Source organism: Vidua macroura, chromosome 9, assembly GCF_024509145.1.
Source record: "Vidua macroura isolate BioBank_ID:100142 chromosome 9, ASM2450914v1, whole genome shotgun sequence".
In the NCBI taxonomy this organism is placed as follows: Eukaryota; Metazoa; Chordata; class Aves; order Passeriformes; family Viduidae; genus Vidua; species Vidua macroura.
The window spans coordinates 3,558,465-3,628,406 of NC_071579.1; the positions used below are offsets into that span (position 1 = coordinate 3,558,465).

Sequence of the window (69,942 nt, forward strand, 5' to 3'; positions counted from 1 at the left end):
TCTAATCTGCCAGACTTCTTGTTCCACACCCTTATTCATGAGGATGAACATTCAGGTAAATAACTCAGTGAATCCTTAATTTAGGTGCTTCTTCCACAATATCTACACATGCAAACCCCACGAGATGCCCAGGTGTGTGCACAGAGCCCCAGCCCTGCTGCAGAGCCCTGCTCCTGGGTGCCCTTGCCTTGGTACACCTCACCCCCCTGCACTCCAGCACATCAATCATTTCCTTCCTGTTCAGGCCAGCATTTCCACCGGCCCAAAATGCTGATGCTGAAGGATGCTCAGGAGCTGAACCCGCAGCTGCTGGCAGGAGAATTTATTTCATTCTGTGCTAGATCTTGCTTTTATTTTCATTTTAGCAGAGCCCAAGGCTGCTGTATCAATCAGAAAAAGTCTGACAGTGCCAAATTCTGTCCTCACCTGCATCTAGCCTGCTCCTCACAGGTTTCAAGCTCTCTAGTTGCCTTGTGCACTCAACATTAGGGTTTCTGGGCTGAAAATGGGGGATTAACACATGGAAAGGTCCTCAGGAGTCAGCCAGAGTGTGTTTTTGCATCTCTGGTTGGGGGGTGAGTGTATGCAATAGGTTAGTGTCTCAGCACAATCCTGTGATACCCTCACCCCTCACTGGACCTTCATCCCTCTCATCCCCACCCAGGAGCATATGGCCACAGCCTCCCAAGCCTGCCTGCTCACTGGGGACAGCTCAGGAGAGCTAATGCACAGCTTCCCCCTGCACAGCGCATTTTCCATGCCAGATGTGCATTAATTAGCCATTGTACCCCTCGGTGGGCTCGCTTTGGCCTGCACAAACACTGAAAAACGAGCTCAGCCACCCAAGGAACATTCAGCAGGAGCTGCCCAGCAGCCCCAACATCTCCCTTGTCTGAGGGATGTCCCCATGCTGCAACCCAGGGATCACACATAGCCAGGCACCAGTGTCACAGGAAGGTCTCTGTGTGGCTGCACTCCCCGCCCCCCCCAAGTCTGATGTGTTTGGGGGACTGCAGAGACCCTCCATGCCAGTGGGTGGGGGAGAGATGTGCCATGGCACCTGCACACCCACTGAATGGGCAGCTGGTTGCTTTCCCCCAGGAGCTGGTGAAGGGAGGGTGCATTGCCCAAAAGAGAATCTTTCTCCATCACTACAGCTATCTAGGAACTCCAGCCCGGGTGTCAAGGACCAGGGCTGTCCACACTGCACAGGGCAGACAGGGCTGCCCATCCATCTGTGCTGGAGGAGAGACAGAATGAGCCTTGGCTAATATCATTAGCCAAGTGTTGTGCTTTCTCCTTCCCAAAGATAAACATCGTGAAAGCTCAGGCTTGAGTATTTTACATCCAGAGCTGCAATGATGTTCCCCCGGGTGGGGGTTTACAGCTTTGGGCTGTGATTAGGCAGCAGGGTAGTATTAACCCCTCGCACTCCCAGAGCATCAGCCTGGGAGCAAGAGGTGCTTCCCTTCTTCAGGTGGCTCAGTCTTCCCCTCCCACGGGTATGGGAAGAAGCTCGAAAGTCCAGGGGGATCAAGGAACAGGATTTAAAGCTGTGGAGGGTAAATGTGGGTAGCCCATGGGGTTACCTGTGTGCTCCTACATCCTGCCAGGGTGCACTTTACCTTACCTTGAGATAGTTCAGATGTGGGGAAAATATCCCATATTACATTTTGGACTGTTCAGTCTGAAACTAGAATGCTTGCCCTGAGCTGAGTAAACACATCCCTCCAGGTTCATCCTCCCCAGGAGACAGAGAGTGAGCCACACAAAGGGAACAGGCTCCCTCACATGGAGTCTGGGCAAGTTTGGGCTGAAAAAGCAGGAAGGGACAGCACCACCAGCTGCATCCACTGGGACAGCTACAAGAATGATGGTGCCCGTAGAAAACTAGGATAAATTTAAAAAACTGTTGATTTTCACCCTCCTTGCCCAGCACATGTGAGGAGGTAGGGTTTTTCCCAGCCAACACAGGGATCCCATGGGGAAAGTGCTGATGCCCTTTCCATCATTAGTGGATACGGCTCTGGCATGAGAAACAGCTTTCCTTTTGCCCACCCACAAACATGAAGCCTAAATATTTGATGGATCTGAACCGCTTTTCCTGGCTCCAGGAAGGAAATGCCCCACCTTGTGAGCAACCTAGGGCTCTCCAGGAAAGAGGTTTTACCCTGCTCCAGTGGTCCCCTGGGTAGGGGAGATGGGCTGCAGGGATGTGATACTCTCATGAGAGCCAGGGATTTCCTCGGTGCATCGATTGCTGAAGGGTCTCTGAGCCTGCCAAGCCACAGCCCTGCTTGTCTTGGCAGGGGCCCATCAATCACTGTGGGCACAGCCAGAGCACTGGGTTGGTAGGGAAAACATGCCCAGTGGGATTTGTGGTTCACGTGGCTCCAAGCAGGGCCAGCAGCAGGCACAGGGAAAGGCCCAGCCCAGCCCCAAAGGGGGAGTTTGGGTGATGCTTAGCGGAGTAGGAAGCACAGACAGAGCAAAAAATTAACTCCTTGCAGCCATGTGTGACCTTACCACACATACACCAACCACCCCTCCAGGCTCATGGAAGCACAAGCTCTGTGGTTTGGCTGGAACATCCTCCCAGGGATCACCCACTGGCCATCCATGTGACAGGGCAGCACGGGGCAAAGCCACAGGGAAGAAGTCAGGTTCATGTACTGGCAAGCTTCAGGAGCCATCAGCGAGGAGCAAGGGGTGCAGTGGTTTTACCCCAACCCCAACCAGCACCCCTAAGCCCCAGCACAGGGTAGGGCTAAGACCTCCACTGGAAGATTTTCTCCCCTCTTTCTTTAGGGAGCAGAGTCCTCTCCAACCTTCCTGGCTGCACAGGAGCCTTCCAAAGTCACACTCTGGCCATAATCAAGACAGCAGTGCCTGCCCAAACCCTGGCACTGGCTGCTCCTAGCCGTGGGCTGACAAGCCTGGCTCTACTCTTCTTCAGCATAGGTGAGAGGGAGATGAGGGAAGATTGAGCCATTACCCCAGTGACCACCCAGACAGCCCCCAGGAGCCTGTATGGCTCTGGCTCTCTGCATTCCCACCTTCCCTGCCCTTCCTCATGTTCTGGTCCTATGTCAGCTCCTTTTGGGGTAACTGCAAGCACATGGGCAGACAGAGCTTCAAAACTGCTGAGAACAAGCCCAGGAGAGCAATGATGAGCCAGGCTGGTCCTAGGACAGCCTCCTGCAGCATTGGAAATCGAGAGAGCTACTCATGGAGCATCGGTGGCCAGGACAGAGATGAGCGACAGCACCTTCCCCTCGCACTGCCGAACTGTTCAGCCCGATTTGTGATGCCGGGAAGGACGCTTAGCCCCAGTTCCTGGCCCATCAGCTTCCCCTGCTCCGCCGCATGCCCGCATGCGGCAGCAGGGGAGGGATGCCCGGCTCTGCACGCAGCCCGGCCACGGCCACACGTGTGCGGCGGCGGCAGCGGGGGGAGGTCGGCCCCCGGTCACCCAAATGCAGCTGGAGCAGCGCGTGGGCTGAGTATGCAGCGCCAGAAGGGTTCCGAGCACCTTCAGTGCCTGGGGAGTGGCTCTCGCCGCCATCCCAGCTCCTCTCTGTCCCGCTCCCAAAGTGGCCAGGCCACCAAAACGAGCTGGTCTCACACTTCTTGCAGCCCCTTCCTATGCCTGGAAGTGCTGGGGAGAGCAGTGGGGGCAGCCACGGCCCCTAAAGCATCCCTGCCTCCCCAGCCCCTGCTCGCTCCAGCGTAGCCCAGACTTGTCCTCATTTCAGGTTGGGCAAACGGCGGCCCAGCCCCAGAGGTAGCGAGATGATGCCAAATCTCCTAATGAAGCTTGACAGCAGTGGGATTAAAAGCACAAGTGAGATCGCAACCCCTCTGCAATCAGCTTCTGCCCTGGAAGAGTTGAATCAGAAAAGAAGACTCCTGGCAGCAGGGAGGGGATGAGGAGCCCGCTCACACAGGGTGAGGGCAGCAGGGGCCAGGGGGAACCTCGTCCATCCCAAGCCCTCTTCACTTGCCCTGCCAACTCATTGTCAGTAGAAAGGAGCCAATCTTCCCTCCTGCAGCAGCACCAGGAAGGAGTTTCACCAGCAGCAGTCCCAATTCAAAGTGGTCCTAAACTTTGGATGTAGAACAGGCCACACCATCTGCCCCCCTTCTTTTTGCTGCCTGCAAGGTCAAAGCATTCCACAAGGAGCTCCCTCCTTTCTCCCTCTCCTTTGAATGCTGTGCTTGGAGTGGTGCCACTGACACTGGAAACAACACCTGAGCAGCTGGGTCCAAGATAGAGAGAAAATAGGAGACCTCACCTGGATGCAAGGGGTGCTCAGGAGGACAACTACAGCCCTGTTTCTGTGGGACAGGGTGTGCATCAATCCTTGCAGCCAGCACCAAGCCCCAGAGGACAGCACTGGTCCAACCAAAATGCAGCACTGACCCATTTCCCACCGAGGGATGCTCCAGCAGAATTGCTTTCCCATGTTTCCTTCACATTCCTTCCCACCAGCAGGAATCCCTTGGCATTTCCCCTGAAGCCACCCAAAGGGGCCTTTGCAGAGATGCACTGGTGGCCAGCTTGCATGAGCCATCCCAGGGATGTGTTCCAAAAGGCCAGCAAGGCACAAGCACCGTCCCCATCTCTGCGCATCCGAAATCCAGCAGCCAGAGGCTGCTCTCCTGCCTGGCAGTCATTTTGTCAAAATGCAAGGCAAAACCAGGGCCTTTTGCTGCAAGAAAAAAGGAGCCACTCCAGGGACTGGCAGGAAGACCTGATGGGTCTTGGCACAATGCTTAGGTTGAAAAGTTCCAGCTCCAGACCTTATTTTGCAGTGACCTGTACCAAGATTTGGCTTTTCCCTTTTTCTTGCCAAATGGAAAGAAAAAGAAAGCCTTCCAGGTCAGAGGAAATAAAAGCATTTACTTGTGGGTCAAGTGAAACAATCTGATGCAGGGTTGAATGCACTTTTATCCTCCCCAAACAAGGAAAAGATTCAATTTCCATCTCAAAAAACCCCATCTAAAAATAAAGTCACAAACACTTTTAGGGTCAGAAGCACTCAGTTTTAGTTTTCAAGCCCAAATGATTTTCTCAACTGAACCCCACGTTGCAAAGCATGGCTTGACTCAAAAGTGCAGAGGGGTGGGGAGGGATGCACTGAGGCATCGATTTGGAAAATGTCACCCTCACTGAAGTGACATAGCCACAGCGACCACTGCAGGGCCAGCCCAGGACCACCCGTGTCCCTGGAGGGCAGCCTGGGAACCCCGAGCTCCGCTCCTGCCTGGCTGCAGTGCCGGGAGGGAGGGAGGGAGGAACAGAGGTGTTTGGCCACCTCTGCTGCACTTTGCTCATCCAAAGCGAGCTGTCACTTCCCATCCTCCTCGCCAGGCAAATCCTTCCTGACATCCTGTTTAAAACTCAAAGTACCCAATTACCACTGTGGCCAGGCAGCCAGGAGAAACTCTTCCATAAACACACCTCCAAAACAAAATCCCTGCCTGAAGTACCGCTCCTGACCCTTCCCAGAGCCACCCGTGTGCCAGGGCTACCCGAGTCCTTCTTGAGGTGGTCCAGGTGTGGCTCTGCTCTCACGTGTGTGGCCCCAGCCACAGGAACACCACGTTTCCAGTTCCTGCTTCCCACCTGCCCAGCAGGGGAAGAGCCACCTAGTCCATGGCTCCATCCACCTGCCAGGGCTGACCCCAGACACTCCCATCCCCGAGTCCACTAGCAAATCCCCGGAGCACACATCTTGCTGGTGTTTGGCTTAACCCCAGCTTTTAGGGAGACCTGCAGAGCTACGTTGCCTTTCAATTTTTAATTTCCTCTAAACATTTTGATCCTCTCCCCAGGGACTCCGAGTCGATCACCTCTGCTGGCAGCACAGCTATGGGGAAGGGGGAAACCAGGGGCAAAGGAGGGGAAAGCAGGCCCATCCCAAGCTCCTTTGGAGGAGCAAGACCCCTTTACATGCACACCCTGGGATGAGGGACATCCACACCAGGCTCCCCAGTGCCCCATGGAGGTGCTCCACAAGGAGGAAGAAGGGGGATGACTCCAGATCCCTCCAGGAGGGACATGACACCTACAGGGACAGGGCTGTTGCAGAGCAGAGCACCCTCGTTCTTCCATCAGACACCTCTGTGGGTCTGGGTTCCCCAAAAATTGTCAAGGTTGATCCCAGTGCCAGGCACAGCTACCCCTCCTTCCACACCACCTGGCACACAGCAGTGCCCAAGAGCAAGGATATGAATACAGCATCACTTTCCAGTCCCTGAGGCATCTTTGCCTTTTTTCCACTGCCTTAGGCAACAAATGTACAAACAGGGACCTGCTGGGCATGAGGAATGTGAGCTGAACTGCTCTGGGAAGGGAGATGCCATCACAGAGCTGGGAAGAGCAGCTCAGATCACACGGAGCAGGGAGCAGCTCCAGGTGTGTTTTCTGTCCCTCCGGTGCTGGGGTGGGGGTGGGGTGGGGGGGTCCAGGCTCAGGGTTAAGGTTCAGTTCTTCACCTTTTATCTTGACTGAAAGTGCATGGAAAACTAACCAAGCACTAGCAGACACACGTGAATGGCAAAACCTCAAAGAAAAAAGAAATCCTGATCAGCATGAGAAAACGTACATGGAATACCAGCAAGGCCCTGTAGCCCACCTTCAACGGGTAGCCAGGGTGCAAAAAGAGTGATGTGCCCAGAATATGCTCCCTCCATACTCAAACTGGCAGGTTTGGGAGTTCCCGTATCACAGGGATACTGTTTAACACTTGCTGGCTCCCTCCCACAAATTTGCTGCTACCTTTCTGCACCCGTGTAAGCTCCCAGTATCCACACAGCACCTTGCAGACCCTATAGCATCTCCCCAGTCTCAATTTCCTGAGACAGCAGTGGGACCCATCCCCAAAGCTCCCAGTTGCATGCCCAGGCAGTCTGTGGGCCTGCCGCACCCCAGTCAGGGAGCAGGATAGAGTCAGCTCCTGCTGGGCACGGGGACCTGACCACTGAGCGGGATGTTCTTCAGCTGCTCACCTCCCTTGCCCTCCCAGGCTCCCGGAGTTTGACGCTGCAGGGAGCTGAGCTGCTGAGCGCTGGCCTCGGCTGCCACCTAGCAGTGACCCAGCAGCAGCAGGGACACACTGACAGCTCTTCCAAGTTCGGGCCCCTGCTGCAACCCAGCCTCGGATTTTAGCTTTTATATTTTTCACATTCTGTGCTGCTTTAGTGTGTGGGTCTGAGCTTCATATGAGGGGATGGTGAGCTCTCTTCACAGAGCAGGGAGACAAAACAATTCCTTCTCTAGCTGGAGACCCAAGGACAAAAGATCCAGATCTCAGGCCCAAGAACATAAACAACGTGGTCTGAAGAGAGAAAAACAAGAAAGATGGAACTTCATGGGCTAAAGCTGGAATTGGACAATTAGCTCAAATATGCAAATGGACCAGAACTTATAAAAGTGAGAGACCCCATGACCAACTGTGTATTTTTGTGGCCATTTGGGTTGTGCTGCCCAAGGTGGATCCATTGAGGTCTCTTAATAAATCCCTACCTTATTGTTTAGCTCCATCTAGTCTCTGTTCTAGGTCAGCCTTCACAACGCGTAACAGGGAGGTGGCAGGTTGGCTCTGGGAGACATCCTGCACCATTTGGCCACTGCCTTTAGGGGGCATCAGCCCACTGAGGGCCACAGGCCCCTGACCACCAACACCGGCCCTTTTCCCTGTGAAACAAAACTCACCACCCCAGTTTGCTGATGTCAGTTTGCAGGAGGCACTTGGCACTGCCAGGGCAGCCCAAGTAAAAAGAGGATCTGAGGATCTTCTAAGAACACCTCACCGTGGCCCCCAGATGTCACGTCACTGAAACCAAAAGGGGGTTCTGCAGCAGAGGGTGAGCTCTGAGCAAGCTCAGTGATTGATGAATGACAAAAATGTGCAGTGAGTGCCCCAACCCAAATGTGGCAGCAGAGAAGCCAGGAAACCTCTGAAGCTCCCCACAGGGTTGGATAGCCCCCGCTCCTCAGCTTTCTCCTTCCATCTCTTTCATTAGCTTTCCCAGCAGCTGCTTTGTAACCAGCCCCAGATTTTTGGTTTTTAGCTGTTTCACATCCCAAACCCCACTTAAATGCTGAAATTAAAAAAAAAAAAAAAAAAAAAAAAAAAAAGTGAAAGAATAATACAATGGTGGTTTGGGTTGGAAGAGAGCTTTAAAGATCAACTAGTCCAATCCACAAATGTCTTATGCTGGGCATTTACCCATTCCAGTATTACTGCTAGTATAATTCAGCTTTTCTTGGTGGTCTGCAGAGGAAGATACCTCTGGTATGGTTGCAGGTGGGCACAGAATGGCCTTTGAAGCCCCTGAAGATGTGAGGAACACTCCAGGTACCAGAAAAGCAGCTGGATGGCAGCATTCCTAACCAGGGCATTTCTGTTTTCACAGCTTTTCTCTGCATTAACACCCATTAGGGTCACTTGCCACAGGCAAGGAGCTACATAAACACGGTCAAGCTGCAGGCTCTTTCTCACTGGATTCCTTACAGATTTTATTCCGTATCTTTAAGATGAGATTCCTGACACTTTGTACACGCGACATCCAACAAATCACAGCCTCTTCTTCTTGGGGAAGGAGGTTTCTTTGGCTCTCCTCACAGCAAGGAGTGTGTAGAGCATCCACTGTATTAAAAACCAAAATTACCTCCCCACACAATGTCAAAACAGCTCATGCACTGAAGGAAGGAGGGATGGGCAGCCAATTTCCCTCTCTTAAACTTAAAGGATACATAACGCAATGTGACACTTGAATGTTCTCCTGAACCATTATATTAAAGAGCAGTAACTCAGTATGCCACCGGTACAACAAAACCAAACTACTCTCCTGAAAGTAAAACTAACATTTGTCACACATGCTGGGCACACCTGAGATATCACACTCCAGGCTTTTTCAAGGGATTAAACATTTCTGAACAAAAAAAAACCAACAGCAGGGTCATACAGAGAGCCTGTGCTGCTCCAGTCTTCCTTGGCAGCAGCTCCAGCTTCTCCCCTCCTATCACACCTTCCTTCTCAGGCTGGGCAGCCACTGGAAGAAGGCATGTGAAGTGGCCAATCATGCAGCTGCCAACACTGCAGAGGAGGGCAGGAGGGACACAGTTCCTGAGGTGGCCCTTGGTCACAAAAGCCAGAGCATGGCAGAGGCCAACCACGAGACTCCTGGGAAGGTGTTGGTCTTCATGTTTCCTTCATCTGCATAAAGGAACACAGAAAAGAAAGATCAAATCTACACAAGCAAATCCAAGAGCTCCAGTTTAGACTGAAATCCCTTTTGCCTGGACCTGACCAGGTCATGGAAAGACTTGCTACTGCACACCTGTTTGATGAGTCTGACATGGTATAATGCAAAGACCCCTGTCCCTCTCCTCCTGCTGCTCCATCTCCACTTCCCCAGAGGTGGGAAATCAGATGTGAATTCAGTAGGTTTTGTCTAGGGAACTCTAGAGAGAAAAGTTCCAAGGCATAAACAGCCATTGCCTTTGGCAAGTCACTTAATCCACCTTGTAAATGGAGCAACTCTTGTATGGGTGTTGTAAATTCTTCCATCATTTGGAAGACGGAAGACAAGCACCCCACACAGGGAACTCACAGGGTTTACAAAATGCTTTAGTTCCCTATGGTTGAGAGACTGGGAAGTTCAGTATGAAATGAACACTGAAGTGGAGAAAAAATACTTCTGCATGCAAGCAGCAGAAAGTCTAGAAAAGAGAACAAAACCCAACAAGGAGAGAACTAACCCTCAATTCATTTTGTTCCCATTCAACAACTAGAAATCCATTTTGCTGCACAAAGGTCAACCCGATACATTGCATCCAGCTATTTATTATTGTGACATCTCCAGCCCACAGAAACACCAACATTTCCATCTGTTCCAGCAGCACCAGCCTTAGGATACCCAAGAGGGGCTGCAAAACTCACAGCACAGTAACAGGCTGCTCAACTTTCTGCCAGCCAAGTTGGACTGATTAATCTGTTCATACTGTCAAGGAGGCAGAGCATGAATGGTGCTGCCATGAGTCCAACAGTGGGATGTACAGCTTCATAAAGTTGGGCCCTGCTGGAAAAACTTTTTATTTGATCTGGGTCATCTTGTCTGATTTCTGCTGGTTGCCTGGAGTAAATAAAGGAGGTGTAAAGGTCTTCACTGACTTGACTAAGACAGCAGGCACTGAGGACTCTCCAAGAGAATGAGATGGCTGCTAATGAAGGAAAAAAAAAATAAAAATTGAGAGGGTGCAATTAGTGCACATTCAGCTCATTAGCTGCCCTGATCTTAATTATCTCTCAAAATTTACAAAGAAGTGGAAAGTCAGCAAATGGATAATTAAAAAACCAGATCACACAACATACAACAATAATCCCCCAGTCCCCCGGGCCAAAGGGCAACTTTTTCTCCACAGCAAGCTGGAAGGAGCAATAGATTATTACAATACACAAGGCACCCTATCTTAGCAAAGAATTAACAGCTGTCTCATCTCTCAGCAGCCCCACGCAGAATCAATGATGGCAATGACAGAGGGAGTTTCTGCAAGGAGGCAGGAGCTGAGTCAGAGGAAGCCCCTCTGCATTTTTGCTTAAGAATTCAAATTAAATTTCCATTTCAGGGATGTTCACTCATGTCTCAGCCAGAGACGAGAGCTGATGTTTGTATTTTTTAACTCGGTATGGAGGAGAAAACTAGTGAAATGACAGACAAGCAGCAATTCAACCACAGCTGTTCAAAAACTGGGTACTTGCTCTCTAGGCTGCTTCAGTTGTCAGGGCACTAGGGGACTGTGAGGCACTCCTGCAGCAGCAAGTATGGCTGGGCAGCAGGAATTCAGTGCTGACAGGATGCCAAGACAGACATCACTGGAGTCCAATTAGCCAACTACTCAGCTGGATACCAGCAGCCCACTGAACACCCCTGCCTAACATGCAGGAAAAAATCTGAGTGTTAGGACAAGGCTAAAAGATTATTTTTATCTCTTCTTGCCACCCACACCGTTCTCACTGAGGGACAGGATGCATTTGCATTCCACTAGTCTTCAAATCATCACCTATATCTGACATTTATGAATCTTGCTTTAGTCAACTAGGTAAGGAACTCTCCAGATTCCTGCATTTGAAACACAAACTCAAGATTTCCACTCTTCCCCCCATTACCTTCTTCCAAACACATACAATAAGATGATGGTTTGTGTCTTTCAGTTCATTTGATAAATTGACAGAGCAAGGACATTAATATCCAAGACACACAGCTTACAAAGAGTTTCTCTAGAACAGCAACCTAAGTTGGCTAGAAAAAAAAACTAGAGGAAATTACTACTTTACAGTTACTAGCATTAGACTTGCTTTTACTCTTCTTTCAGAGCAGTGTCAGAAACAGCCCCAGAGCAGGCCGACTGCTGAACACTTCAGCATTGGCTTGGCATTGACATTGGCTTGAAAGGTGCTTTGCTCCCTGTAGTAAAACGTCTCATGAAAAATCCTACAATTTAAATAACCAGAAAAGGGGAGAGAATCACCTGTAGACAAGTGCTCCTGGTGTTTCTAACGGTAGTACCCTAGACTGCACTCAAGACCTGGGGTTTCCTCCCTGCTTAAGATCTCTGTTCAGCAGTTGATCAAACTGTTAAATAGACAAGGGCTTCTCTTTGAACACGCTCTGAAACCCTAGATGTAAAACATTCACATATGCTTTACATTCACCCTTATTTTGTTAACAAACCTGTGGTTGTACAGAACCTTATCCCCAAAAACAACCAGAACTGCAAATCACTTCCTTTCAGGTCAGTTTAGGATGAGCAAGACCCTTTACTGCAAATATTTACCACTAGCACTTGTGGTCTTTCCCTGCATTTACAGACTAGTACCCTGAATTATTACACTTCCTTTGCCAAACCCCAGAGATCTAAGAGGAAAACACACACTTCCTGGCTCCCAGGGGTGCAAAACCATGGAAGTGCCAAGTCAAACTGATCACAACAATCTGGCACTGCTCTGAGTTCTCAGAGTCCACTCTCAAACTGAAAAATTATGGTGCACACATGGGAGGTTACAGAGAGCACAAAGACTCTCTGAAGTCTGCAAAGGGATCACAGAACAGGCAGCTAGAAAGGTATTTATGGTCTATATAAATAATAGTTTTCATATTTTGTTTCTGCTTGCTTTTTATAAAAGCAGAAAACCAACTCCACAGAAAACTTCCACTGGACTAAAACAAGACACATCTGCTGAGCCCTGGAGCTGATTTCATGGAATGACAGCTGTGCCAAACTCTCACCTGGTCACACCTCAGCCCCATTCAGCTTCAAGGTTGCTGTTCCACTGTCTGCATCTCGAGATTCCTGCTGCAAGCGAAGGTCTGGCTCCACCACTTCAGCATTTCCCTGCTTTCCACTGGGCTGAACATACAAGGCTGAAGGATTCAGTTCCTCAAATTCCTAGAACAAATAAAAACCATGCCAGAACAGTAAAAAACCTCTACATTGTAACTACCACAGAGAATAAAAGGATGCAGCAAATCTCTAACAGGTCAGCAAATGGATGAAGGTGCACAACACCCAAGAGTTAGCTCCAAATTCTTGCACAAATGGCCATATTAAGAAAATCAACTCCTCTTCTGCCAGCAGCAAAATTTCTCAGCAGTGCCCCTCTCCCCCAGAATTGGGCCCACACATACAAAGATACCATCACAGGATCTAATCCTGCCAAAACATGCATTCTGCATCTGCTGAATAAAACAAATAGAAGAACTTCAGGCTGTAAAACTCAGCTTTCTGCTGAAATATAAAATCATGGCAGTACCTTTCCAAGGGCTTGCATAATCCACACTGGAACTGAGCTGAGACACACAAACAATGCCACAGGTAAGCCTAAAGCACAAATGATCTGGCTTACAATTGGTGTGACAATAGGCAATTACCATGGTTATGCCATCCAGCACTGGCAAAATATGACAGTTTGTAAACCAAAACCATTTCCATAGCAACTTTTAATCCATTGCTAGAAGACAGGCTGAAAACAGTTTGTTCTACTAAACAGAACATCTCTGCTGTACCATCAGATTCCACCTTAACCAAAAAGCAAGCTCTCTACACAGAGAGAGCTTAGACATTCGGGGATGCAGTCACAAAATGAAAAGCTACAGGAAAGCAGGGAATACCAGTTTTGGTCTTCACAAAACCACTTGCTTCAAGGTAAGAATCTTTCCAGTTACAGGCACCCAAGCAGGGATCTTTCCCTTCTCCTTCCTCCCTCCTGACCTGGGAAGGGATGTTTTCTCCACAGATATCAGCATATCCCATGTCCCTCAAGACAGAGTGGAAGTAGACATCCTCCTTGGTGGATGTGTCACATAGGAAGAGATTCAGAACACCATCCACGTATTCATCCACGATGCCCACAAGTTCCTTGAAGCGACAGAGATGCTTGAACAGGAGAATTGCTGCACTGGACCACGTACCCTGAAGAGGAGACAATGTAAAGTTACCATAAACAGACCAATATCCACCACCTGAGACTTTTCCTTGTGGCGGGCACTTGTCAAAAGCCAAATGAGCTAGGCCAGGCTAGTGACAAATACAGGAAAGTCAGGCAGACAAGCTTCCCAGCATGAAACTAAACCTAACTACCCCAAAGCCTGCAATTCTTATTACACTGGGAATGCCCTTTCACCCTAACTACCTACTTCCAAACATAGTTCCATGGCATTCACCAGTGATTTTATCCCAATTGCCTAAAATACAGCTGTTTGTTGGGGTTTCTTTTTTAATTCCTGGAATCACAAGACTTCACAAACATGAAAAGTATCAAAAGTTATTAAGATGCTGCTAAGCCTTACCACAAAGAAAACTGTGATTAATCCTCAAAACCCAGGGGAAATAATTTTTAAAAGCAACATCTTTAAAGACACACAGGCAACAACTCTGCTCCCATGCTTTCCTTCAGAGATTGTACTTCTCAGGCTTCTTGACCAAGAAGTTTCCCATCACAGAGAAAATTTCTTATGACCTCTATAACTCTGCTGTGCTAACTGCATCAAGCCAACTCACTTAAAGCTCTGTTACAGAGTAAGTTTTTAAAACAGAGGGTTGGAGCTACCAAGGCTTCAAAAAGACCTTGGGGGACTACTGGCAGGGAAAGGAACAAGTTTGCTGAGCTGCTTAACAGGAGCCACCTGTTTCTGCAAGAATATAAGCAAGAATGCTCTGATGGCAAGGAAAGCACTGAAAGGGTGATTGTTTGTAGAGCAGACACTCACCCAGCACACTCTGCTGAATGTAACAGCACTAATTCTGCTGTAAAAATCAACAGGACCTGACTTCATCCAAATGTTTGCCCTTGGCAGGAGAAATAGACAGCCTCTACTTGATAACTCCTCTACATATGTCAATAAACAAAACTGCATGTGGACACCTACCTCCACAGGTTTTACCCATGCCAAGGAACAGGGGATGGCCTGAGCAGGGAGCTTCAAGTAGTGCCACCTAAAATACAAAGCAAAACCATTACAGCAAAAGCAGGGATAAATCAGCAGAAGAGCAGAACATCCTCCCCTTATGGGTTTTACTACCAGTTTAGGAATGCAGAAGCATACATTGGATTGTGTACTCATGACTAAAACCCAACAGCAACTTCAGAAAACACTCCATATCCAGATAATAGCCACAGCAAAGCCAGCAGTAACAACTGGTCTCTTATGCATTCCCTGGCCCAAGCATCTTCCCATCAAAACCCCTTGTGGAAACAAAGTTACAGAGAGCCATGACTTTTGAACCAAAGAATGCCAACAGCCAGGCAAGAGGAGAGGTAAACTGGGGGACAAATATGGAAAATGTGCTGAACTGCAGAAAAAAGTACCTCTGACATTGCAAACAAGTGCTACTTGGGGGATGTGCCTTCAGGATAATGTGTATAACCATTCATGCAACCCAGGAAGGAGCATTACGGAGCTTGCCCCAAGGTGACAGACAGCAGCAAGAGGACAGACTGAAGAGTGAAGGCAGACACAGGATTTAGCAGTGTACCCCAGGGGCCAGTGCTGGGTCTAGTATTGCTCAATGTCTTCATTATCAACCTGGGGGATGGGGGAGAGTCTACCCTCAGTCTGCTGATGACACAAAACTGGCAGGAGAGGCTGATGCCCTAGAGGGTCAGGTTGCCGCCCAGATAGATCTTGACAGGATAGAGAAATGTACAGACAGGAACCTCACAAAGTTCAACAAAGTCCTGCACTTGGGGAAGAACAACACCATGCATCAGCACAGTGTGGACCAACTGGAAAGTGACATTTTTGCCAGGAGAGTGACCAAGCACTGGAATGGGTTGCCCAGAGAGGTCATTGAGTCTTCATGCTTGGAAACATTCAAAAACCATCTCAGCATGGTGCTAGGCAGCCTGTTCTAGACAGCCCCACTTCAGCAGGGAGCTTGGACAGAATGACCTCCAGAAGCCTAATCCAACCTCAAGCTGTTCTGTGGTTCTGCTGCCAATGTGTAATTCACTTACTTGAGGAATCTCAGCCAAGACTTCTGGACAATCTGGAGGTGTCCATAGTCTGCACAGAATACCTCTACCTCCTGGTCATTGATCACACGGTGGATGATGACACGGTACCACCACTTGGAGACCATGACACAGCAGAGCTGTCCAGGCCGCACTGCAGACTCAGGCATGATGTATTTATCAGAAGCAACTTTATGTGAGTAAACGTGTCTGTAAAAGATCACAGTGAGAAACCAGCCTTAGGAGGATGCAGGAGATGAACAAGGAGAAATATATGGGGCATCAAAAGAATCCTGACTTTAAAGTCCTCGTGACATGAATTTTCAGGAGTTGTTTTAATAGACCTTTTATATCTCTGTTCTGCCACACTTAAAACTGAAATGGGAATCAAATTGTAACCCCAAACTTTCAACATTTGAACAATACTCTTGGGGTCCAACAAAAAGTTAATTAATAGGGATTAATCAGGGGCTAAACATAGTCATCCTAATAATTACTTTTTTACCATTACCTTGACATATCAGCATTTCTCATGAACCAGGTTTTGCAGTGCTGGCCCAGGTGCAGTGTTGGAGGTGGACGTAAAAGCCTTAACTGAGCACATTAGCAACAGCTGCACAGACAAGACACAGGAACCCTCCAAGCTCTTTTCCATAACCCTTCCAGGCTTACAAAGTTCAGACTGCTAGGACACAGACAAACCACAGGAACTGCTGGTGACCACACTTTCTACTTGTTAGTTCAAAGGAATGGACATTTTGAGTAGTGTTGCAGGGCAGCACCAGCATCTCTGTACCAAGTCATGAAGCCAGCAGTGACCATCAGCAAGAGCTGGGTGCCCTGTTCCCTCAGCACAAACACCCACTGCACTGCCACAGCATGCTCCCACCTCATCTCAAACATCAGATCCTGCAGTTTATAGGATGCTTCCGTGCTGCAGATGTGGATGTAGAACTGGCTAGGAGAGATGACGCATTCCACAATCACTCCCACCAAGCACCTTCTCTTCAGAGGTGGCAAACTGCAAAGGCTTCTGTCCTGAACAGCATCTGGAGGGATTTCTGGAGTCGCTGGAAACTGCTCAAAACCTTGATGCTACAAGGGGATAAGTGGGAGGTGGCACTCAGATGTCTCCTCATGCACGGAACACACATAATTGGCCTTTGCATTAATTTAAAAACTAGTTCTGCTTTCCTGGGGACTTGTGAATTACTGAATATCAGAGAGTCCCAACAGATTGGGTAAACTTGGATGAAAACTTTCCCTGTGATAGAAAAAATCATTTTCACACTCTTTCCTTCTTCCCTCCAGTGTTAAGAGGGGTGCAACAAAAATACCTTGCTCGTATTCCTGCAAGGAATTGAAGTCAGGTCACATATTTAGATGAAAATAGTGAATGAATACTGCCTAAAAAGCAGAACAAAATCAAGCCCCAAACGCAACCCATCTCTTTTCTGGATTTTTCTGAAAAGGTATTATTTCTATATTCCATGACCATTAAAAATTACATGATTGAACCAGCAAAACTATCTGAAAATTACTCTGAAGTGACAGAAGACATGAATGCATCCCACTTTCACACTAGAGCTACTTCCCAAAGATAAAACCTGTCAAAATCTACAATTCAGAAATTCTTTTCTCACTTCAGACAAATTTGTACAAGTGAACTGTTCACACAGCTTTCAATTTTTCATTATTCTAACTGCTGAAAACATTATTTCACTTGAAGTAGTATAGATGGGAGCCTTAATCCAACATCAGCTACTTTCACTGCCTCAAGAGCTTTCTTTTGTGCCAGCAGACAGCACTTCTCCAATGACTGAAATCAAAAACACTTCAATTTTATTCATTGTGAACACAGTACAAATTATCACTGCATCATATATCACAGGCAAGATGTGGGCAATTCATATTCCAGCACACTCCCTGTTGCTTATTTCTAAATTCAACTGCAAACAATGGGGTTTTGCAATAGTGGCTCTCTTAATCACTTTGTAAAGGTGCAGATGATAGAACATTCTGAGTTAGAAAGCACCCACAAAAATCATCAAAGTCCAGCTCCTAGAGCTGCAAAGGACCACCCCAAAAATCCCACCATGTGCCTGAGGGGATTGCCCAAATATTTCTTGAATTCTGGCAGGCTTGGTGCTGTGACCACTTTCCTGGTCTCTCCTTCTGCAGACTGAGTAAAGCCTAATGCCCTTCAATTTTTTGGAGTTAGAAATTTTGACTAAAACATTTGAATTATACAGTGAGTTAACATTTTTGAGTCTAGGAGCAACTGAGGGAATTCTGGCCTGAGCAGCAGCATCACCTCTAAAAACTCCTTACAATGTCACAAATTTCCTCTGTGTAGTCCCTGTGAATGGTGGCATTTCTAAGGGACAATTTTGCTCTGATAAAGCTCTTCAGATCAGACTTGTGTTAAGGGCATACATGAGCTTTATATGCTAGCTCACATATTGTTAGTGACAAGAGACACTTCTTTGAAAGACATAGGGGATGTGCACTTGAAAAGAAGCTCACAAAATGCAACAAAGCTATAAAAAGATAAAGCAAGAGTTCACAGTGTAAAATCAGGCTTTATAAGAGGTATGACTTGCAAGAGAGGTTGACTACTTTCCCCAAGCTGGACTGGCAGCTGCCAAGAGGGGTGTGGGTGATACTTCTCCTTCTGTCATGGCAGCAAGAAAAAGCTCCTGAGAGAAGCAGCTCTGTCTTCTTTATCCTTCTTGGAGCTGAGCAGATAGACTGAGCCCTTGTGCCCCACCTGACCCTGAAAACACTTCCAGGATACCTGGCAGCAGGGCAGGGATCAGGTTGCATCTTTCCCCTCAACCCTGCAGCATCCTGATGAACAAATGTCCATTGCACACCCAAACAAACACATTCTAAACTGCTACCCTCCTCTTTAGAGCTTTTTTAAAACAAAACAGCAAACCTTGTGTTTCATGACAAACAGGAGTTGTACAAACATCTCCCAAGTCTTTTTTTTTTGCCAGGATCTTTAAATGGGTTCATGACAAACAGGAGTTGTACAAACATCTCCCAAGTCTTTTTTTTTTGCCAGGATCTTTAAATGGGTTCCTTCTGCAATACCTAGGAACAAAAATCTGGGGCTCCCTAGACCATATCCCCTCTTTCATTGCCTTCACACAGACTTGTGGTTTGACCCAGGGAAATTCCCTGTGGACCTTATCACACCAAACTAAAATTTCTTTAAAGGATCAGAACAGGCTGCCAAAAATCTCTCAAGTGCTACAATCTTATCAGGTATTACACAAAGTTCAACTCATAGTTCCAGGCTTCCAAGGTCATTAGTACACAAAACACCAAAGTCAGGAAGAACCCTTGGGATTCTTTCCCTACTTCTAAGCTCCAATTGTACAGCTGAGTATAGCCACAACACAAGCTTGGCGGAGGAAATAACTCTAAGCAGGAGGATTTTCCTGAGAAAAAGAAGGTCTAAAGATGCTCAAAAGAAAAAAAAATAAAGGAGGGACAAACAAATTCTGCCAAAAAGATTTGTCAGTTCAAAGTCTCTGCACTGCTATTCTCCAGCCCCTTCTAAAACCACACTGCTAAACAAAACAAAATAATGATCATTTCCTACCAAATAGCAGACTTGAGACTGCAGGAATCAAGGTCACTGAGGAACATTCCCCAGCTCTGTCCAACTGGTTGACACTGAAGCCCTGTCAACAGCAGCAGGGGAAATTTCACACAACTGGTCTCACAACAAAATTATCAAAGTCCAGTTACAAGTAACTCTACCAAAAGGTATCACCACGCTTGTAAGTGAGCCAGATGACACTCAACTGGCCTGGGATGATCTGATAGACCTGAAGACCAGAAGGAGACCAGAAAAAGACTGACTTTGCATGGCACATAAAGCTATCCATCAGGTCACTATGAGTCTGCTTGCCTCCAGAGACATCTAAAACAGGTACAAAAGTGTTAGGAAGCAGCAGTGCCTCAACAATGCAATCTCAACAGAAACGACGATAGTAAAAAGAGTATCACCCCTTGAAATCGACACAGAAAATCTAAAGATCATTTGTCCAGCCACTTACCGGTTTGAGGTGATCACCCAAATCTACTGCTTGTGTTTGCACTGGTTCCGAATCCATCAGAACTGCTGCCTGGTAGCACCTCTTTGTCTCACAGGTGGGTTCCAAAGGAGGCATCTCAGCTGCAGATGCTGCTGCAAAGACCATAATTTGGCCGTTATTCTTTGTTGGACTGATACAGTGTTGCACATTAAGCAGAAAGGGAAAACAAAAATATGGAAGTCTGAAAGCATTGGTGCTGTTTTCCTCAATACTTGTAGCATTCACAGCCACCACATTAATGAGTATTTACTGTGTCAGTAAGTTAAAACAAAACAAGAACCACTTGCTCTTGTAAGCAAGCTGAAGGTTAAAATCAATTGCTAGAATAATGTTAAAATGTATTTTCTCTGGAAAAGCTGTGAATTTGGCAGGAACTGTATGTGATTATCCACCCTGTCCAATAGGTTTTATGGGAATGATGAAGGCATCTGCAGTCCTGTCTTGTAGAACAATGTAGCCATGCCTTTCAGGCCAGTGTTAAATCTTCAGTCTCAAAAAGTGTATGGCAAAAGCTTTACCAGCCTGCAGAGCAGACATAGAGAAGATTAATCAGTTTTTTTCACTTATTACCAGGAATGACTAGAAATTCTAGTCCTGCACACACATTCAGTAAGTCCATACTCTGAATGGGCTAATCAGACCTTCTTTCACCTCACACCACAGAACAGTGGCAAAAACCCTCCCGTTAAATTCTCTGCTACAAGACAACTGTATCGTGACAGCTGCTCCTGCAGCACTCAACAACCCTTCTGTGCCAAACCCCAGTGGAATCAGGACTTCTACAGCAACTGGAAATGCAGCAACAGAAACTTGAAAGGCAGTTGCTTGGCCACAGAGCTTGTAAGAGCTAAGTGCTTTCAGTTAAACACACCACCTCACCTTGCAGCATCTCTTCTTCCTGAGCCTCACCTTGAGGCTCCTCTTCCTCCTCAGCTTCATTTTGAGGCATCTCTTCTTCCTCAGCCTCACCTTGAAATGCCTCTCGCTCTTCTATCTTGCTTGCCAAGTACTTCCTCAGGACCAGCAAGGAACCTGCCTTTGTCTGCTCAACAACAATGGAATCAGACATGCTCCTGAGAACTTCAAACATGGACAAAAATCCGTACTGCCTGTACTGGAACGCCCGGCCAAAGCGTCTGAGGAAGGCCTTGTCCAAGTCTGCCAGCAGGAGCGGTGAGGAGCTCAGCAGGTCCTGCAGCTCAGCCTTCACCATTGTTGGCAGAACAGAAGTCCCAGCACTCAGAGTTTGGAAATTCTGTGGATTCTTAGAGTTCTTAGTGGGAAAAGTAGCATTTGCCTTTGTAGCAGTTTTCTTTGATGCCTTACGTGTCTTTACTTTCTGGTTGGCAACCAGTTTGGCAATCCCTTTGGTGGAGTCATCTGCAATGGCTGCAACGGAAAAAAATAAAACACACAACCAGAACAATGAACCATTAAAAGCTCTACACTGGCAAAGCTCCTCTTTCGTTCCTTTTTTTCTTCTTTTCCACATCCCCTCCAGAAGCACTTGTCTCCTTCAAAAGCAATCACACTAAACCATGGCTGATTTCCAGCAACCTCGCCCTTTGCAAACTGGACTGAACTATTTTTGAAAGCCAGCAACCAGTTTGCACCCTCATCCCTAGGAACTGAGACCAGGCAGGAAGGCAGGTCAGATTCTTGGATGCAGGATCACAAACAAAAACCAAGCTGCTGAGAGTTTTGCTGGGAAAGCAGAATCACAGCAAACTGTCACTACAGAGCACCCCCTGCCCAGCAAAGGTCTCCCTGGAGAACAGCCCAGGTCTTTGCCAAGCTTCTAAACAACTTTTTCTTGTGTTACTGTAGCACTCAAAAAGCCCCCAGCCATTTCACCCTTCCCAATCAACTCTTTGCAACTGCCATTTGTTGTCACAACTCTTCCCCAAAGAAAAAGAAAATGAAAAAGGTTCTTTGATACAGGCTAAGCTTCCTATAGGGTCAGGTACAGAAAGCTTCACGCCTTCTCTCAAGAGGCCCCATCCCTGGTTTTGGCTCCTGCTGTAGTCTGCATTTACAGGAAAAGTGATACCAGTTCTAGTGTATACATAAGGAATTGTTATGTTAGTTTCTAAACCAAGTGCAGAGTGAAAAAGTGTACAAAAATAACTAGAAACATGGATGACTTTTTTAGGCGGGAAAGAGCACAAAAGCGTTAAAAGACAGATCAAAATACAAGAAGAAATATCAAAGACAAAAAATTAACCAGAGTTGTAAGAGAAACAGATTAAAAGATATGTGACATACAGTTCTGCACACGCCAACATTGCTTCACTCCACTATGAGGTTCCAAACAACTCCTCCACCCATCTGGAAACAAAACCTCACCTTTCAGTATTAAAGCACCATCCTTAAGAGAACAGATTTGGACAACTTCAGGCATTTGTGTCACCAGCTCCAAGGTGGACTGGAAGCCCAGGTCACTCAGAGGGAGAGGTTTGCAGACCATGGCCATGTACTGCTCCTCCAGCTGCTCTGGCGTCAAGCCCGCTTTGGCAGCTATCAGCATGGCCCTCACTTCCTTCTTCAGCACCTCCATAAGCTGCACCTGCTTCGACGCCTCTGTACTAAAGGGGAACACAAGCAAGCAGATGACAACTTGCACCACAGCTGCTCATAATCAGCCGAATTTCAGCTTTTTCCCCACTTAGCACCTGAAAGCTGGCAGCAGGCTCACGAACAACCCCTTCATTCACTTGCCAGCAGCCCTGGAATTTAATGCACCCTTGAACCTCTGCCAGTGCAGACACCCTGCGCGTCCATACTGCTGCCCAAGGACACCCAACCCACCGCCGGCGTCAGTGCTACTCGCAGAAACCCCTGTGACCCCAACCCCTCAGCCTCGCAGGGTGCCTGTCCCCCACGAACACCCCCGTTCCCTCAGCCCCACGCCGGGACACTCCCCCCACACGTACGGCGCCATCGCTCCAGCCTCCCCGCGCGCCTGCGCGGCGCCTTTCCCGCCTTTGCGGGGCGCGAGGGCGGGGTGGGGCCGCTCTTCCCCCCTTCCCCCTGGCCACGGCCGCCGTTGCTGCGCCTCTGAGGGGGAGCGGTCGACACCGCCCTCAGCGCTGAGGTGGGATGGACTTTCCGCTGCCTCGGGGCAGGGAAGGATCCGGTCGGGAGATGCTGCCCCTGCCGTCTTTTTCAAAAAAACAAAAAAAACAAAAAAACAACAACAAAAAAAAAAAAAACCCCAAAAACCCCCCACCAAACCAAAAACGATTGGAGAAGATCTCGGAGATGACGGAGATGATCGAGTCCCACCCGAGACCCAACACCACGACGTCAGCCAGACCAGAGAATCGAGTGCTATGTCCAGACTTTCCTTAAACACTTTCAGGTGATGTCCCCACCTCCCTGGGCAGCCTGTTCCAAAGTCTAACCACTCCTTACCGTGAAGAAATTTTTCCATAGTCCAACTCAAACCTCTCCTGGTGCAGCTGGAGACTGTGTCCTCTTGTCCTATCTCTGGCTGCCTGGGTGAAAAGCCTGACCCCCACCTGGGTACACCCTGCCGTGGTTGTGGCTGTAGAGGGTTGTAATGTCTCCCCTGAGCCTCCCTTTTCTCGACTAAGCTCCCCACAGCTCCTCAGCTACTCCTCATCAGACTGGTGTTCCAGACCCTTCCCAACCTCCTTTGCCCTTCTCTGGACTTGCTCCAGAACCTCCATGTCCTAATGTTATTAAGAAGAGTATTGTATTTTGTAAGAGGAGTCTTGTATTGTAAGGAGCCTTTTTTTTTTTTTTTTTTTTTTTTTTTTTTGTCCCATCTAAAAGGAAAATCCACAGTGGAGACATTGACTTACCAGAGGTCACAGACTGAAGTTAAAGAGGGGTGCAATAGCTGTTTCCTAAGGGCTCACAGATATCTGAGAAACCCCCTCAACTGCACAGCTGATTTCCACAGAGGAGTACTTTTCAGACTAAAACAGGAGCTGAACCTTCCAATTTTGGGACACCCATCAGCATGTGCTCTCAAAAAATCTCCTCATTTCAAAAGTTAGCAATGAAACACATCTCCCTGACATGGTGGAGTGAGGACCCACCGGTTGAATAAAACATCAGACAAAACCAGCATGTTGCAGGTTTGGAGGTGTTAAACATGCCAGGGTGCTTTTGACAAGACACCAACTGGAATCCAAAACCAGACAGACCTGAGGTGCCTTTTGTTGTTGCTGCTTAGAACACCACCTGCCTTTTCAGCAGCTGGAGACCATCTCCGCCAGTCCCATATTGGCCAAGTGATAAACACAAAGTGGAAAAGGTTTCTGGAGCACTTCCAAAGAATATACACTGTACACATTTCTTAATTACACCCCATTTACACCCAACTTTTCTCTGCCTTTATCCCTTTCCATCCATCACTTCCCTGCTGACCTGCTGACACGGCACCCAGCACAGCAGAGAAAGCAGGCAGCTGTTGCTCTTGCCCTCCCTGCCTGCAATATTCTGACTCCAGGTGGAGCACAAGTCTCCAATAAAACAGGAATCTGTGAAAAAACAAGATCAGCGCCTCCCCCCACTGTCTTCGGAGCTCCCTCCAGACACTCTTCCACACCAGAGACTGGAATCCCTGAGCTCAGCCCTGCCCTACTTTATGTCCCAGGTGTGTCTTTCTGTAGTGTAATTTATAGCCAGGTGCTGATTTCTTTAATACAGTTGGTGACTTTAAAAGTGTTTCTTCCACAGGTTTTTGCAGATGTCAACACAGGCTGAGCAGCATGAAAAGAGAAAGCTCCTGTATTTGCTCTGCCTTGCTCCTGCTGTGAAAAACTAGGGAGGTATTTAGACACAGACTCTTTTGGCAATTTAGATTCAACAGCTCTAACTCTGTGATGGCTCTCATATTAACACCCATTCAGGAAAGCTGGGACCAGTTATTTTCCCTCCTTGCTAAAATGTGACCCTTGAGAGAGGGGGGTTGCTGCCAATGTCCCTTCACAGTGCCAGCCAAAGGGCTTCTGGAGAGCAGGGCAGTGTGAGATGGTACTTACCCAGACGTTCACCACAACACCCCCTCCAACCCTCCCGAGTAAGCCACTGGCCTCACCAGCAAAGGTTTTTCACCCTGGTGTCATATTCTGGGCCACTCTCACCTTTAGATATCTTTGGGGCCACATACCTTACAGTTACTTTTAGGTTGCTTTTCAACAGCTTTGCAGAAACTATCTACTAAAAATCACCAGAATGCTTCTGATTGTATTTTATTTCCAAAAGCAGGAAGATGCAAATAGAATGTCCTCCTGGGATCCACCCTGTCCAGGTCTAACTTTCCTTCCCATCTCCAGAGCAGTGCATGATGAGAGCAGAGTAGCTGGAAACAGCTTGCTCACTTCACTGTCAATTATGCCTGACAAGCCTGTAAAGAACTTGAAACGACCCTTCTTGATGTGACACCTCCCTTTCTCTCCTCCCCTGCCTGCTTTTCCTGCCTGCAGCAATAAATTTGAGCATGTACTCATTCTAGTCCCCAGGCAACTGCGTGCTCCTCGGCACAGATGAGGATGGAGAAGAGGTCTCGGAGCGCGTCCAGGGAGTCCCATAGAAGACACAGAGAGTCCCCGGCTGCGCAGAGCAAAGGAGAGAAGAGAGAGAGCAGCAGAGAAGCTGGCAAAGGGAAGGGAGATGTAAAGCAGGAGAAAGCCAAGGAGACCAAGAGCACTGTGGGGAGTGATGGTAGGGTCCACACCTCCACAGTGGTGGACGTGGATGATGTGGTGTCTGATGAAGAAATGGAGGCAATGGCATTGCTGGATAGTGAGCAGCAAGAGGAAGGTATGGCTTAAAGAAGGGAAGGGATGGGAAAACTGTGGGCTTTTTGGTGCTGTGTGGCTCACAGTGTGACTGCTCTCTGCATGGTGTCATCACTCCCAACTTGCACAGGTGTAGTTATTCTCAGGATAGGATATGGGAAACTCCAGCCAGCTTCTGCAGGCTTATTAGCACCATCCAGCACAGCAGTGAACCTGGATTCAAGCAGTTACATTCCCAGCATCCTTCATGCTTCAGCTTGCTACTTTCCAGTTCTGTTCATGCTCTCGTCTCTTCCTTTTCTTGCTTGGCCTCCTTTGGGCATTGGCCTTTCTGCCAGTTCATAACCTAAAGGACCTTGCTGCAGGGAAGAACTGCCCTTGAGCTGCACGCTTGCCACTCACCTGCTGGATAACCTTTAAGAGCAGCTCCTCTCCATGTGTTTGTTAGGCACATTCCCAGCCTGCTACAATAGAAGGGAGCATTGTGATCCTTTTGGCAGTAGAACTGGGCCTGTTTGGACCCAGCATCACCACAGCCAGCACCACTTGTGCCCTTCCATGCTAGCACCTCTGCTGCCCCAGAGTGACACAAAGGTTCAGACTTGCTCCTAACTCCCTGGGAACAAGCTTTTCACAGCTTCATCTTTCTGCCTCCATTACAGGAATTACAGCTATTGGGCAGTGCTTAGGAACTCTAGTGACTACACAGGTTCTTGGGATCTGAAGCTTCCTCAGGACCTGGTGGTTCTGCAAAATATTTCAAAGGCAGAGGAGCAGGGATGGAAGGATTGGAAGGGATTAAAAATGGGAGGGATGCTACCTTCACAGTTGGAAATCCTCATCCACTTTCTGGCTCCATCTGTTTTCATGCCATACCTGCTGATATTTCCCTCAAACAGAAGCACAACAAAAAGCAGCCAGAGCAAGATGACCCACACTCACTTTGGGGAGATGTAGAAAGTAATAATAATCTGGGCTGATGACACCAGTCAGCCTCCAGCACCTTGGGGTGACTTCTTAGAACACAGGAAGATTTTACTGGCACCAGAGGCTTCATCCCACTGCATTAGGGATTTGGGATGCAACTAAAATCCTATTCCAAAACAACCTGAAATACTCTGATAGAGAAGGGCACTTCAGGTTGTGCATGTTTAAAGCTCTCTCTTATTTAGAATCTTTGTCTTTAGTTCATCTTTCCAGATAAACTTCAGGGATGCCAGCTCAGCAAAGCTGCCCATTCCAAGCCTTTCAACCCTGCTTTATGGCCCCAATTCTTCAAGATAAAGTCTGCTTTCCAGTCAAGCAACCATGGAGAAGCATGGCTCAGTTTTTTTTCAGTAAAGCAGAGACAAAATCTATCCATCCATCCTTGCTACTCCTGTCAATCTGAAGCAGAGAGTGTTCCTTACCTCCAGAGAGAGCCAAGTGGTTCATTTACAATGAGTCCAGGCTAAGGAAAACAGTGAATCTGATATGTGCAGGCACTTGTCAGACTATCACTATTTTGGGAGCAGTCCTCTTCTAACACAGTCCTGTGTGATTTCTCCCTAGGTGTAAAGTCTCCTGGTCTGGGTGTCTGTGAGTGGCTTTTGACCATTGTGTCTTTCCTGTTCATCATAATGACCTTCCCCATTTCTGTCTGGTTCTGCATGAAGGTGAGAATAGCCATGGGGCCCTCTCAGGATTTGGTGTCTGATCTGGATGTCACACACTGATTCAGCATGTGTTGGACATAAGCATAAAGGTTTTTTTGGTATAAGGCCCCTATTTATACCTCTTCAACTCGTCATTAATTTTGATTTGTCTTTTATCGTATGTTGCTACAGAACAGTGGACCAACCATTGCCCATGAAATACTCCTGCTGAAATACCAGCAGGAAGGAACTAAGGTTTCTCTTTTTTTAAAACAAATTACAAGTCTGTTCACTTTCAGACACATCCTTCAGCCAACCTAGCCCAGACATGGCTGCATTACAGCAGCAGGGTAAATAGGCTTTAAATTCAAAATTTTAAGAGATATTGATATCTCAGTTAATAGCAGATTTTCCCTCTTCCTCTCATTTTTATTCAGATTTATAGCATGGCTACAAGTAGGCACTTTTAGGCATTTTGATTCCCACTTCTCAGGAAATTTCACATTTGTCTTGTAATCAACAAGAATGTCAGTATTACAGCTCAGCTCTTTGGATGAGCACGTTTGTCTTAGAGGGAAACAAGCAACGTGGAACATTTTAACTTGGGTTATTTAAGTTTGGCCAGGCTATAAGGAAGCAAAATATTGGATCATCTTGGGAAACCCTGGCTGGGTCTAACATGGGCTGCTCTCACCAAATCTCTGTCTGTCACAGGGCTGCTCATATTCAAGGCTGGCCAGCAGTTCAGAGCAAAGGGTAAAATGACTCAGTGACAGGTGATGCCACAACTGCTGAAATCCTCCCTTTGCACGGCTTTTCCAGAATAAACTTCCTCCCCTGCTGGTGAGGCTGTTTTTCCCAGTCCTACTTCTTCCTCTCCAGCCTAGACTTGTTTCCCTCTGCAGGTAGTGCGGGAGTATGAGAGAGCCATTGTTTTCCGACTTGGGCATCTCCTTCCTGGCAGAGCCAAAGGACCTGGTAAGGTATTTACTGAGCTTCCCCCAGCCACGCTGCTCCTCTTCTGCATTCCTTACCGAAGCTCACGTGCTGGTGCCCTCCAAGCAGATATGGCAAGACAGAAGATTTGATGGTTTTTGATCCCTTCCTTTTAAGGGCCAGTAGTTTCTGATGGCTTTTCCATCACAGAAGCATCCTGAGAGTTTGAGCCTATGTATTGCTGTTCTTTTTTAGTTCTGCGTGCTGAGCCCTCTCCTATTCTCCAAAACAGAAGAGGTAATTTTTGTAGTTCTGATGATGAACCTGCTGTCTTTCTCTTCCTCCCACAGGCCTTTTCTTTTTCCTTCCCTGTTTGGACACCTATCACAAGATAGACCTCCGCCTCAAAACCCTAGAGATCCCCTTCCATCAGGTATGGCTGACACTCCCCCTCTATATTAATTTTGGGATATTTTTAATGTTAAATCTTATGCTTCCAACCTTCATCCTTGCAAATAAAAGTTTGAAAAAAGATCTCAAAGTAAGCTCTAGTTTGCCCAAGATCAGTCAGTAGCAGAGATGGAAGCTATAAAGACTTAACCATTCAGCCAGTCTTCATCATTCTCTTAGTTGTGTGCTTTTCTGTGCTACCTTAGAGTTGCCAGAACCATCTCCATCTCCCCTAATGTCTTCTATTTAGGTGGTGACCAAAGACATGGTTACTTTGGAGATAGATGCTGTCTGCTACTACCGGTTGGAAAACGCCTCTCTTCTCCTCACCACCCTGACCAGCATCTCCAGTGCCATCCAGCTGCTGGTGCAGACCACCACAAAGCGCCTCCTGGCACACCAAGCCTTCTCTGAGCTTCTGCTGGAGAGGAAGAACATCAGCCAGGAGATAAAGGTGCTTCCGTGGGGAGGGAGACAGCAAAGCAAGGGGTGAATTGAGGCTCCAAAAGAAGCTCAGGCGGACAGTCCCTCAGAGTCAGACACTGGTTTTAAAAAGGCTTCCACACTTGGAATCAGTGTGGACTCTAGTTAAATCACCCTAAACCCCTCAGGTTAACAAATGGTAAGTGAGGGCAGTTATTTTATTTCTGAGAGGCCTTGCCCAGTAGCACTGAACCTGATAAATCTGCCTTACAGTTCCTGCAATTAAAGTCCCTGCCCTGTCTTGTTCCCTGTAAGAGCCTAGGCTAGGGCTGCTGTTCTCCCCATGCTCTAAAAATATTTTTCTTCATAGATGGCTTTGGATGCGGTCACAGGCTGCTGGGGGATCAAAGTGGAGAGAATAGAAATGTAGGTAGGAAATGCTGGTAGAAGAGAATTCTCTCTCCCTTTGCAAGTACTTGTCCCATGCTGCTTGTTGTTGCCTGCTCCTCTTCTTGCTTTGCCTCTGGCTCTCTCCCTGCAGGTGTTCTGCACAAGGTAGAACCTCACCTCTCACCTTCCTATTTTCCCTGCCCTTTTCAGCCTCTGTCTCATGTAAAATTTCCACGTGTAAGACTGTTCTTTCTCCTGCCCTGAGAGCCAGAGCAGGATCCTTAGCTGGGATCTCATCACCTTTTTGCTGCTGCTGCAGGCAGAGTTTGCACCCAATTCTGATAGCTCAAAAGGCACAGCAAGGCACTGAACTCTCCGTGTCCCACTCTAGATCAAAGGCCCTGGGGTCTCAGCACTGGCAGGGATGGGCTCATCACTCAAGTCTGTGCAGAAAGGTGGGACTCACTGATCACACAGAGGGACATGGAAGAGAGAGCCAAGCAGTGAATGAATAAATCTATGAATGGAACATTCCTGTCTTGAGAGCTGTCTCCTAGTGGAGTCTCTGCTGGCTCACAAAGAGTGAGCTTAAACTATGAGCCTCAAAGTACACAAAGAGGTCTCCCGGCTGGCTGGTGATCATGCCTGGTCACTAGAAAACCAGGCTGAAAGAGAAGGTTAGGAATGGAGGTAGAAGGCTAAAGTGAGACATGCAAAGAGGGACACCCAGGGATAAAGAATATGAATGAGCTGCTCTGCAGAGACCAACTGAGCCCATCCCAAGCCTCAGACTGACCATGTGAGCAGCAGATCAGAAAAGCAGATCTCCCTGCACAGCCATCCAGTGTTGCCAGGAGAGCCAAGAGCCCAGCTAATGCCTGTCTTTACTGCCACAGCAACAACGTGCAGCTGCCTGCTGAACTCCGCCAGTCCCTGGCTGTGGAAGCAGAGGCCCAGAGACAGGCCAAAGTGCGGGTATGTCAACATCTGAACACTTCTCATCTCCTTGCAAAGTATTCCTCCTCCCTTTCCCACCTCTGGTTTGAGGTCCCTGTGTGTGCCACACAGTCACACAGCTTTGGGTTGATATGTTTCCTTTAATTCCTGAATAAGAGCTGAGCTAAAAAGGGGAGCTCATAAAAAGTTGTGAGCTTTGATGGGCCTGGTAAAAACATGCCAGACATGAGCTTCCATACTTTTGGCAATGCCAAGAGGTTAGTACATGCTGTGATCTTGAAGTGGCAGGAATGTTATAATCACATTGACCATGAAAATTTCATCATGGCAACCTTCCTCTGTAACAAACAGTCTGTGCCCCCTCTCTCCCAGCCTCACAGAACCTTCCTTCTTCCCCTGCTTGGTAGGTGATCGCTGCAGAGGGAGAAAAGGCTGCTTCCGAGTCCCTGCGGATTGCAGCTGAGATCCTGTCCAGTGCTCCAGCTGCTGCTCAGCTCCGTTATCTCCATGCACTGCACTCCCTTACCACAGAGAAACCTGCTGCTTTCATCTTGCCCTTGCCTCTGGATGCCATGAACCTGGTCTCTCCAGCTACTCACAGCCCTCCAGCTGTAAGCAGCCTCCTTACAGGCACCGAAAAGCTCCCAGAAAATCCAAAAGACAAGAAGGACTCACCTATGCTCTGAGAGAAATGGTTCCCACATTGCTTCTGCTCAGAAAGGAGCAATAAGACTGGCCCACCACCAGGTTCTGACCTGGAGGCAGGAGGGAAAGCAGCCCAGGCCTGCAATATAAAGTGGATTGTACACGGAAAAAGCCTCTACTTGTTTTGGAAAGGAAAAAATGTGGAGTGCAAGGAGCAGGCCTGGCAAGTGTGTGAGCAAAGGGTTGAGGGAAGTGGGGTGTCATCCCTTCCCCTCCACAGAGCCAGGTGTACCTTGACATGTTACAGCCTGGCTCCCAGGGTCTGATCCATCTTGCCCCATCACCTTGGAAGGAAGGACAGACCCTTCCCTATGTCCTTACTTGCCTCCCATCCACAAACCAAAAAGCCAGGCAGGTGGGAGTGGGAGCATAACAATCCATGGGGGAACAGCACGCAGGCAGGATGCAAGGGTTTCCCACCTTGCATCCTGGTGGTCCTGCAAGGAGGGAAAGAGCTGGGTCCTTGTGGTGTCCTGGATATGGGATTTCAGTAACCACTCACATACATGCCCATAACCAAGGCATTTAGCCCTTGTTCTGAAGTAGGAGGAAAAGGAAGAAGGGAAGAGGGCAACTTTTAAAGCTTGGTGCTCCCCTGCCAGGCACATCTGCTGTGCAGAGGAAAGGCTGTGCTGCTGCTCATTTCCACAGGGTGGTGAGGCAGGACAACGTCTGAGCTCGTGGGCACTTAAAGACGTTAGGGTGACCTGTTTAACCAACCACTGGGCTGACAAGAGGAATCTGGTACCACTGGCTGAGAGCCTCGGGAATGGTAACACCTTTGCCCACCTGCAGCTGCCTTGGTAATTTTCACACACGGAGAACGAACACAGAGAGTTCTCAAAAATCCTAGAAGCCGCAAAGCTCCTATGTATCTTTCCTGCCTACAGCTGTTTGAAATGGCCAGGAACCTACAGGTATTGCAGTCCTTTCCCTTGGCAAAAATCTGGAGCACTGTCAAAGGAAATATCCCTGCACTCAGATTTTCCGATCCTGGTGCCCTTTATGTGGACGTCACCTCTGCTCCTACCCTACTTGACCTACAGCATCTCCCCTTGCTTCAAAGCAGATCTCCCTGCATAGCCATTCCCAGCACCACTGTTCTGCTGTTGGTGTCAAGATACAGTTCAAGATAGAGGGCACTTTGTTGACTTTCTCTTATGATATCCATGCCTAGCAGGGGATACTCAGCCAGTCACTCACTCTTGAATTTTCATTTATTCACAGCTCTTTGCCTGCTGGTAACTCTAACTTCTCCCATGACTGCTCCACAGTCTACAAATATTTGCCAGCATTTTTACAGCAAGGACACCTGGCCAACCAGCCCTCTTACAAGTGGCTGGGGAGTGGGAAAAATCCACCTCTGAACTTGGCAGTGACCACACAAGCACCTTACCTCCAGGTGTAACCTCCCACTTATATAATTTGCCACTGTAACCCTCCCAGGGGAGGGGGCAGCAGCATCACTGTCTCCTGCTGGTGTGTCTGTGATATATCTCAGGAGTAATCTGCTCACGGAAAATAAGCTCTGGGAAGTTGAACAGCTCTGTCATCTTACACTGGGGAACATGAGCTGTGCAGTTACTTCTCTGCGGGGACTGCTGGGCTCCAGGACGGTTTGGATGGGTGGTGATGAAGGATCTCTGAAGTCAGGTCTTTAGAACATGTGGTTTATTATAAAGGGTGAAGGGCCCTGCTTGGAGTTGCTAGCCGCAACTCATGGCAGGCCCAGGGAGAGCGGGGGGAGAGAGAGAGAGAGGGTTCCAGGTGAGCATCCCAAGAGGAAGGTCCAAGAGAGCGTCTGGTCCCTCGGCCACACCTTATCAGGGGGCTTCAAGGTGGGCTGGAACAGGACTTAGGCCAATGGGGTTACAGATATCTGATACTTCAGGGGAGGGTTACTGATGTGGGATGAACCATACATTGGGGGGTGAGACAGAACATTCCATTTGACCTTTGGATCTATCTGTAGGTAAAGGGCATTGTTTAATCAGATGGGGGGGATTGCTTTCAACTTGGCTGTATTATTGTTTTCGAGTTGCTCAGTAATTAAGGTTTGGTATTTCAAATCTTGTTCTCATCTCAATATCTGTATTTTCTGACTCTTTTGCCAGGCCATCATATTTATAGGGCTTTCCTATTTTATCTTCCCCAATACTTCTCTAAAGCTGGTTCTAGTAATTTCTCATGCTGCTGGAATAGGCCCTTCTTTCCCAGCCTCAAGGACATAAGGGCACAAGGGCATAATACTTCAGAGTGAGCTGCAGCTGATCCTTTCTCTGAACACTTATTTGGCTGCATTTCTAACTCTGTGTAAAATGATCCATCCCCACCAAGATTATTGACACAGGAAGGACCAACAGCTTTACAGATAAAGTCTCAAAGGAACAACACTTAGCCCAAGAACTGACAGGAGACAGGCAACACTATGTCAGAACACCCATTACCCTGTTTGCACTTGTATTTGCAGAAGCCAGGCATGGGTTTTTCAAACATGTAACTTTCTTACAGAAAGGCAAATTATAGCTAAGATCATCCTCAGTTCAAAAAAGCATGCCTTGTTCCAGCAGGATCTTCTCTCTTTTACATATAGAGTCAGCAGAAACTTGTCAGTTTACCACCAGGAGATAGTATGCTCAAAAGCCTTGCAGAAGGAAAACCTAGTTTAAAATTTTACATAAGGAGTAGTGATACAAGAAGATTCCAAGAGAGAATTTACTCTGAGGGAATGGGAAGGTGTTGTCTGAGCAGCTGTGATTCCTGAGTTTCACTGCCTGCTCTTCCGGCCCTTTTCCCTGTGAAACAAAAGTCACCTGCCCAGGTTCCAAATGTCCCTCTGTAGGATGCGCTTGGGAGTGTCAAGGCAGCCCAAGTTCCAGGTGGTGGCAGGTTGGTTCTGGGTTACATCCTGCGCCGTTCAGAATTTCAGGAGGCAGCCGCCCACTCAGGGCCACAGGCCCCTGAACATTAATGCTGGCCCTGTTCCCTAGGAAACAAAAGTCACCAGCGGACATTCCTGATGTCAGTTTGAAGGATGCGCTTGGGACTGTCAGGGCAGCCCAAGTTGCAGGTGGTGGTAGGTTGGGTCTGGATTACATCCTGTGCCGTTTAGAATTTCAGGAGACGGCCCTCCATTCAGAGCCACAGGCCCCTGAACACCAACGCTGTTGCTTTTTTCTGTGAAACAAAAGCCACCAGCCCGGGTTCCTCATGTCCCTCTGCAGGATGCACTTGGGAATGTCAAGGCAGCCCAAGCTGCAGGTGGTGGCAGGTTGGGTCTGGGTTACATCCTGCAGTGTTCGGAATCTCCGGAGGCGGCCGGCCACTCACGGCCGCAGGCCCCTTTTGACAAAGACCGGCCCTTTTCCCTGGGAAAGAAAACTGGCCAGCCCAGGTTCCTGATGTCAGTTTGCAGCAGGTTTTTTGCATTTCCCCGGCAGCCTGAATTGTATTGTGCTTCAGCTTTGATCTAGGAGATATGTGGTGCCCCCTCCCCTCCTCCCCTCAGCCCTGTTCTGCTGTGTCCCCGTCTCCACCCCTCACCCCTCCTTGTCCTTCCAGCCCACCCCATCCCCAGTCTCTCTCCACCCTTCACCCCTCCCCATCCTGCCCCTGCCCCATCCCTCACTCCTCCCACTGCCCAGGTGTTACTCCCTGTAGCAGCACATGGGCTCCTGAACTCGGGGGGACAGTGCAGCCCTTGCAGCAAGACAGCACCCAAATAAAACAGGCAGGGACTACGTCTGTGGGCTGCACGGTGTCACAAAGGGACCTGGGGCTGAGGGGAGGGGGCTGGAGGGTGACACAGAATGTGGGGGCGTCTGAGAGGCAGAAGGTGTCTTTAGGAGTAAAAAGGGGGGCTCCAGGGTGGCACAGAGACGCTGAGAGGCTGCGGTGGGAACTTGAGGGTGACACAAGGAGACTGAGAGGCAGGGGCTGCCTTGAGGGACAAAGTGGGGGTGCCTGAGTGTGACAGGTGAACCAGCCCTCACAGCACCCTTAACCTCACCCTTAAAACCACCCCTACCCAGGTGGAGAGTGCACGGTGGAGGTCAGGGGGCCAAGGGACAGTGTTGGGGGGCTTGGGGTGGCACAGAGACATTGCAGGCTGAGGGGCAAAAAGGGGGGGACTTGACAGGTGGAGAGCTGACACTGAGGGTTAGGGGTACAAAGGACAGGACACAGGGTACCAGGAAGGGTTAGGGTACAGCTGCAGCCCTCACCCCAACCCTAAGCTCACCCTAAACAGCACCCCTAGAACATGAGATTTCCCCAAGAGCAGCTGCAGGCAGCAACCCTAATGCTGGGACAGCCCCAGAACCCTGCCAGCAGCTGCAGGCAGTGACCCTAATTAAAAGGAGGGGATGATGTTTGCTGGTTAGAGAGTGACTGGTAGGGGTTGGGGACTGAGCATTTCTTTAGGGCTTTTTTTAAGGGCTTTTAGAGGATATTTTAGGGGTTTTTTTTTGTTTTTGTTTTTTTTTGTGTTTTTTTTTTCGTTTATTTTTTTTTTTTTTTTTTTTTGGTGGGGGGGTTGTTTGTTTTTTGGGTTTTTTTAGGCGCTTTTTAGGAATTTTCTGGGAATATTTAGGATACTTTTAGGGCTTTTTCAGGGCTTTAAAAAAAAAATTTTTAGGGTATTTTAAGGGCTTTCTTACTACTAATTAGGATTTTTAGGGTTTTTTTTTTTATGTTCTTGGGGCTTTTTTTAGGACTAAAAATTTTTAGGGCTTTTTTAGGGCTATTGAGGGTATGTGGAGGACTCTTAGGACTAGGGTATTCTTAGATTTTCTGAGGGAACTTTTAGGTTTTTTTAGGGTCTTATTAGGGCATTTTAAGTATTTTTGGGGTATTTTTAGAGCTCTTTTAGGAATATTTAGGGATTTTTTAAAGGTTCTTTAGGGATATTTAGGGGTGTTTTAGGGGTTTTTAAAAAGTAGGGTGTTTTTAAGGGTATTCTGAGGCTATTTTTATGTTTTTGTGGGGCTTTTAGGACATTTTGAAGATGAGTTTTTTTTAGGGAATTTTTATGTTTTTTTAGGGTCTTTTCATGGCACAGCACATAGAGGCTGAGGGGCAGCTTGAGGGGCACTGTGGGGGCTTGAGGGTGACAGAGACTGGGAGCTGAGTGAGGCACAGGGAGAGGGGACAGTGGGTGACACCGAGAGATGCTGAGGGGGGCACGGGCAGCTGGAGGGTGCCTCAGAGAAGCTGGGGGCTGAGGGGCAAAGGAGAGGAATTAAGGGTGACACACAGGAGCTGAGGGGCAGCTGAGAGGGAGCTTGAGGGACAAAAGTGGGGCTCGAGGGTGACATACAGAGCCTGAGGGCTGGGGGGCAGAGGGAGGGGTAAAGGGCAAGGGCTTGAGGGCTGGACAGTGCAGTGGAGATCAGGGCTACAGGGTACAGCTTAGGAGGCAAGTTAGGGTACAGGTGCACCACCGCTCCCCCCAGCCCTACCCTCAGCCTAAGCAGCCCCCTGTCGCTGTCGAGCAGGACGGGAACAGAGAACTCCAGATCAGAAGGCTAAGAAAATGAACTCTGATTTATTTCAAATATACCGCTCTATATATAGAGGACATCGTGCAGACTAATTTCATTGGTCTTAGAGTAAAAACATGTCACACCATTGGTGTACAGTGAATGACGCACAGTGGCAGAGCATATCTATAAACAATGTGAATAACAAGATAGATTAGAGAATTATTTACATTCTTTCCCAACTGTTTCCCAGGCTCTTGCCTGGTTAGAAAACCTTTCTCTTTCTCTCTGACTGAGCTGAGAATATCCACATTTCCCCCTTTTTGTTTAAAGAAGGAGGCAGTGCCCGTCATCTTCCTGCGGGGCCCCTTGCAGGAAAGAGGACAAACACAGCTCTGAGGTTTATCAGTTGACAATCGAAACCCCCATCAAACATCAGCTCAGTTCAGTCAAAGAGATTTCCACTTATTCTTACATTATAACTTGCTATCAATTTAACTACTAATTTCAAGAAACCCATCACCAACTCCAAAGCATTGTTAGTCTGCGTGTTACACAGGCAGCCTAACTTGTCAACAGTCTGTTTCCGGAAACTAAACAAATGTTCACTCTCCGCTTGTGGAGGGACCAGCTGGCTGATGGTCGATGTCTTGGTCTTCGTCTGAAGATTGTGACGGGTGGTCAGCGCCATGGTCACTGTCTGAAGACCGTCTCCTGACCACCTTCTGTTTCTGCTGTCGCAGGTCAGGGCGCACACACTTCGCAGGTATCCATCGTACCCCGGTACCTGTGGAGACACATGCATACCCGCGGCCCCAAGTGATGAGGTCGCACGGGCCTTCCCACTTGTTTGTGGCAAGGTCCCGCACCCAGACCTTTGCTCGGGGCAAATGCGCCTCACCCGCTGGATGCAATGAAAGAAAATGATTCAGGATAACAGGAATCTCTGAATTTTTCGGCACTGTCAAATGGTTGATTGTATATAAAGCTTTCTCCAACCTACTGTGTGGGGTCTCTCCGGGCATTCCCCCTTTTTGTTTTTCCAGAACGCGCTTTAGAGTACCATGAGCGCGTTCAACGATGGCTTGACCAGTTGATGAATGTGGAATGCCAAACTTGTGAGAGATTCCCCACAAGCGTAAAAACTGACGCGTCTTCTGTGAGACATAGGCAGGGCCATTGTCAGTCTTCACACTTGAAGGTATTCCCAAAACTGCAAAAGCCATTCTCCAATGGGCAATCACATCACGACCCTTCTCCCCGGTGTGAGCAGATGCCCACATGGTGGAGGAGAAGGTATTAACAAATGTGCACATACCCAAATCAGCCAAATTTGGAATTTGGCAAGATGAGTAACATCTGTTTGCCACAGCTGCAATGCCCTTAGGCCTCTGAGATTTATCCCAGCCAGTAAGGTGCAGCAGGTCAAGCCTTGGTTGGCATTCATCAGATTGCTTTTGCAAGGTGTGTGCACTTGATAGAAGAATCATGCAAGGCTTTTGGCCCATGCAGTCATGTCCTCAATGAGCCACTTGAGTGACATATGAAATGCCATGAAATCTCTGAAATGCCATGGCCACAGCCTTTAATTCAATCACTTGGGCCGAGGCTGTTGTGGCTTTCCAGTACTTTGAGCTGTTAGCTCTTTCCCTTTTTTTTTTTTTTTTTTTTTTTTTTTTTTTTTTTTTTTTTTTTTTTTTAAAAAAAAAAAACCAGCAGCACCTGCGGGCTCTAGGACCCTGCGGTGCTCGGCGAGGCGGAGGACCCGGTCCAGGGGGTCGGGCCAAGCGTCCCAAACCTGGCCGCGGGCACGGAGAGCCCAGGCTCTCTGCCGAGCCAAGATCCACGCGGCTCGGTCCCTCCCCCCAGCTTCTCATAGGTATCACTTGGGGACCCTGAATCTGGGGTCCCTGGGACACTCCATGGCCACCCACAGATGGACGACCTATTCTAACTTTATATTTCGGTGCACGCCTCCACCAGGCTGCAAGAATCCCGGCAATTCCTCCGGCTTTTCGCCCTCCCCCCACCCCACCTGGCCATGGATCAAGCCACAGCTTCACGGGACCCCGCTTCTCCCGCTCTGCGAACAGGAGCAGAACGCGCGGGGCGCGGGCAGGGGAGGTTTTCCCGGGAATATAAAATTCCACCCTGGTTTTGGGGATCTTGGCACCACTCATGCCTGCCCAGTACAAGGGGTTGCTCCTCGCTCTCAGTGTGTCCGTCCTGCCGCGGGATACAGTGGACTGAATCACGGCTCCACCCCCATCCCCAGCCACGGTATCAGCAGCAGTGGCGCTGCTGCGGACCAAGCCGGTGTTCGCTCCCGCTGCCTCTGCCTCAGTGGGACAGAGCTCGGGGCAGTCTGGGGGAAGCGGAGGGAGTGGTGGGCTAGATGCAGGCTCTGAAACAAACAGACTGGATGTGTTGTCCAGCACAAGGCTGCCTGCTTCTGCCGGCGGTGGTGAATCACAGAGCGAAGTCGCGGCTGAGTCGGCTTCAGGCAGCGCGGCGATGGGAGCCGCTGTGCCCTGCGGGCGCTCCCCGCCCGCAGCGAGCGGCGCGGGGGGTGCAGTTTCCCCCGCGGCGTGGCACGCCGGCAGCCCAAGCGGAGCGGGCGGCGCGGCTTCGGCAGCGTCTTTCGGCGCTGGCGGTCCCGGGGTCGGCGACGATGTCGGTCCCGGGGTGGGGGGCCACGGCGGCGGCTCTCTCAAGAGTGGCGCTGGCAGTCGCGGCGGGCTCGCTCCAGGCGGAGCGGTGGGTGGAGCGGCAGGCGGGGCGGCGAACCCCGCTGCCGGCAGGTGTGGCGCCATGGCCGGCGCTGGTATCTCAAAGGATATCAAATCTGTCGGTCCGCTCGGTGCGCAGGGAGGCGGACCGGGAGGCAATTGCTCCTGTCCCGTTGGCAAAGCCGAGGCCCCCGCGTGCGGCGGGGGGCGTGCCAGGGGATGGATCAGAGGCTCCATTGCCGGTCCTGGCAGTACCAGAGGGTGGGACCGGTACATCTGCGCAGGCTCCATCAGCGAAGGAGTCGTGGGGGCTCCAGCCCCCACCGCGTCGTGGACTGCGGGCGGCGCCGGCCCCCCCGCGAATGCGCTCTGGAAAGGGGGGGGCTGCGGAGCCGCGGACTGTGGCGGCACGGCGTGCCGCGCAATCAGTGGCCGATCTGTCGGCAAAGAATATCTCGGCTGAACATAGTCACAGGGACGGGAATACTCGGGCTTAGCAGGAGTTCCCGGCGACATGTAAAGTCCGCGGGGCGTCCCAGCGTCTCTCGCAGACCCACTCTGCGCCGTGGCGGGCCTGGGCACCGCCCCGCCCGCCTGCCGCCCACTGATTCCCGAGACACCGCTGCATATCGAAACGGTATCTTCAGTTCCCGAGAACCCCCAGTCAGAGTCACTGCTCCTGAGGGACTTATGAGGCAAGGCCGTATAAATGCATCCCCAGACTGCAAACAGAGCAGATGCTGTGCCGTCCCTCTTCCTCACTTGCTTCAGGAGGCACCGGCCCAACTTATTCCAGACCTTACGATCAAAGGCGAAACTAAGGTCTGCAGGGAATCCATGGTCCCGAGCCCAACTCAGGAGCCTGATGAAGTCATCATCTGAGACATGGATACCCAATTGTGGGGCCCAGCCTTGCCAAGCGGTCAAGACCATCCGTTCAGCTGTAGATGGCTGGTTCCCCATTGTTAGGAAACCCTCCCTTAGCAGACGTCCACTTCAAGAGACAGACAGTCCACTAGTTCAGGGAAAACCGTCCCACTCAGTTCTCGGCTTCTAAGAGCCGACCCGCGGTCCAGACAGGACCAAGCCTTCTCCGGAAGGCCCACGGTTTCAGCGTTACCTCCCTCAGGAGGCCAAAGGTGTCCGGCCAGAGCCTCCAGGCTACTGGCGTGGAGCTGCGCAGCAAAGCCCCCCCGCAAGACGATGTGGTTCGGGGCTTCGGCCGACGCTGCAATTCCACGACGGGTCACAAGATGTCGCTGTCGAGCAGGACGGGAACAGAGAACTCCAGATCAGAAGGCAAAGAAAATGAGCTCTGATTTATTTCAAATATACCGCTCTATATATAGAGGACATCGTGCAGACTAATTTCATTGGTCTTAGAGTAAAAACATGTCACACCATTGGTGTACAGTGAATGACGCACAGTGGCAAAGCATATCTATAAACAATGTGAATAACAAGATAGATTAGAGAATTATTTACATTCTTTCCCAACTGTTTCCCAGGCTCTTGCCTGGTTAGAAAACCTTTCTCTTTCTCTCTGACTGAGCTGAGAATATCCACAGCCCCCCTAACAACAGCCTTTTCCCTTTTCACCCTGACAGCAGCAGCACCACACGGCAACCCTAACAGTGAGACCACACCAGAACCCTCCCGCTGGGACAAGGCAGCAACCCTCACACCAGGACAATGACAGAACCCTCAGAGGACAACAGGACCCCCTGGAAAAAGGTAGGGATGATATCTGTGGGCTAGAGAGCAACAGGAAGGGTTTGGAGGCTGAGCAGGTTTCCTTGAGTTTTTTTGCAGGACTATTAGGAATATTTAGGGGATTTTTAAGACTTTTCTGGTGTCTTTTAGGGTATTGTTACACCTTCTTAAGGGCTGTTTTGGAATTCCTTAGTGCATTTTTAGGGTCAGGATGAGGGTCAGACAGGCTGCCTGCCAGAAATGCGGAGTATTACTGGAATGTAGTGGAATGCTTTGGAAAGGTGCCAGTGGAGAGGCAGTGGGCAGGGTCCCACGCTGCTGGTCTGAAGGTTGTGATTTCTGGGCCCAGCGAAGTGGTTATGGTTAGGGTTAGGGTTACATGCTGGCAGCATACTCGAGAAGAAATGCAGCACAAAAAAAATCAAGCCCCAAGCTCCACACTGGCAGTTTGCAACAGGTATTCAGCACCCAAAACAAACACCCTGACTATTTGGGGGTGGCAGATATGGTCTCTGAGAAATTGAGGAGGCAAAAGGACACCTAGGACCTGTTGCCCCAGGGGGAGTGCCGGGCCCTGGCCACAAGTAAGAGCTATCTACCATGTGAAACCAAACTCAACAGCCCAGGTTCCTGATTTCAGTTTGTAGGGTGCCCTTGGCACTGTCAGGGCAGCACAGGTTTGAGGTGGGGGCAGCTTGGGTCTGGGACACATCCTCGATTCTTGGAGATGGGCGGCCACTAAGGGCCACAGGCCCCTCTTGACAAAGACCAGCCCTTTTCCCCTGGAAAGAAAAATGACCAGCCCAGGTTCCTGATGTCAGTTTGTAGGGTTCCCTTGGGAGTGTCAGGGCAGCACAGGCTTGAGGTAGTGGCAGCTTGGATCTGGGACAGGTCCTCCGTTGTTTGGATTTTTTGGAGTTGGCCAGCCACTCAGTGCCACCTGCCCCTGGAGACAAAGATTGGCCCTTTTCCCTGGGAAAGAGAAGTGGCCATCCCAGGATCCTGATGTCAGTTTGTAGGGTTCCCTTGGAGAGTCAGGGCAGCACAGGTTTGAGGTGGGGGTAGCTTGGGTCTGGGACACATCCTCGATTGTTTGGATTTTTTGGAGTGGGCCGGCCACTGAAGCCCAAAGGCCCCTTTTGACAGAGACCGGCCCTTTTCCCTGGAAAAGAAAAGTGGCCATCCCAGGTTCCTGATGTCAGTTTGTAGGGCTCCCTTGGGAGTTTCAGGGCAGCACAGGTTTGAGGTGGGGGTGGCTTGGGTCTGGGACATATCCTGCGTTTTTTGGTTTTTTTGGAGTTGGCTGGCCACTCAGGCGCACAGGCCCCTTTTGACAAAACCGGTCCTTTTCCCTGGGAAAGAAAAGTGGCCAGCCCAGGTTCCTGATGTCAGTTTCTAGGGTTCCCTTGGGACTGTCAGGCCAGCACAGGTTTGAGGTGGGGGCAGCTTGGGTCGGGGAAATACCCTCTGTTGTTTGGATTTTTTGGCGTTGGCCGGCCACTGAGGCCCGCAGGCCCCTTTTGACAAAGACCGGCCCTTTTCCCTCGGAAAGAAAAGTGGCCAGCCCAGGTTCCTGATGTCAGTTTGTAGGGTTCCCTTGGGACTGTCAGGGCAGCACAGGTTTGAGGTGGGGGTAGCTTGGGTCTGGGACACATCCTCGATTGTTTGGATTTTTTGGAGGCAGGCGGTCACTCAGGGCCACAGGCCCCTGGAGACAAAGACCGGCCCTTTTTCCTGATAAAGAAAAGTGGCCATCCCAGGTTCCTGGTGTTATGAATATATCTAAGGTTTAACCATTGGTTTGTATGTTTAACCTTTTGTCTGTTTATTCCACAGTTTGAAAGTTCGCTTGAATGTATTCACTGATTCCACCCCTGTTTGTATTCTCCCTACCTGATGCATTTGTCCTTATCCCCGGTCCATGCTCCAGTTGTATTCCCCTAGTTTTGGTACCCCTTTTCCTAGTAAGTTGAACCCTCTTTGTCCCTTCATGGCGTCGGGTAACTTAGCCGCTGCTCCCTGAGGTGACTTCCGGATTCCCAGGAGGCCTAGCGCGTGCTGCATATTGATTGCCGGACCCCAGCAGAGGACTAAAAATGGACCTAAATCACACACCAAAGTAGGACCTGCTCGACAATCCACATCCACAGGACAGGGAAGTCTCAAAGGAGTAGAGAAAGCCTTCAACATCCCTAGAGCTGGTTGTCGTAACTTGAGAGAGGTCCGAACGGAGTCACCACCTTAGACAAACAAGCCATAATCAAGTCTCTGGACGTATCCTCCGAGGGTGGAGACCCTAACCCTGCCATAATCGACAGGATTGTCTACCCCTCCTCTGGGATGTCGACTCACCTGGCAGTAGCGGCGGTGTCGTGAACCCCGTACCGCGGCCCCCTTAGGCTATCTTTTAATAAAGGCCTAATCAAGAAAGGAGCACAAGGTCTCCTGGCCCTTTTATTTACATCACTGGTGTCAGTTTGTAGGGTTCCCTTGGACTCTCAGGGCAGCAAAGGTTTGAGGTGGGGGAGCTTGGGTCTGGGGTACATCCCTGTTAATTCGGATTTTTTGGAGTTGGCCGGCCACTCAGGCCCAGAGGCCCCTGGAGACAAAGACCGCTCCTTTTCCCTGGGAAAGAAAAGTGTCCATCCCAGGTTCCTGATATCAGTTTGTAGGGTTCCCTTGGGAGTGTCAGGGCAGCACAGGTTTGAGTTGGGGGCAGCTTGTGTCTGGAACACGTCCTGCATTGTTTGGATTTTTTGGAGTTGGCCAGCCACTCAGAGCCAGCAGCTCCTGGAGACAAGGACCAATCCTTTCCCCTGGGAAAGAAAAGTGGCCATCCCAGGTTCCTGATGTCAGTTTGTAGGGTTCCCTTGGGACTGTCAGGGCAGCACAGCTTTGAGTTGGGGGCAGCTTGGTTCTGGGAAATATCAGTCGTTGTTTGGATTTTTTGGAGGCAAGTAGCCGTTAAGGGAACAGGCACCTGGAGAGAGAGACCAGTCCTTTTCCCTGGAAAAGAAAAGTGTCCATCCCAGGTTCCTGGTGTCAGTTTCTAGGGTTCCCTTGGGAGTGTCAGGGCAGCACAGGTTTGAGGTGGGGGCGGCTTGGGTCTGGGACATATCCTGGGTTTTTTGGTTTTTTTGGAGTTGGCTGGCCACTCAGGCCCACAGGCCCCTTTTGACAAAACCGGTCCTTTTCCCTGGGAAAGAAAAGTGGCCAGCCCAGGTTCCTGATGTCAGTTTGTAGGCTTCCCTTGGGACTCTCAGGGCAGCACAGGTTTGAGTTGGGGGCAGCTTGGGTCTGCGACATATCCTGTGTTGTTTGGATTTTTTGGCGTTGGCTGGCCACTGAGACCCGCAGGCCCCTGCAGAAAAAGACCGGCCTTTTTCCCTGGGAAAGAAAAGTGGCCAGCCAAGGTTCCTGATGTCAGTTTTAGGGTTCCCTTGGGACTGTCAGGGCAGCACAGGTTTGAGGTGGGGGTAGCTTGGGTCTGGGACACATCCTCAATTGTTTGGTTGTTTAGGAGGCAGGTGGTCACACAGGGTTACAGGCCCCTGGAGAAAAAGACCGGTCCTTTTACCTTGGAAAGAAAAGTGGCCAGCCCAGATTCCTGATGTCTGTTTGTAGGGTTCCCTTGGAGTGTCAGGGCAGTACAGGTTTGAGTTGGGGGCAGCTTGGTTCTGGGAAATATCTGTCGTTGTTTGGATTTTTTGGTGGCGGGTAGCCCTTAAGGGAACAGGCACCTGGAGAGAGAGACTGGTCCTTTTCCCTGGAAAAGAAAAGTGTCCATCCCAGGTTCCTGATGTCAGTTTGTAGGGTTCCCTTGGGACTGTCAGGGTGGCACAGGATTGAGGTGGGGGAGCTTGGGTCTGGGACAGATCCCCTCCGTTGTTTGGATTGTTTGGAGTTGGCTGGCCACTCAGGCCCACCGGCCCCTGGAGAAAAAGACCGCTCGTTTTCCCTGGGAAAGCAAAGTGGCAAGCCCAGGTTCCTGGTGTCAGTTAGTAGGGTTCCCTTGGAGTGTCAGGGGCAGCACAGGTTTGAGCTGGGGGCAGTTTGGGTCTGGGACACATCCTCGATTGTTTGGATTTTTTTGGAGTTGTCCGGCCGCTGAGGTCCACAGCCCCCTTTTGACAAAGACCGGCCCTTTTCCCTGGGAAAGAAAATTGGCCAGCCCAGGTTCCTGATGTCAGTTTGTAGGGTTCCCTTGGGACTGTCAGTGCAACACAGGTTTGAGTTGGGGGCAGCTTGGTTCTGGGAAATATCCGTCATTGTTTGGATTTTTTGGGGGCGGGTGGCCACTACGGGAACAGGCACCTGGCGACAGAGACCAGTCCTTTTCCCTGGGAAAGAGAAGTGGCCAGCCCAGGTTCCTGATGTCAGTTTCTAGGGTTCCCTTGGGACTGTCAGGGCAGCACAGGTTTGAGGTGGGGGCAGCTTGGGTCTGGGAGAGGTCCTCCATTGTTTGGATTTTTTGGAGTTGGCCGGCCACTCAGGCCCACCGGCCCATTTTGAAAAAAACCGCTCCTTTTCCCTGGGAAAGAGAAGTGGCCATCCCAGGTTCCTGATGTCAGTTTGTAGGGTTCCCTTGGACTCTCAGGGCAGCAAAGGTTTGAGGTGGGAGTAGCGTGGGTTTCGGACAGATCCTCCGTTGTTTGGATTTTTTGGAGTTGGCCGGCCACTCAGGCCACAGGCTCCTGGAGACAAAGACCGGTCCTTTTCCCTGGGAAAGAGAAGTGGCCATCCCAGGTTCCTGATGTCAGTTTGTAGGGTTCCCTGGAGAGTGTCAGGGCAGCACAGGTTTGAGGTGGGGGCAGATTGCATCTGGGAGATATCCTTCGTTCTTTGGATTTTTTGGAGTTGGCCTGCCACTGCGGCAGACAGGCCCCTGGAGACAAAGACCGGTCCTTTTCCCTGGGGAAGAAAAGTGGCCAGCCCAGGTTCCTGATGTCAGTTTGCACGGATCCCTTGGAGTTTCAGGGTAGCACAAGTTTGAGGAGGGGCAGCTTGGGTCTGGGGTACATCCCTGTTAATTCGGATTTTTTGGAATTGGCCGGCCACTGAGGCCCGCAGGCCCCTGGAGACAAAGATCGGCCCTTTTCTCTGGGAAAGAAAAGTGGCCAGCCCAGGTTGCTGATGTCAGTTTGTAGGGTTCCCTTGGGAGTGTCAGGGCAGCACAGGTTTGAGGTGGGGGTAGTTTGGGTCTGGGACACATCCTCGATTGTTTGGATTTTTTGGAGGCCGGCGGTCACTCAGAGCCACCGGACCCTGGAGACAAAGACCGGCCCTTTTCCCTGGGAAAGCAAAGTCGCAAGCCCAGGTTCCTGATGTCAGTTTGTAGGGTTCCCTTAGGACTGTCAGGGCAGCACAGGTTTGAGGCGGGGGGAGCTTGGGTCTGGGACAGATCCTCCGTTGTTTTGATTTTTTGGTGTTGACCGGCCACTGAGGCCCGCATGCCCCTGGAGACAAAGACCGGCCCTTTTCCCTGGGAAAGAAAAGTGGCCAGCCCAGGTTCCTGATGTCCGTTTGTAGGGTTCCCTTGGGACTGTCAGGGAAGAGATGGTTTGAGGTGAGGGAGCTTGGGTCTGGGATACTTCCCTGTTAATTTGAATTTGTTGGCGTTGGCCGGCCACTCAGGCCCAGAGGCCCCTGGAGAAAAAACTGGTCCTTTTCCCTGGGAAAGAAAAGTGGCCAGACCAGGTTCCTGATGTCAGTTTGTAGGGTTCCCTTGGAGTGTCAGAGCAGCACAGGTTTGAGTTGGGGGCAGCTTGGGTCTGGGAAATATCCGTCGCTGTTTGGATTTTTTGGAGACGGGAAGCCACTAAGGGAACACGCACCTAGAGAGAGAGACCGGTCCTTTTCCCTCGGAAAGAAAAGTGGCCAGCCCAGGTTCCTGATATCAGTTTGTAGGCTTCTCTTGGGACTGTCAGGGCAGAAAAGATTTGAGGTGGGGGTAGCTTGGGTCTGGGATAGATCCCTGTTAATTCGGATTTTTTGGTGTTGGCCGGCCACTCAGGCCCAGAGGCCCCTGGAGAAAAAACTGGTCCTTTTCCTGGGAAAGAGAAGTGGCCAGCCCAGCTTCCTGATGTCAGTTTGTAGGGTTTCCTTGGGACTGTCAGGGCAGACAGGTTTGAGTTGGGGGTAGCTTGGGTCTGGGACATATCCTCGATTGTTTGGTTGTTTTCGAGGCAGGCGGACACTTATGGTTACAGGCCCCTGTAGAAAAAGACCAGCCCATTTCCCTGGGAAAGAAAAGTGGCCAGCCCAGATTCCTGATGTCAGTTTGTAGGGTTCCCTTGGGACTCTCAGAGCAGCACAAGTTTGAGGTGGGGGCAACTTGGGTCTTGGACAGGTCCTCCGGTGTTTGCATTTTTTGGAGTTGGCCAGCCACTGAGGGCCACAGGCCCCTGGAGACAAAGACCGGTCCTTTTCCTGGGGAAAAAGAAGTGGCCATCCCGGGTTCCTGATGTCAGTTTGTAGGCCTCCCTTGGGACTCTCAGGGCAGCACAGGTTTGAGGTGGGGGTAGCGTGGGTCTGGGACATGTCCTCCTTTGATTGGATTTTTTGGAGGCGGGAGGTCCGTCACGCACACAGGCCCCTTTTTATAAAGACCGACCATTTTCCCTGGGAAAGAAAGGTGGCCAGCCCAGGTTCCTGGTGTCAGTTTGTAGGGTTCCCTTGGGAGTGTCCGGCTAGCAAAGGTTTGCGGTGGGGGAGCTTGGGTCTGGGGTACATCCCTGTTAATTCGGATTTTTTCTACTTGGCTGGCTACTCAGGCCCACAGGCCCCTGGAGACAAAGACCAGCCTTTTCCCTGGGAAAGAAAAGTGGCCAGCCCAGGTTCCTGATGTCAGTTTGTAGGGTTCCCTTGGAGTGTCAGGGCAGCACAGATTTCAGGTGGGGGCAGCTTGGGTCTGGGACATATCCTGCGTTGTTTGGATTTTTTGGAGTTGGCCGGCCACTCAGGCCCACAGGCCCCTTTTGACAAAAACCGGCCCTTTTCCTTGAGAAAGAGAAGTGGCCAGCCCAGGTTCCTGATGTCAGTTTGGAGGGTTCCCTTAGGACTGTCAGGGCAGCACAGGTTTGAGGTGGGTGTAGCCTGGGTCTGGGAGACATCCTTCGTTATTTGCATTTTTTGGAGGCAGGCGGTCACTCAGGGCCACAGGCCCCTGGGGAAAAAGATTGGCCCATTTCCCTGGGAAAGAAAAGTGGCCAGCCCAGGTTCTTGATGTCAGTTTGTAGGCTTCCCTTGGGACTGTCAGGGCAGCACAGGTTTGAGGTGGGGGCAGCTTGGGTGTGGATCACATCCTTGTTTGTTCTGATTTTTTGGAGGCGGGTGGTACTCAGGGCACAGGCACCTGGAGACAAAGACCGCTCCTTTTCCCTGAGAAAGAAAAGTGGCCAGCCCAGGGTCGTGATGTCAGTTTGTAGGCTTCCCTTGGAGTGTCAGGGCAGCACAAGTTTGAGGTGGGGGCAGTTTGGGTCGGGGAAATATCCTTCGTTGTTTGGGTATTTTTGAGATGGCCGGCCACTGAAGCCCACAGACCCCTGGGGACAAAGACCGCTCCCTTTTCCCTGGGAAAGAAAGGTGGCCAGCCCAGCTTCTTGATGTCAGTTTGTAGGGTTCTCTTGGGAGTGTCAGGGCAGCACACTTTACACGTGGGAGCACCTTGGGTCTGGGACACATCCTCGATTGTTTGAAATTTTTGGAGTTGGCCGGCCATTGAGGGCCACAGGCCCCTGCAGAAAAAGACCGGCCCTTTTCACTGGGAAAGAAAAGTGGCCAGTCCAGGTTCCTGATGTCAGTTTGTAGGGTTACCTTGGGACTGTCAGGGCAGCACAGCTTTGAGGTGGGGGAGCTTCGGTCTGGGGTATATCCCTGTTAATTCGGATTTTTTCGAATTGGCCGGCCACTCAGGGCCACAGGCCCCTGGAGAGAAAGACCGGTCCTTTTCCCTGGGAAAGAAAAGTGGCCAGCCCAGGTTCCTGATGTCAGTTTGTAGGGTTCCCTTAGGAGTGTCAGGGCAGCACAGGTTTGAGGTGGGGGTAGCTTGGGTCTGGATCACATCCTTGTTTGTTCTGATTTTTTGGAGGCAGGTAGCCACTCAGGGCACAGGCCACTGGGCACAAGGACCAATCCTTTTCCCTGGGAAAGAAAAGTGGCCAGCCCAGGTTCCTGATGTCAATTTGTAGGCTTCCCTTGGAGTGTCAGGGCAGCACAGATTTCAGGTGGGGGCAGCTTGGGTCGGGGAAATATCCTTCGTTGTTTGGATTTTTTGGAGTTGGCAGGCCACTGAGGGCCACAGGCCCCTTTTGACAAAGACCGCTCCTTTTTCCTGGGAAAGAAAAGTGGCCAGCCCAGGTTCCTGATGTCAGTTTGTAGGGTTACCTTGGGACTATCAGGGCAACACAGGTTTGAGGTGGGGGCAGCTTTGGTCTGGGACATATCCTGCGTTGTTTGGATATTTTGGAGTTCGCCGGCCACTCAGGCCCACAGGCCCCTTTTGACAAAAACCGGCCCTTTTCCTTGAGAAAGAGAAGTGGCCAGCCCAGGTTCCTGATGTCAGTTTGTAGGGTTCCCTTAGGACTGTCAGGGCAGCACAGGTTTGAGGTGGGGGCGGCTTGGGTGTGGATCACATCCTTGTTTGTTCTCATTTTTTGGAGGCGGGTGGTACTCAGGGCACAGGCACCTGGAGAAAAAGACCGCTCCTTTTCCCTGGGAAAGAAAAGTGGCCAGCCCAGGGTCCTGATGTCAGTTTGTAGGCTTCCCTTGGAGTGTCAGGGCAGCACAAGTTTGAGGTGGGGGCAACTTGGGTCTTGGACAGGTCCTCCGGTGTTTGCATTTTTTGGAGTTGGCCAGCCACTGAGGGCCACAGGCCCCTGGAGACAAAGACCAGTCCTTTTCCTGGGGAAAAAGAAGTGGCCATCCCGGGTTCCTGATGTCAGTTTGTAGGCTTCCCTTGGGACTCTCAGGGCAGCACAGGTTTGAGGTGGGGGTAGCGTGGGTCTGGGACATGTCCTCCGTTGATTGGATTTTTTGGAGGCGGGCGGTCCGTCACGCACACAGGCCCCATTTGATAAAGACCGGCCCTTTTCCCTGGGAAAGAAAGGTGGCCATCCCAGGTTCCTGATGTCAGTTTGTAGGGTTCCCTTGGAGTGTCAGGGCTGCACAGGTTTGAGGTGGGGGTAGCTTGGGTCTGGATCACATCCTTGTTTGTTCTGATTTTTTGGAGGCGGGTGGCCACTCAGGGCACAGGCCCCTGGACACAAGGACCAATCCTTTTCCCTGTGGAAGAAAAGTGGCCAGCCCAGGTTCCTGATGTCAGTTTGTAGGGTTACCTTGGGACTCTCAGGGCAGCACAGGTTTCAGGTGGGGGCAGCTTGGGTCGGGGAAATATCCTTCGTTGTTTGGGTATTTTTGAGATGGCCGGCCACTGAAGCCCACAGACCCCTGGAGACAAAAACCGCTCCCTTTTCCCTGGCAAAGAGAAGTAGCCGTCCCAGGTTCCTGATGTCAGTTTGTAGGGTTCCCTTGGGAGTGTCAGGGCAGCACAGGTTTGAGGTGTGGGCAGCTTAGATCTGGTTGATATCCTTCGTTGTTTGAATTTTTTGGCGTTGGCCGCCATCTCAGGGCCACAGGCCTCTGTTGACAAAGGCCAGCCCTTTTCCCTGGGAAAGAAAAGTGGCCAGCCCAATTTCCTGATGTCAGTTTTTACGGTTCCCTTGGGACTGTCAGGGCAGCACAGGTTTGAGTTGGGGGCTATTGTCATGTGTTTTGTTTAAAAGTCTTGTCTGCCCCCTCTTTTCCTCCTTAGCCCCTCCTTTCCCAAGCTGCCAGTCTTCCCAAGGTCTTCTCTAACCCCCTCCATTCCAAGTTTTCAGTCCTCCCTTTCCCCACCCTTTCCTCCAGAATGTTCCTTGTCAATCCTCCTTATCCCTGCCCTTCCTTCCAGAGTATTCCCTGTCTATTTTGTTATACTAGGCACCCTATTTGTTACTTTGTGTTTTTCCACTCCCCTACTTCTCCTGATAGATTTATAATAGTTTAGTCCCACCTTAGACCACTCCCCAGTTTTACCCTCATTGTTTAATGTTCCTGCACCCCTCCTCCTGAGTTACTGCATAAAACTTCTGTTCACCCCCGCGAGTCTTGTCTTGAGGCTCCATCTTCTCCATCCCATAAATACATTCTGGTTTACCCCAAGACCCATGTCTTCATTATCTGTCCCTGCGCCGATCCTGCCAATAACTGGGATTGCAGACCTTGCAGGGGGACGGTCGCGCCCCTGCACTCGCCACCCAGCATGCCCCGTGCGACAGCGCACTGCGGCAAATGGTAGCAGAGGATGGTTCCCTTCTTCGTCCTCTAAAATAAACCGGCCAATCTGTGGGGGCGCCCGCCTCACTGAGGACGAAGAAGGGAAGAAGAACATCTGCGACCGGGGACCATGAACAAGTTCTGCCGAACACTCTAAGAGGAGCTGAGCGAAAAAGATTGTGGCTCCGGGCTTCTCATTCGTCCTTGCCGGCGTGCTCTCCACCCCAGGCTACAGGGTGCCTTGAGGGGGTGGAATTACCCCAAGCACAAAGAGAGACGGCTTGGTGGATGGCTCACATCGGGCTGATCCGAGGCAAGGTGCTCGCACCGGGACGAGCGCACCAGGGACCGATAGTGGCCGCGCCCAAGGCACCGGGGACGGGCCTTGAAGCACCAGGAACACCCAGGTCCCTGGAGGTGACAAGCCAGGAAGGAAAAGGTCCCCAGTTTACCGGCTTTCCACCAGGTTGGCGCACCCTAATAAGATTCTTTGGATCCTCAATCACCTGGGCTCAGAGGGTAAGTGAGCCAAAACAGGGTATATCCCTAAAGGGCGGGTGGTTTTGGTTTCCAAAAGCTGTGGCCAAGCTTGCGGAAACCACAGGGTACCCTCCTGAGTTTTTCCCCACAGAGTTGGGAGGCAAAAGGGATTGGGACATTCTTGGAGGATTCATTTTTCTTATTAGGAGAGTGTTTTTTATGCCCTCTCTTCCTAATTCTGGGCTCTCCCCCAAGAAATTGGGGCATCCCATGAAGGTGGAGGGGACAGAAAAAACAAAAATGGGACAGAAATTCACCAGCAAACGGAGACACATTGGTGACTGTGGGAGATATTGTAAGAGAGGCCCCCAACCCCCATTCACTTCGTCGAAATCCAGCTGCATCGGGCACCTCTCCTGTAGATTCCCCTGTAGCTTCTGTGAAGCTCCCTATGCCCATTGTCCCTCGGACTTTCCAAAACCCTACCCTATCCTCCCTTGGGAATGGTGTTGGCCACACCACCCCAAGTGCCCTTCTGGACACTGTTCAGACCTCTCGAGGGAACTGCAGTGTACCCGGCATCCCTTTCCAAGATGGCGACGGCCGCGCCTCTTGGAGCCCACTTTCCCGCCTTAACCCTTCTTTTCCAGCCCCAAGTTTCCCGCCAGCCCCACCCCTTCCGCAGAGGCCACTACACGCATTTCGTGTAGTAGGTCAGTCCCCTCTGTTGGGAGCTGGGGTTGGACCATCCCCTAATCCTTCTTCTGGCTCCTCCTCTGGGGGGAGGATCACCTATGGGACCTCCCATCAGAGGACCTCCCTTCTTAGGAGACCACTCCCCCTTCTGGAGGGACCTCCTTCAGAGGAAGGTGGAGCCGGAAACCCGGACTGGGAACCTGCCATCTTGTTTCCCCCTAAGATGGCGGTGCCCAGGTCCATCCCTTCACCGCTACCCCATCATACTTGGTGCAGTCCTCAATATGATTATAATTTTCTTGTGAATTGAACCAATTTCAAATTTGATTGGCATTCAATTTTTGGCGAGATCTCCCTAAGGGTCTCGATCCTTCGAGGCCTTTACAGAGACCTTTCCATATCATGGATTTGCAAAAAACTATTATCATCAGAATGAAATTAAAAATAAACAATCAAATGGAAATAAGAAGAAGATTATGCAAAGGTGACTGCCCAAGTTCCCTATCCATTTCCCTAGCCTAACCTTACTCGATGTTCCTTTTGATTTCCAAATTATTAATGAATTTCATAGTTTTTATAGTTCAGTTGATTTCATACACTCCCTCGTGCTCTGAGTATTGCCCCTTTTTTTGCGAAGGGCCCCGCAAAGGGACAATATTCACAGTGCTTACAATGAGGTGTGTTGTTTTTTATGTACTTGACTTTTAAGGTATTTTAATTGGCATTTAATAATTTAAAATATGGTTTTCATTTATGGAAGGAATCAGTAGATCAATTCTTATTTCTTTGTCCCTGCCTTAGTTTCTTCATAAACGTCAAGTTTAATAATTTGCTTATTGAGTTATATATTATAGAAAGAAGAGTCACTCTCTTTAGTTAATACCCACCGATCCATGCCCAGCTGTCATGATGGCACGTCAAACAGAAAATAAAGTTGGCAAGACCACATCCCCATTTGCTGAACATGCCTTACAAGATGAGTGACCTCCGGAGTCACTCTTCATCGCACAAAATTTAAAATTAGTCTTATTCAGACAGCTATCAAACCCCAGAAAGTCGGATTCTGCGGATTTCCAGATGATTCAAGCTTCAATCCCAGCTCCAGCTCAAAATGATGTGTCCCCAAGTTCCGCTGCAATTCTTACTACTGATCCTTCCTATGTATATGATCATTTTCTACATTTTATACTAAGATTTTTAAGTGAGGAAGATTCTTACCCAATGTGTTATAATTATGATTAGTTTATCTATTTATGATCATTTTTTAATTTGTCACTAATGTTTTAGTAGGTTGATATATATGATACCCATGTTCCTCTCTAATTTTACTTATATATCATATCAGTAAATAGTTTATCTTTGTTCAATAGTTTTTGAATTACTTCTGTCGTTATAATAATTTGTATGAATCTTGTTGTATTTGTTACATGATGAATTTTGTTGTATTTGATATATGAATTCAGTACTATTTATACCATATATTGATTTATTTGAACCCTAGAGCTATCCTCCCTTTTTGTAAAAGAAAAGGGGGAGATGTTGTACTGTGTTTTGTTTAAAATTTATGTCTGCCCCCTGTTTTCCTCCTTAATCCCCTCCTCTCCCGAGCTGCCAATCTTCCCAAGGTCTTCCCTAACCCCCTCCATTCCAAGTTGTCAGTCCTCCCTTTCCCCACCCCTTTCTCCAGAATGTTCCTGGTCAATCCTCCCTATCCCTACCCTTCCTTCCAGAGTATTCCCTGTCTATTTTGTTATACTAGGCACCCTATTTGTTACTTTGCGTTTTTCCACTCCCCTACTTCTCCTGATAGATTTATAATAGTTTAGTCCCACCTTAGACCACTCCCCAGTTTTACCCTCATTGTTTAATGTTCCTGCACCCCTCCTCCTGAGTTACTGTATAAAACTTCTGTTCACCCCCGCGAGTCTTGTCTTGGGGCTCCATCTTGTCCATCCCATAAATACACTCTGATTTACCCCAAGACCCGTGTCCTCGTTATCTGTCCCTGCGCCGATCCTGCCAATAACTGGGATAGCAGACCTTGCAGGGGGACGGTCGCGCCCCTGCATACGCCACCCAGCACACCCCGCGAAACACTGCGCTGCGACACCCGGTCAGGAGCTCAGGGGACCTCAAGTAACCCCAAATGACCTCAAGTGACCCCAGTCAGGGTCTCAGGAGACCTCAAGTGACCCCAAATGACCTCGACTGACCTCGGTCCGGGCCTCAGAGGACCTCAAGTTACCCCAGTCAGGGCCACAGATGGCCTCAAGTGACCCCAAATGACATCAAGTGACCCCACATGGCCTCAACTTACCCTGGTCAGGGCCTCAGGTGACCTCAAGTGACCCCAAATGACCTCAAGTGACTCCAGTCAGGCCTCACATGACCTCAAGTGACCCTGGTCAGTGTCTCAGGTGACCACAAGTCACCACAAATATCCTCAACTGACCTCGGCCAGGGCCTCAGGTGACATCAAGTGACCCTGGTCAGGGCCTCAGATGACTTCAAGTGACCCCAAATGACGTCAAGTGACCCCAGTCAGGGCCACAGATGACTTTGAGTGACCCTGTTCAAGGCGTCAGGTGACCTCAAGTGACTCCAAATGACCTCAAGTGACCCCGGTCACTGCCTCACATGACTTCAAGTGCCTCAGATGACTTCAAGTGACCACAGTCAGGGCCTCAGCTGACCTCAGGCGGCCCGAAATGACGTCAAGTGACTCCGGTTTGGGCCTCAGGTGACTTGAAGTGATGCCGGTCAGGGCCTCAGGTAACCTCAAGTGACCCCAAATGACCTCAAGTGACCCCAGTCAGGGTGTCAGGTGACCTCAAGTAACCCCAGTCAGGGCCTCAGAAAATATCAAGTGACCATAAATGACCTCAAGTGACCGCAGTCAGGGCCTCAGATGGCCTCAAATGTCCCCAAATGACCTTAAGTGACCATGGACAGGGCCTCTGGTGACCTCAAGCAACGCCAGTCAGGGCCACAGATGACCTCAAGTGAACCCAGATTGCCTGAAGTGACCCCGGTCAGGGCCTCAGGCGATTTCCAGTGACCCCAAGTGATCTCAAGTAACCACAGTCAGAGCCTCAGATGACATCAAGTGAACCCGGTCACGGCCTCAGGCGACTTCACGTGATCCCAAATGATCTCAAGTGACTCCGGTCAGGGCCTCAGCTGACCTCAAGTGATGCCGGTTAGGGCCTCAGAGGACCTCAAGTGATACTAAATGACCTCATCTGACCCCAGTCAAGGATTCATATGACCTAAAATGTCCCAAAAAGACCTTAAGTGGCCCCAGTCAGGGTGTCAGGTGACATCAAGTGACCCCAAATGACCTCAAGTGACCCCAGTCTGTGCTTCAGATGACGTCAGATGACCCCAGTCAGGGCCTCAGGTGACATCAAGTGACACCAAATGACTTCAAGTGGCCGAAAATGACCTCAAGTAACTCCCGTCAGAGCCTCAGGTGACCTCAAGTGATGCCGCTCTGGGCCTCAGGTAACCTCAAGTGACCAGAAATGAACACAAGTGACTCCAAATGACCTCAATCGACCCCAGTCAGGGCCTCAGACGACTCTGAGTGATACCGGTCAGGTCCTTAGGTAACCTCCAGTGACCCCAAATGACCTCAAGTGACCCCAGTCAGGGCCTCAGAGGACCTCAATTAACCCCAAATGACCTCAATTTATGCCAGTCAGTGCCTCAGATGACTTCAAGTGACCCCAGTCAGGGACTCAGAAGACCTCAAGTGACCCCAAATGACCTCAAGTGGCCCGAAATTATGTCCAGTGTCCCTGGCCAGGGGCTCAGATGACCTCAAGTGATGCCGGCCAGGGCTTCAGGTAACCTCAAGTGACCCCAAACGGCCTCTAGTGACTCCAGTCAGGGCCACAGGTGACCTCATCTGACCCCAGTCAGGGATTCAGATGACCTGAAATGTCCCAAAAAGACCTTAAGTGGCCCCGGTCAGGGTGTCAGGTTGACGGAGCCTTCCCCGGATTGGGGTGACTCCGGATGGTGGTAAAGTCTCTCCTCCAACCCGTGCCTTCAAAGAAAGACTCAGTAGTCTTCAGTCGTCCGGTCTCAAGGCAGTTTATTGCATGTTATCTCAAGGCACACAGACTCCCTGACATTGTCCCTGACTCTGTCTGTCCCCGTCTCTGGCTGTCCCCGTCTCTGGCTGTCCCCCTCTCTCCTCCCCGAAGGGAGGGTGCCATCTTTTATATCACACATTACGTATTAGGTGTTTATAGTTTTTTCCCAATGCCTACTACCTATGTTGAACAGTGACTTTCTACTCTAAACCAATCTGTGAGTGCCAACACCACCAAGAACATGGAGAATAGGAAGAAGAAAGAAGGAGGACAGGGCACGCCCAAATCCCTCCATCTTAAAACCTCTGACCCCCATGTACAAACCTCAGACCCCCCTGTACAAGGCCTAAAACCCCCCTGTACAGCACTCAAAAATCCTACCTTTCACTTTGTGACTACTTCTATTATAATATCTAAACTTTTGTGATTTCTTGTTCTTCCTGCAAGGTTGGTAAATTGTTCCATGGGTCAAGCTCAAGACCACAGGGGTCCCTGGCCGCCTGCCAGGGTCTCAGAGGCTTCTGCCCTGGGCCCAGAACATCCAAGAGTGTCTGAGGGACACCTTGGGTTCCGACATCTCCCCCTCCTGTTTGCACCAAGAAGACCTGTCTTGCCACTTTGTCCATGACCCGCCGAGTGCATAGAAAAATGCACGGCAGAACAAGCAGGAGAACTAGAAACTTTGTAAGAATATAAAATGCTATCTTCAAAAGCTCCCTCCACAATGGTGAGAGACTAAAAAGGTTGATGAAATCATCCCACCATGATCCTGTGACCTTTTGCAATTTGTTGATGCTATTTTGCATTTGTTTTATGTTTTCATGGATAGATTTCGAATGATCAGACAAGTTCATGCAGCACATTCCCTCAAATTCTTCACACCCATGTCCGTGTGATAGCAGCAAATAATCAATTGCCGCCCTGTTCTGAAGCGTTGCTTGTCTCGCACTGTCGATATCTGTTAACATGTCGCTCAGTGCAGAAGAAATGGCACGAGTGTGTTTGCTCAACCAACACGCTATGTGGTCCAATTGTGTCAAGGCCACCCCCGATGCTGCTTGGGGTGAGAAAATTGCTACTGCAATTCTCCGAGCCTTGTTCCAGGTATAAACCTCCTCATCACAATTTGGGCCATATTGTTCAATGGATCTTATTTTCCTGTGTGACTGTTCTCTCAAAATTTTCAAATTGGGTGTTATCAATGAGAGTTCTCCAATGCTGCATGGACCGCCCCTAATTTTTGCAGGGATAGCAGGCCAAATTCTGTCCCCACAAATCAAGAAAATTCCTTTTGGTAAAACGGCTGGATTCTGGAGGGATAGTTTGCTCATCATCTTGGTGTAATTGCACCAGGATGATGCATTTCTGTAAAAGGGCTGGTTTGGAGTGACATCTATCGTGTGGTTATCTGTCTCTGTCACTCCCGATGGATTGAATATGATGCAAAATTTCATTCTTGTTGACCCAAAGATGTCCAATTCCTGGGGTTCGAAATGAGCCACAGGAAGGAACTGTGTCCAGACATGCCATCCTTCCACAGGATCCGAAAAAGATTTCAGAACCTTTGGAGGGATGTTCTTTGGGATCGGCCATTCCTTCACCGGCACACCTACCAAACATGTCGAGAATGGTTTCCCTGGCCTTGAATGAGTCAGACAAATGCTGTCCAGACCTGCTGCCTTTGCCAAAGTTTCCCACACATTTCCCTTTGGCTGTCTCATGGGAAAATGTGCCCTATTGCTCATGGCAACAGGCAAAAGAATGAAGCACATGAACACTATCTGTCTGAACCCCATGTCCATGTCCTCACTCTCTGCGAGAAACCTTGCAGTGCAGCAACACCCGAATGACACTCGAGTCCCAAGAAGAACCCCAAGTCTCTGAGTTGTCAATCGTTGTCTGATGAGATGTTTGCAGCGCCGTTGTCTGCCTTCGTTTGCGTGCCCGTGTCTTTGCTTCTTGGATCTGCGTCCGCTTGCGTCTGCACCCGGTAAGGTTTCACGTGCCTTGCTGACACCCACTTCAGTCCTCTCCCTGTGGAGACACAAGCGAAACCCTTGCCCCAAGTGATTAGTGTGAATGGGCCTTCGATTTGTCCTGTCTCTGGGTTTCGGATCAGAACTAAAGGATTTTCCCTTAACTTTGCTTGCGTGTTGTTCGTGAAGTGCCTGATAATTGGTGGAGTGGGCTCTGAGAAAGAGCCATTTAAAAAATTCAACACATACAGAGCTTTGTTCAACCGCATATAAGGTGTTGCACCTGCCTCCCCCCTTTTCTGTTTATCCAAAAGGGATTTCAGGGTATGATGTGTTCTTTCAATGATTGCTTGACCTGTGGGAGAATGAGGAATACCGAAAATGTGTTTGACTCCCCATCTTTTCAAGAATCTGTCAAGCACTTTGCCTGTGTAGGTTGGTCCATTATCTGTTTTTATTTCTTGTGGCACCCCTAATGATGCAAATGCTTGTAAAAAGTGTCTGCAGGCATGTTCTGCGGTTTCCCCTGTATGTAATGATGCAAATGTTGCCCCTGAGAATGTGTCAACTGAAACATGGATGTTTTTGAGCCGTCCAAAAGATGGGTATTTTGTGACATCAGTTTGCCACAGCTGGAGACTTTGCAATCCTCTTGGATTGACTGCTCCTGTGGATGCAGGTGGCTGCACAAGTTGACAATCTGGGCAAGCACTGATGATTTCCTTCGCCTGGCTTTTTGAAAGGCGAAAGGATTCCATCAATGCTTGAGCATTTTGATGGAAGAATGCATGGCTCAATTTTGCTTGCTCAAAAATGTCTGGCAATGTCTGTAAGATGGGCATCGTGAGCTTGTCTGCGCGAGCATTCCCTTCTGCCAAAAACCCTGGAAGTGAGGAATGCGCCCTGATATGTGTAACAAAGTATCCGTGTTCCCTATTTTCTAGGATTGTTCTCATGCATGATAAATATGAATATAAGATTTCATTATCTGTGTGCTTCAACAGTGATCCCTCCAATCATTTGATCACATTCGCAACATATGCTGAGTCTGTGATCAGATTGAGAGGTTCCGGAAACAACTGAAAAGCCCTGACCACTGCTGCCAATTCTACAATTTGTGGTGAACCTTGCACTGTCTTGATGTCTGATTCCCATTCCTCTGTTTTTGGGTTTTGCCATGTGATCACTGATTTGTGGGTTTTCCCTGAACCATCAGTGAACACTGTCATACCTTCCACTGGTTCCTGACTTATTTTTGGTTTTTCTCTAAAACTTATTTTTGCATTTAGCATTCTGTGAGGTGGGAAATGAACTGTGCAAACCCCTGGATACCCTAACAACGCAATGGAGATATCTTGTGATTTTTGCATTGCCCATTCAAAATAATCTTTCTTTAGAGGTAAATGAATGATTGAGAAATCCCTGCCTGACATTGTCAGCAACCTTGTTCTTGCTTTGATGATGATCTGAGCCATCATCTCCAAATCTGTGAGAATTGTTTTTGAGGGCCTGTAAGCTAAAAAAAACCCACTCTATCATCAGTAGAGGGTCTCCTTGAGATGAATCCCATTGAAAAATCAACCCATACAGTTGTGTTGTTTCCCCCAACACTGCCAAGTGGAAAGGCAGCGATTCCGCAAAACGATGTGCCTGTCTGTGTTGAATCATGTCTGTGATCTTTTCAAGATCTTTCCGTGCTTCAGGTGTGAGAGTTCTGGGAGATTTGATGTTATTGTCTCCTCTCAGGAGATCGAGCAGTGATGAAATGTCATCATTTGTGATTCCCAAGATCGGTCTCATCCAGTTGATCTCCCCCAAAAGCTGTTGTAAATCCTGCAGATTGGCGATTTTCGTGTTGATCTCCAGTTTTTGTGGCCTTATTGTTTGCTTTGTGATCTTCCATCCCAGATATTTCCAAGGCGCAATTTCTTGTATTTTTGAGGCACTAATTTCCATTCCTGCTTTTTGAACTTCTGCGATCACACAATCGCGGACTCTCTGCAACTCCGGTTTTGTTGGTGCTGCGATGAGCAAATCATCCATGTAATGAACAATTTTTGTTTTCGGATGTTTCTCCCACGCTGGACGCAAAGCTTGAGCCACATACCATTGGCAAATGGTCGGAGAATTTTTGAGACCCTGTGGAAGAACGGTCCAATGGTACCTTTGCAGGGGTTCCTCCCTGTTAAAACTTGGGACGGAAAATGCAAAACGTGGAGCATCATCTGGATGAAGCGGAATGCTGAAAAAACAGTCCTTGAGATCGATGATGACAAGCGACCAATCTCTCGGGATCATTGAGAGAGATGGAAGTCCCTGCTGGAGCGGCCCCATATCCTCGATGACCTCGTTGATCTTCCTGAGATCGTGAAGCAGCCTCCAAGATCCTGAAGTTTTCTTGTGAATGACAAACACTGGGGAATTCCATGGGCTATTTGTTGGTTTGATGTGTCCCTTCTGCAGCTGTTCCTGGACTAACTTTTTCAATGCACTCAATTTCTTTCGTTCAAGGGGCCACTGATCCACCCAAACAGGATCATTGGTTTTCCAAGTCAATTTTAAAGTGGTGAGTGCCACAGTGACCCCTGTTAAAAATCCAATTCCAATCTCAGTCCCCACTGTGCTAAGAGGTCTCTTCCCCACACTGTAATGGGTTTTTGCACGATGAAAGGACGAATGATTGCTGTTTTTCTTCCTGGACCTGTGACGACGATTGCGTTCTCACTCTGCATGCATAGAGAACTTCCTCCTATGCCTGCGAGAGAACCCAAAGGTACGGCCAAGTCCCATTCCTGGGGCCAAAAAATGTATGAAATAACTGTGACGTCTGCCCCTGTGTCGAGCATCCCTGTAATGACGACTGTCTTTTCGTTGCAAGTCAACCGACAAGTAACGATGGGTCGGTCTCGGCTCAAATGTTTCACCCAGGATGCATGTACTTCCGCTTGATCACTAGAAAAGAAGCCTTGCCTGTCAAGCACTGGCATAATTTGTTTTTCTGCATGGGACGGCAAAGCCATGGCTTGGGCTATCGGTGTATTTTTTGGAATTGTCAAAGGTGGTTGAAGGGCTTTTGCCGTGACCATCAGCTCCTCTTTGTAGTTTGCTGAAATCAAGGATGGATAAACAACAAGTCCAAGAATACTGCTTCTGTCCCTGGCCATTATCAAAAAATCTTGCCTTTTCCAGGAAGCCCCAGTTACACCCGTGGGTATCACTGTGTGGCTGTTGTCCAAAAAACACGTCAATTTGGTGGTTGCCAGCACACATTGGAATCCGGGTGGTACCAAGTCTGGGTCGCTGGGGATTTTGGAGATTGTTCTGCTGAGGGGATCTGCTTGTTCTTCCCCGAGGATTGCTCCTGCTGGTTTTGCGTCACCGCCATGATTTGTGTCGGAGCGCGCTGGCGATGATTCGCGCTCTTTTTCCCGTTTCCCGAACGCGGTAGAGGTCTTCCGTCCACATCTGTCTGCGAATGGCATTCACTCGCAAGATGCCTTCCTCTCCTGCATCGGGGACAAAGATCTGATGGTTTATTAAATTTTGCAAATTGTGGGCAATTCTTTTTAATATGTCCTTGTGCCCCACATCCAAAACATCGCCTCCCTGTGTTGCCACTGTTCTTTGTGTAATCTGCAAGAACCTCCTTGACACTGTTCTTAATCTGCTCTCCTAACTCTTCTTTCACGATGGATGCTACATGTTGTGGTGTCCCCACCTTGCTGCATGCCTCTATTATGTCTGCCAAGGTGGCCTGATGTGGCATCAGGCTGATGATCCGCCTGCATTCCGGGTTGGCATTGGAAAACGCAAGGCTTTTGATCAAATGTGGTTTCGCCCCCTCTTCGACTACTTGTCGTTCCACTGCTTGGGAAAGACGATCCACAAATGAGGAGAATGGCTCCGAAGGACCCTGCTTGATCTCCGTGTAGATGCTGTCCTGGACTCCTGCCGGAGCAATCTGTAGGATTGCTCTCCGTGCCGCCTCCTTGATGTCGCTGAGCACGTTCCGTGGGAGCCTCACCGCTAGTTGAATCGGGTCGTCTTCGGGAGGATCACCAGCAAGCTGCACCATGGTGAGGTTCGCGTTTGGTCCGCCCTGGTATCTGGCTCTCAGCTCCTCCAGGGATCTCCTCCATGCCTTTTGTCATACAAGAGCCTGGGTGTCTGTAAGAACTGATGTTGCAAGATATTTAAGATCATAGGGTGTTAAATCATACATACCAAAGATGCTCTTCAACATTTGTTTGAAGTACGGTGATGACAACCCGTTGTCTCGGATGGCTTTAGCTAAGTCTTTGATCGCACCACGATCCAGGCGTTCCCACCTTGGGTTTTGTCCCTGAGCATCATAGCTCACTGGCATCATGATGTTTCCCGAGCCCTGCAACAAACCCTTTTCCTTTTCTAATTCTGCTCGAATGTCCTGCCAGTCTAGCTTTGCGTTCGGTAAAGCTGGAAATTTTGTGGGTACTTGCCTGTAGAGTGGAGTTATTTGTTGTGATTGAGGCTTTGGTGCAGCAGAACTCACCGACATCTGTGGCATCTGCAAGGCTGAGGGCTGGGTGCTTGCGGATGAGAATGGAACGTCTGCTGCAGAGGAAAACACACGGCTACCCTGTATTGTTTGAGAAATTTTCGAAAGATGAGTCAGCAGCTCTGAATGTGACTCCAAGGCTGTGGTCAGATACTGTAAAAGAAACTCAACAACTCCTTTTGATATTATAATTGACTCTCCCTGACGTGAGGAATCAGCAGACCTTAATGTTGGAATTGTCCAGACTGGGATACCCTCCGAAGCAGTAATACATACAGTATCATCCTGTTGCTGCGCCTCAGCAGGAGTGTCCTGAGTCTCATGTCGTTCTGGAATCAGCGGAGGTTCCCGCTGTCGTGCAGGTGTAGTCTTCCTCGCCCTAGACTTCTTCTTATATAAAACTGGAAAAAAGTGTTGCAATGTTACAGACCCACCACTGGGTGGCGCGATGGCTTGGGCAACCGGCTCCGGCAAAACCTCCTGCAATATTGCAGTCCCGCCACTGGGTGGCGCTGTCGTCTGACCGGCTGAGGTCGGCACTGCAAAAGACTCGGACGTTTGTTCCCCTATCTGTATCTCTGATAAATCCCTGTGCAATTCTTGTAACAATTGATTTACACTTGCAAATCCCGCAGTCTGGGATGTCGACTCTCGCTGTATCAACTGCTTCAACTTTACAATGTCTGAGACTGGCTGGGATTGGCTGTGGGCACAGGCTGAGTGCGCATGAGTCGATTGCCATGGGAACGGTGTGGAGGCGGTGCCCTGGCAAACGTTTGCACCCTGGACATGCCCCATCTCTGCCTGTGTCACCACGGGGGTGTGGACGCTCCCGCCCCGACCCTGGTCGCGCCTCCTTGCTCTTTCCAGCGCAGCCGCGATCTCGGGAGCGCTCTCATCCTCCCCGAGACTGACGTCGCCACCTTCCCGATCCCACTCCGGCTCTGATGTATCCACCCCATACTGCCCATCACTGGGACATGCCTCTCCTGACTCTGTGCCAACGCCCACAACCCGAGCGCGTCGCTTCCGTCCCGTCTGTGCTCGTGTCGCGCCCGCCGCACGCGAGGTGCCCTCCCCCGCCCCGGCTTCTGGGTTTCGCTTCTCCACCAGACGCATGCGCGTTGCCGCTGCCGCGAGACGAGCATTTACCGTAGTTTTTCGCTCTGTCTCAGCCTGCTGCCTGGCCAACGCCGCTGCTGTGGTTTGGGAGCCTTCACCCTGTGCCTGCCGGGTGGCTGCCGCTGCGGCAGCGCGGGCTCTCGCCATGGCACGCGTCACGGGACCCTCAGGACGCACGACCGCCGCGCCCACATCCCCCGCTTTCTCACTGGTCCCCTTTGCCCTCACAGTCCCCCCCGCTCTCCCTGGCGCCGCGGGCTGTTGCAAACTGCCCGCCGCCGCTGCTGCGAGAGACGGCTCCCCCTCCTCTCTGGGTTCTACACTCCCATCTGCACCTTCCCCAGCCTGTGCTGCTACAGCCCCCCCCCCCTGTGAGTGTAGACTCGGGGTATTCCCGATCTCCTCCCTCACCGAGGGTGACAACTATCCCCGGCTGATCTGCAACCGCCTGAGGGGTTTCTGCATCGGAGGACCCTAGAGATTCTGGGGGTTCAGGGGAATCTGAGGACCTGTGGGAATCCGGGGATCCTGGGCGTGCTGGAAAATCGTCCCCTTGCTTTTCCACGGGAAGCGATTCTGCTTCCTCTTGATCTGTAGTGAAGAGAGCTGCCCCATGCTGCTGGCTGGGCAATTCTCCCGGTGCTCCTCCAGGAGCCTGAGCTATTTGGTGTAAAACAAGAGACCCCTTGCCGCGTTGTGAAAACGACTCTAACATTATTCTCGCGGAAGGTAAAAGTTTTGCGGCATTCTTATCTCTTTTTGTGGCCAGATAATGCAAATGCCTATTGATCTCTTGCCAGAAATTTGGTTCGAACAAGAGATGTGTCTCTATGTGCGGGTAATTACACCGCACCCACAACAACAGAGCCTTTAGCTCTTTTGGAGCCATCTCCACAGGATGTGTGATGCCACCCTCTGTAGGGCTGACAAAACTTGGATCTGCTCTTGGGAGTATCCCCCCCCCATGTTCTTAATCTCAACCAATCTCACCAAAAACCGAGTCAGCGAAGGTCGGTCCGGAGATGATCCTGATTACTGTGCAGCAGCTCACAGGCGAGAAATTCCAGGCGCGCTTCTGGTTTTTCTCCTCTCCGGGCTGTCCTTGGGATGATTTGTTTTTGGTGAAGGTCAGGATGTTTCATCTGGAGCTGTCCGCTCTCTCTCTCTTCGGAGTCTTCGGGGTGTGCCTGTTTCTCGGGTGGAAGTTGGAGGTCGTCTGGTAAATTAGTCTCTTGTCAGTGCCCACCCAGGGACGCCAGGTGACGGAGCCTTCCCTGGATTGGGGTGACTCCGGATGGTGGTAAAGTCTCTCCTCCAACCCGTGCCTTCAAAGAAAGACTCAGTAGTCTTCAGTCGTCCGGTCTCAAGGCAGTTTATTGCATGTTATCTCAAGGCACACAGACTCCCTGACATTGTCCCTGACTCTGTCTGTCCCCGTCTCTGGCTGTCCCCGTCTCTGGCTGTCCCCCTCTCTCCTCCCCGAAGGGAGGGTGCCATCTTTTATATCACACATTACGTATTAGGTGTTTATAGTTTTTTCCCAATGCCTACTACCTATGTTGAACAGTGACTTTCTACTCTAAACCAATCTGTGAGTGCCAACACCACCAAGAACATGGAGAATAGGAAGAAGAAAGAAGGAGGACAGGGCACGCCCAAATCCCTCCATCTTAAAACCTCTGACCCCCATGTACAAACCTCAGACCCCCCTGTACAAGGCCTAAAACCCCCCTGTACAGCACTCAAAAATCCTACCTTTCACTTTGTGACTACTTCTATTATAATATCTAAACTTTTGTGATTTCTTGTTCTTCCTGCAAGGTTGGTAAATTGTTCCATGGGTCAAGCTCAAGACCACAGGGGTCCCTGGCCGCCTGCCAGGGTCTCAGAGGCTTCTGCCCTGGGCCCAGAACATCCAAGAGTGTCTGAGGGACACCTTGGGTTCCGACATCAGGTGACATCAAGTGACCCCAAATGACCTAAGTGGACCGAAATGACCTCAAGTGACTCCGGTCAGGGCCTCATGTGACATAAGGTGGTGCTGGTCATGTCCTCAGGCAACTTCCAGTGACCCCAAATGACCTCAAGTGACCCCAGTCAGGGCCTCAGTGGACCTCAAGTGACCCCAAATGACCTCAAGTGACCCCGGTCAGCGCCTCAGATTACTTCAAGTGACCCCAGTCAGGGACTCGGAAGACCTCAAGGGACCCCAAATGACCTCAAGTGGCTCAAAATGATGTCAAGTCTCTCTGGTCAGGGCCTCAGGTGACCTCAAGTGATGCCAGCCAGGGCTTTAGGTAACCTCAAGTGACCCCAAACGACCTCTAGTGATGCCAGTCAAGGCCGCAGGTGACCTCAAGTGACCCCAGTCAGGGCCTCAGGTGGCATCAAGTGACCCCACATGACCTCAAGAGGCACCAGTCATGGCCTCAGGTGACCTCAAGTGACCCCACCCAGGGTCTCAGGTGACATCAAGTGACCCTGAATGACCACAAGTGACCCCAGTAAGGACCTCAGATGACCTCAAAGGGCCCCAAATAACCTCTAGTGACCCTGGTCAGTGCCTCAAATGACCTTGAGTGACCCCGCTCAGGGCCTCTGCTGACCTCAAGTGACCCCGGTCAGGGCCTCCGGCGATTTCGAGTGGCCCCAAATGATCTCAAGTGACTGCGGTCAGAGCCTCAGATGACTGCAAGTGACCCCGGTCAGAGCCTCAGATGACTTCACGTGACCCCAAAAGACCTCAAATAACCCCAGTCAGGGCCACAGATTAACTCAAGTGACCCCAGATGACCTCAAGTGACCCCAGTCAGGGCCTCAAATGACCTCGAGTGACCCCAAATGACCTCAGGTGACCCCGGTCAGTGCCTTAGGTGACTTAAAGTGACGACAATCAGGGCCTGAGGTGACATCAAGTGACCCCAAATGACCTCAAGTGACCCCAAATGTCGTCAAGCAACCCCGGGTCAGGGCCTCAGAGGACCTCAAGTTACCCCGGTCAGGGCCACAGATGGCCTCAAGTGACCCCAAATGACATCAAGTGACCCCAAATGGCCTCAACTTACCCTGGTCAGGGCCTCAGGTGACCTCAAGTGACCCCAAATGACCTCAAGTGACTCCAGTCAGGCCTCACATGACCTCAAGTGACCCCGGTCAGTGTCTCAGGTGACCACAAGTCACCACAAATATCCTCAACTGACCTCGGCCAGGGCCTCAGGTGACATCAAGTGACCTTGGTCAGGGCCTCAGATGACTTCAAGTGACCCCAGACTGGGACTCAGGTGACATCAAGGGACCCCAAATGACCTCAAGTAACCCTGGTCAGTGCCTCAGATGGCCTCAAGCGACCCCAAATGACCTCAAGTGGCCCGAAATTACTTCAAATGACTCTGCTCAGGGCCTCAGGTGACCTCAGGTGACTCCAGTCAGGGCCTCAGATAACCTCAAGTGACCATAAATGACTTCAAGTGACCCCAGTCAGGGTGTCAGGTGGCCTCAAGTGACCCCACTCAGGGCCTCAGGTGACGTCAGGTGTCCCTAAAACACCTCAAGGGACCCAAGTCAGGGCCTCAGATGTCCTCAAATGTCCCTAAATGACCAAAAGTGACCATGGACAGGGCCTCTGGTGACCTCAAGTGACCCCAGTCAGGGCCTCAGGTGACCTCAAGTGACTCCAGTCAAGGCCTCAGGTGACATCAAGTGACCCCAAATTACCTCAAGTGCCCCCTGTCAGGGCCTCAGTTGACACCAAGTGACACCAAATGACCTCAAGTGGCCCGAAATTACCACAAGTGACCCCAGTCAGGGCCTCAGGTGACCTCAAGTGATGCTGGTCAAGGCCTCAGGTAACCTCAAGTGACCCAAATGACCTCAAGTGACCCCAGTCAGGGCCTCACGTTGTTATGAACAGTTTCCAGGTGTTCCCCAGAGACACGGGCAGGAGCGTCATGTACCCACCGGGCAGAGGGCATGTCCCCGCCAGGCAGGAGAGGATAACAGGGCATGTAGGGCGGGATGTCCTAGCAAGCAGGAGCAGCAAGTCCCGCCAGGCAGAGGGCATGTCCCCAGCAGGCAGGACAGGATAACAGGGCAGGTAGGATGTCCATGGCAGGCATGGATGGAGGTCCCCGTCAGAGCAGATAGGGGAATGGCCCTGGAAGGCAGGGCAGGATGTCCCCGTCAGAGCAGGCAATAACCCAAGTAAGCAGAAAGGCAGGAAGGCAAGGAAGCTAAGTCTAGTAGGAGAGTAAGGCAAGGGGGCTTGGCCGGAGTTCGAGTGTAAGGCTCGGCAGGACGTTTGACCTTACCTCGGCAGGGAGACCAAGCTTCCCAAGCCTAGTAGGGTCAGGCAAGGGAGCTTGGCCGGAGTTCGAGTGTAAGGCTCGGCAGGACGTTCGACCTTACCTCGGCAGGGAGACCAAGCTTCCCAAGCCTAGTAGGAGAGTCAGGCAAGGGGGCTTGGCCGGAGTTGGAGTGTAAGGCTCGGCAGGACGTTCGACCTTACCTCGGCAGGGAGACCAAGCTTCCCAAGCCTAGTAGGAGAGTCAGGCAAGGGGGCTTGGCCGGAGTTCGAGTGTAAGGCTCGGCAGGACGTTCGACCTTACCTCGGCAGGGAGACCAAGCTTCCCAAGCCTAGTAGGGTCAGGCAAGGGGGCTTGGCCGGAGTTGGAGTGTAAGGCTCGGCAGGACGTTCGACCTTGCCTCGGCAGGGAGACCAAGCTTCCCAAACCTAGTAGGGTCAGGCAAGGGGGCTTGGCCGGAGTTGGAGTGTAAGGCTCGGCAGGACGTTCGACCTTACCTCGGCAGGGAGACCAAGCTTCCCAAGCCTAGTAGGGTCAGGCAAGGGGGCTTGGCCGGAGTTCGAGTGTAAGGCTCGGCAAGACGTTCGACCTTACCTCGGCAGGGAGACCAAGCTTCCCAAACCTAGTAGGAGAGTCAGGCAAGGGGGCTTGGCCGGAGTTCGAGTGTAAGGCTCGGCAGGACGTTCGACCTTACCTCGGCAGGGAGACCAAGCTTCCCAAGCCTAGTAGGGTCAGGCAAGGGGGCTTGGCCGGAGTTCGAGTGTAAGGCTCGGCAGGACGTTCGACCTTACCTCGGCAGGGAGACCAAGCTTCCCAAGCCTAGTAGGGTCAGGCAAGGGGGCTTGGCCGGAGTTCGAGTGTAAGGCTCGGCAGGACGTTCGACCTTACCTCGGCAGGGAGACCAAGCTTCCCAAACCTAGTAGGAGAGTCAGGCAAGGGGGCTTGGCCGGAGTTCGAGTGTAAGGCTCGGCAGGACGTTCGACCTTACCTCGGCAGGGAGACCAAGCTTCCCAAACCTAGTAGGGTCAGGCAAGGGGGCTTGGCCGGAGTTGGAGTGTAAGGCTCGGCAGGACGTTCGACCTTGCCTCGGCAGGGAGACCAAGCTTCCCAAGCCTAGTAGGGTCAGGCAAGGGGGCTTGGCCGGAGTTGGAGTGTAAGGCTCGGCAGGACGTTTGACCTTACCTCGGCAGGGAGACCAAGCTTCCCAAGCCTAGTAGGGTCAGGCAAGGGGGCTTGGCCGGAGTTCGAGTGTAAGGCTCGGCAGGACGTTCGACCTTACCTCGGCAGGGAGACCAAGCTTCCCAAACCTAGTAGGAGAGTCAGGCAAGGGGGCTTGGCCGGAGTTCGAGTGTAAGGCTCGGCAGGACGTTCGACCTTACCTCGGCAGGGAGACCAAGCTTCCCAAGCCTAGTAGGGTCAGGCAAGGGGGCTTGGCCGGAGTTGGAGTGTAAGGCTCGGCAGGACGTTCGACCTTGCCCCGGCAGGGAGACCAAGCTTCCCAAGCCTAGTAGGGTCAGGCAAGGGGGCTTGGCCGGAGTTCGAGTGTAAGGCTCGGCAGGACGTTCGACCTTACCTCGGCAGGGAGACCA

At 50.3% G+C, this 69,942-nt stretch overlaps 2 protein-coding genes across 7 annotated transcripts; one reads left to right on the forward strand and one right to left on the reverse strand.

Moving 5' to 3' along the window:
- Positions 1-8,502: 8,502 nt before the first annotated feature.
- Positions 8,503-22,581, reverse strand: TDRD5 (tudor domain containing 5). 6 transcript variants are annotated; one of them, XR_008438335.1, is made up of 11 exons: positions 22,570-22,581; positions 21,983-22,221; positions 20,516-21,025; positions 19,598-19,728; positions 16,414-16,619; positions 15,528-15,734; positions 14,440-14,506; positions 13,283-13,483; positions 12,301-12,460; positions 11,543-11,690; positions 10,076-10,231 (listed from the first exon to the last, which is right to left on the reverse strand). XR_008438335.1 is itself a non-coding variant. In XM_053985045.1 (10 exons), exons 1-9 carry the CDS (start codon positions 22,575-22,577, stop codon positions 12,305-12,307), a joined length of 1,722 nt encoding a protein of 573 aa, XP_053841020.1. In that variant the 5' UTR covers positions 22,578-22,581; the 3' UTR covers positions 8,503-9,227; positions 12,301-12,304. The 6 variants fall into 6 exon arrangements, 4 of the variants coding, with proteins under 4 accessions (XP_053841020.1, XP_053841017.1, XP_053841019.1 ...); XR_008438334.1 differs by having other exon boundaries at positions 10,076-10,234; XM_053985045.1 differs by lacking the exons at positions 10,076-10,231; positions 11,543-11,690 and adding an exon at positions 8,503-9,227 and having other exon boundaries at positions 19,598-19,725.
- An 858-nt stretch (positions 22,582-23,439) lies between these two features.
- NPHS2 (NPHS2 stomatin family member, podocin) lies at positions 23,440-31,392 on the forward strand. Its single transcript, XM_053985046.1, has 9 exons — positions 23,440-24,263; positions 25,125-25,432; positions 26,962-27,065; positions 27,950-28,022; positions 28,331-28,413; positions 28,681-28,884; positions 29,224-29,279; positions 30,140-30,218; positions 30,608-31,392. Exons 2-9 carry the CDS (start codon positions 25,156-25,158, stop codon positions 30,884-30,886), a joined length of 1,155 nt encoding a protein of 384 aa, XP_053841021.1. The 5' UTR covers positions 23,440-24,263; positions 25,125-25,155; the 3' UTR covers positions 30,887-31,392.
- The last annotated feature ends 38,550 nt before the right edge of the window (positions 31,393-69,942 follow it).

What these genes read in the sequence shown, in the direction of transcription:
- NPHS2 (XM_053985046.1), top strand. Translation starts at nt 25,156, where the DNA reads ATGAGGATGGAGAAGAGGTCTCGGAGCGCGTCCAGGGAGTCCCATAGA. An exon ending in AAAGTGGAGAGAATAGAAAT is followed by an intron (nt 29,280 to 30,139) that starts GTAGGTAGGAAA and finishes TTACTGCCACAG; the next exon opens with CAACAACGTGCAGCTGCCTG. An exon ending in AGAGACAGGCCAAAGTGCGG is followed by an intron (nt 30,219 to 30,607) that starts GTATGTCAACAT and finishes CCTGCTTGGTAG; the next exon opens with GTGATCGCTGCAGAGGGAGA.
- TDRD5 (XM_053985042.1), bottom strand. An exon ending in TCTTGGCTGAGATTCCTCAA is followed by an intron (nt 14,507 to 15,527) that starts GTAAGTGAATTA and finishes TTTGTATTTTAG; the next exon opens with GTGGCACTACTTGAAGCTCC. An exon ending in GAGAAAACATCCCTTCCCAG is followed by an intron (nt 12,461 to 13,282) that starts GTCAGGAGGGAG and finishes TATTTGTTCTAG; the next exon opens with GAATTTGAGGAACTGAATCC.